The sequence below is a fragment of the Nyctibius grandis genome, chromosome 3 (assembly GCF_013368605.1).
Source record: "Nyctibius grandis isolate bNycGra1 chromosome 3, bNycGra1.pri, whole genome shotgun sequence".
In the NCBI taxonomy this organism is placed as follows: Eukaryota; Metazoa; Chordata; class Aves; order Nyctibiiformes; family Nyctibiidae; genus Nyctibius; species Nyctibius grandis.
The window spans coordinates 26784605-26856693 of record NC_090660.1 but is presented as its reverse complement, the minus strand read 5'-3'; the positions used below and the strand labels follow the sequence as shown (position 1 = coordinate 26856693).

Sequence of the window (72089 nt, the reverse complement as noted above, 5' to 3'; positions counted from 1 at the left end):
AAATTAGCTGCTTTATGAATAATCAAGCATATAACAAAATCCACGTGAGTACTAACCTGAAGGTGGCTCTGGATTCCTGCTCATGAGGTCTACAGTCCAAACCTAATGTTTGCCATGCGAAGGGGGATAGTCAGCCTTTCCTAAGGATGCTTTCCCCTTATTCAGTGCATAGTAGTGTCTTGGGTTATGAAGAATTGATTCATTGTTTTCATTAGCATTTCAAAAACATTTAGCTTGGCTGGAACTCTATAAAAGATTGCTGTGAACTGTATTGCTGTATGCATATAGGCACTACCGAATACAATAGTAAATAGGATATATTTACATTTTTATGAGAATTTTCCGAGTTAAAGGAATGTGCTTACTTCTTTGAAGTTGAGAGCAAGTTCTCTTTCTGCTCTTCCTCAGCCTGAACGGTCATGTGTGCAGCATAACTGTAGTATCACAGTGCAGGTGAAGACATTGCTGTTCTAACCATTCCTGTGCCTTCCACGGGCGCAAAGGCAGGTGTGGGTAGAAAACAGGATCTGAGTGCTGGGGCTTGTCTGGTGGCTCATTTCACGCCTTGTTTGTGTTTGTGAGCCATGTCACAGGGAACAGCTGTGGTGTTCCCTTTCAGATCACAACTTCATCTACCCCTGTTTGCAGAAGGGTAAGAAGGACAGGTCCTAGATTTCATTTCCCTCCAAAATATGAAACAACATTTAACACAGCAGGTTTTGCCTAACTTGTGTAAGTGAACAGTAAGCTAGCTATAAACAGACATTGAGGTTGGACAACTTGAATGTGGATACTGTGTATTGCCCTCTTGGATAACATAAGCCCCTGGTGAACAGAGACTGAAGTCCATGGTCAGGCATGAGTTAAGGCTGCTTAGGAAGGACAAGAAGGGAAGAAGAGGAGGGGAGCTCGTGAAGAGTCTGACTGCCCCGTGCTCCAGTGTAAATCTGGAAGACATGCTCATTGAGCATGCTCATTGAGCATGTCTTTGGGTCAAGAACAGAGGAGGAGCGTAAACTGAGGGTGAGTCTGCAAGAACTACCAGACCAAGAGGGCATAGCAGGTGAAGCTTTCTAAAATTACTCATAAAGGTCTCCTGTTTATAGGCCATCATCCACATGTGGTTTTCAACCCTCTAGACATTGACAACATAGCATTATGCAAGCATTACAGGAAAACCCTAGATTGTGTTGGTGCTTATTTCCTAACACAGAAATGTTAGAGGCTCAACCATAGGTAATGCTCTACCAGACCTACTGCACACAAACTGTGAAGAGCTAGTGGAAAATGTAGTCACAGCTGGCAGCTTGGGTTGCAATAACCAGAGGATGATTGAGCTCAGGATCTGAAGGAAGACTGGAAAGGAAAGCAGAGGGTTAGGACTCTGGATTTCAGGAACAGCAGACTTTGGCTTATTTTTAGGGAATTGCTAGGCAGAGTGCCCTGGGAAGCAGCCATGAAGGGGAAAGGTGCCCAGGAAAGCTGGCTAATTTTAAAGAAAACTTTTGGAGAGCTCAGGAACAAACCATCCTGTCATATAGGAAGACTGGGAATTCTGGCAGAAGGCCTGCTTGGCTAAGACAGGAGCTTCTCAATCAGCTAAAACACACAAAAAGAAGAGTACAAGAAGCGGAAACAAAGAGAGACAATGAAAGAAGAGTATAACAATATTGCTCAGCAATGCTTAAGGACAAATGCTATAGGGACAAAATCAGGATGGTCAAAATAGAAGGTGGGTCTGCAGCTAAAACTGGCCAGGGACACATAGAGCAATAAGAGATTATACAGGTACATTTGCTGGAAAAGGAAGTTCAGAGGAAAGGCAGGCCACTGGATGAAGGAGACAGTCCAGTAACAAACACAGAAATGACTGAAGTACTACAGTCCTTTGTTGCTTCTGCCTTCACAGACAAAACCTGCTCCCAGAGCTCTGTGTGTACCAGCACATATTGGGAAGGAGGTGGCAGGTAGGGAGCACAACAGTTTAGGGACTACCTAGAGAAGCTCGAAGTATTAAGTCCATGGGAAGAGGTGGGTACTGGCAGAGATGGCTGATGTGACTACGATGCCTCTGTCCATGGAAAATAATGATAACCAGGAGAGGCAGCTGAGGAGCATGTCCTCTGGACGTTTCCAAACCCCCAAAGGGGAAGAAGGCAATGAGGACTAGTCAACACATATTTCCAAAGAGCAAATCATCCTTAGCTAACGAGATTACCTTCTCTGACAAAATGACTGGCTATGAAGGCAAGAGGAGAGTGGTGGATATGATGCATCTGATTTTAGTGAAGCATTTGACTCCTACTGTATCCCAAATTGCACTCAGAAGCTGAGGATGTTTGGGCTTGAGTAGGGTAGAAACTGGGGCTCAAATGTTAGAAATCAGTGGCTTGAGATCTGACTAGTAACAAGTAGAGTCCCTCAGAGAGCAACACTATGATCTGTATTATCCAGTGTTTCATCCACTGTCTTGATGATGAGGCGGCATACCCTCTGTAAATTTGTGGATGATGCTAAATAAGGGGGAATGACTGACACAGCAAATGGCAGAACTTTAGTTCACAGTGACCTGAGAAACTCAGGAACTGGGGCAAAAGAAAACTCATGGGACTCAGTAAGGAAAAATACATCTGGGGCAGAATAACCCCATACATCAGTACTGGCTGGGAACTGGCTGGCAGAGCAGCAGCCTTACTGGAAAGCACCTGGGATTACAGGTGTTATCTGGTGTGATAGTGGATGACAAGTTGAACATGTGCCAACTGTGTGCTCCCATCATGAATAAAACAAATGGCTAAGAGTTAACTTAGGGGGAGCATGGCCAGCAGATCAAGGGATGTTATTCCTGCTGAGGAGGCCATAGTTGGACTACTGTATCTGGTTCTGGGACCCCCAACACACTTCAAGAGGGAAGCTAAAACTTGGAAACGGTACTGCAGAGGGCTATCAAGATGGCCAGGGACACAGAGCACATGAGTTATGAGGAAAAACTGAGGGAGCAAAGCTTGCTTAGTCTGTTGAAGAAGAGGCGAAGGTGAGATTGAACAGCAGCCTGTGACTACATGAAGCGAAGTTATGAGGATGACAAAGCCAGACTTCTCTTCACAGTAGCAAACACAAAGCAGATAAGCGTTAGGGACATCTGTTGTGCCTTGGGAGGTTCAAATAAGGTATTGGGAAAATATTCTTCACCAAGATGGTAGTGCAGCACCAGAAGAAGCTATGAGAGATTCTGTAGAGTCTCCACCCTTGGAGGTTTTGAAGACTCATCCAGATGAAGCCATGATGGGCATAATTTAGTGTTAATGATTGTCCTGGTTTAAGCAGAAAAACGAAATATATACCCCCCAAGTTTCCCTCAAAACAGCTGTTGTAATATGCTATGAAGTGTCTCTAGTCCAAGCTGAAACTTTGCATTTCAAGGAGTTTATTTTGCTTGTGTGGTGTATATCAGTGAAGGATATACAATTCAAATTGTCAAGGAAAACTTCTGGCTAAGGAATTCATTTCAGTTTATGGTCTATTTTCACCCTCTATCCCAAAGCAGGCATTTTTTAGAGTTATTTGTTGGGAGAGAGAAGAGAAACACTATATTCAGGCACTATGTTTTGAAAGGTCTGGGTAACCAATACAATTGGATTGCACATAAATCCAGAAACTGATAATTAAACAATTGAATGGAAAGCAATCTCAAGTCAAACTGCTGACATCTATTTTTTTGTTTACAATATTAACTCTAATATACCCTGGTAAAAATGGTCTGGTTCAGCCTTTCTATCATAATGATGTAGGAGCTTGCAGTATATACTTCCTAAGGTTCCTTTTAGCAGAACTACCTCGTGGTGGACTCAACATTACTGCTATTTACTGAGTAACAGATAAATCTTGTTCTAGCTTTTTTTGGTATGAGGAGGCTGAAGGAAGTGGAGGTAAATCTTCAGCATCTTTCGTTCATCATATGGTATTGGGTTAAAGTGTCTTTGCAGTTTGTGCTGAAAGCAGCTTTACAAATGTGGATGATTACAGGCAACAGGAGGAGAAGACAACCTTCCTTCAAGCTTCCTGTTTCATTGTCCGGTTGGGGCATCTAGTGGCTCTTGTGATTAAGTTGCTTTATGGCTGTAAAATAAATTGCTGGCTACAGGTTAGTTCCTCCATAAGAAAGGCTTACACTGTAACTGGTAATTTTGGCGAAGGTTTTCGGTATGAGGCTATAGTAAAGGCTAGTGAGTGCTTGCTACTATAGATAGAAAAAAGTGTTTGAGAAGGCAACATGGGAAAGTTTATGCTTTTGTCCTCTAATACTGCATTTCATCTGTGCCCAGAGGATTAATTATTCAGGCCAGAATATACAGTAAATATTGTTTAAATAAAGTAAATATCTGTTTAAATCATCTTTTAAAAAAAGAACATGTAAAGAAAGAAGGCAACAAGATTTGCTTTAAGTTTTGTTATTAACTTCCACAAACAAAAGAAACAGACATTGAGTAGAAGTGGCAGAACAAGAAAACCAGATGTAGATTGTAGATTGAACAAGACTGGAGCTTCAGACCATGCACATGGTTGTGTGTCTTATTCGTTACATACCACTGCAAATCCACGATGAAATTCTCAAAACTAAGTCTATTGCATCTGTTGTGGAAAAGCAGAATATTTACTCAGAATATGTCTGCCCCAATATGCTCTGGTCAGTTTTTCTTTCTAAATGCAACAATAAGGATTTTTATTAGTAGTATTTATGGTTTCTGTGCCAAAAATCGGGTGTAGGTAAGCTTCTTCCTGAACTGATCTGACAGCCCCTCCAACATCCTTCTTCTCTTTCTGCAAGGAGCAAAACATCTGCTCTAGGTACAGTTCTGGCATCAGCAATCCTCCCCGATGCATCATTTCAGTCATGATGGCTATGTTGGGATAAGCAGCAGGAGGTGCCTGAGCCAACTGCGCTGTCATTAGCTACCCACACAACAGAGGGGAACAGCCCTCACAAAATCCAGTTTCCTCATCTTCTAGGCTCTTTTACTCCCACTATCAGGGCATCGCTCATCCTTATGCTTGTTATGATCCTTACACCGTACAGGAATCTAGCCAGCATCATGATCTTACTAATCTATTTGACTTGGCTAGGACCTAGAACACACAGGTGTGTATGAGCAGGAAAAATTTCTGCCCTTGTCACAGAGACCTAACACTGCAACAGGACAGACTGTGCAGATGAAGTCATGTGAAAGACTGAAAAGCAAGGCGACTGTGGCGATCTTGAGTTTTGATTATGACTTGATTTTATGTACATTATGAATTCCTGCAGATCCCTCACATTCCCTTTGCATTGGTGAAAGACGCTATAAATTCCTACCCTCGCTATCCTGAGCCAAAGTGCTGGTTTGTAAGGGAAGGAAGGGGAGAAGATGGGCAGGGAGAGTACAAAGAGCTGAAGCATCTCGTAAACTCTAAACAATTCATCATTCAGCTAACTGGCAACTGTTTTGTACTATGCCATTGCCCAGTTTACTTTCTCAGTTCAAAGAAATAGCTGCTTGAAAGTCCTTCTGCTAATGCGGTGGCTACCACACTTGGAACAAAAAGTCTTTACTGATTTGGCTTGTAATCTTTGCTTATTAATAGCTCAGCCTCAGGCTTATGGAGCTCATGGAATTCAGGATACATTTACTAACCCGTGACTTACCTCCAGGTGTGGTATTAACCTTGTTTTCCTGAGTGATGAATTAAAACACACAGGTGTGCTTGAGACTATAGAGCAGATGGGGACAGTACAAGATGGTATCTATGATCTTCATTGATCAGAAGTAAAACCATATACCTCTTCACAGAAGTCCTATCAGACAACAGATTCAGGAAGTCTAGTCTGTAAGGTCACATTGTGGCCTGCTGGTCAGCTCTTCTGGAAGGTGCTAGAGACTTCGACTATCTTGGAAACTATGATGTTCCAGAAACACTGGGAAGCTACTCCTTATAGAAAGTTACAACTTTCCAGCCAAACAGGCTGCTTGTCCTGTCAGCTTTGCATCAGACCTACCAGCAGTGGGGTCTCCTTCAGTGATTTTGATGAGAAAAGATGATGCCCGGCTTGTCCCATTGGAAAATTCTTTCTCAGCTTTTTAACTCGCTAGATGATACAAACTGGAGGTGCTGTTTGCACCGTCAGATGTTGTTACCGAAACTAACCGATCTTCTGATCAGTAACTGAAGAATAAACGGTGGTGTGATGACAATAGCAGCCTGTGCCTGTCACCAAGGCTGTTACCAGTCTTTAAACAAACAGGAGCTGCTGGGCAAGCAAAAGCAGCATCTGCCTGCATTACATGAAGTCATTCAGTTACAGCGGTCAATGAACTGTAGCTGATAAAGCAGGAGATGTCTGATACTTCTGTGCTGGAGCACAATCAATTATCAGCTTCTGAATCTCCACAGATCCCACTGGCCTTTATCTTTTTCTTTCTGAAGCTTTTCAGTAAAGATTGAACCATTTTGTGTGTGTAAGCATTTGATTTATGCACTATAACAACCTTGATCCTACCATATGTCAGGACTCCCCATATGTTCTTTCATTTGTAGTATCCACAAAATTCAACCAATAATCGCAAAAGGTATAGCCTAGCTACAGATCCTCTGTCATTCAGCTATGAACAGCTGGTACTGCACATTACAAGGCTTATTTAAAGCTCAAGTACTTTCACCCACCCTCTCTGATAACTAAACTTGGCACGTAAAAACATGAAAATAAAAATATCAAAGTAGTATAGTGTTTCAAAGAAGCATTCAGGAAGAAGACAGCATGTCTTGCTCCAACACAGAGAATCCTGTGACTGAATGCATGGTGCATGCTTTGAGAATGTACCCATCTCTGGTATGGAAAGGACAGGTCATCTAGGTGTGGTCGCACAACTTACCATGTAGCTGCTCACACTTGCATTTGCTAGTCTGAAGCACTAAGTCCTTTCTGTGACAATCTGCTAACATTTCAGTTTCAGAGAAATCTCCACAATTGACTCATGATTGGAAGCAGAGGAGTCTTTTCATACACGGGAGTGATCTCAACAACTCATGCTGTCGACATGCCTGGTCGTTAGGTTGAGGAATAACGGTTTTGAGGCATGAGCATTATCTGGCTCTCATTTTCTGGGAGACCCACTTCCATCTCAATGTTTACAAATATTTTCAGCTTTAGCCACCTCAAATATAGTTATTTAATTAGACTCTCAAGACATTTGCAGCTTGTGCTTGGCACAAATAGCACAGCGAAGTACGAGAGGCAGATAGCTTTAAATCTAGTGCCTCCAAGTTGAAGGAATAAAGGGCACTAAGAAAGATGGCTGTATAGGACTAGAGTTGCTGTAATTTTTTCAGGTTTAAAATATTTTTCCATGATCAGTTCAATCACCAGAGTTCCTCAGAACACCTAATTTCAGTCAGTTCCTGACCTAGAAATGTACTTCATTGGGAGGGGGTGGAAAAGGATGGGCAAGGTATATAAATGAGTCCTGCAGCCTAGAGCAGTAGGAAGACAAAAAAATGATCCTATATCTTTCTTCCCTGCAATGAACCCCCAGGCTTTCCAGCAGTCAGCTTCCGGGACAGGAGTGGCAGAAACAATGCATAGCTGTCAGGAATATTTGCCCCTTTTAGACACATTAGAGGTGGGTGTCCATCTTGTCATTTCTCTGCTATGACTCGGTGGTGACACTGGCACCGTTAGGAGAGTTTTAATTATAAGACTAAGTTTGCAAAAGTACTGATGCAGGTGCTCCCGAAGCAGCCTCACGTGACCCAGTTTGAATCTGAAAGCAGTGCAGTGGTACCAATGTCATGAGTGCTTTCACCAAGGAGCAATATGTGCCAGGTAAACCGGATGGCTTAAGCTGGAGTTACCTCAAGGAACTGTATTTTTTGCTGTCTTTACACAAGTAACTGGGCTGTCAGGAGGCACCTGTGACAAACTGGATATGAGGGAGCAGCAAGCGCAGGGCTGCTCTGCAAGAGACAAAGAGCCGGGAGCTGAGGGGGCAAGATGAGGAGATAAACCAGATCTAGGGTCCATCCAGGAGGTTCAGTCAGAAGCAGCAGAAGACGGGGTCAGAGACAGGGCTGGGAACAGGCACAAATGTGCTGTTGCTGTAGCAGGGACTAATGGCCCAGACTGAGCTGAAATGGTGTCCTAGGCCATGGGCAGGGGTGAGGGGAGGTCCCAGGGAAAGTCTGGAAGGGGCAGTTAGGGCTACCAGTGCCCTCAGGGCCACAGCCCTGGAGTTCGAAGTCAGAAGTTCTCTCTCAAGGTGGGAATCCAACTTGTGTTTCAGACAGAGCAATGTTTTAGTCCAGTAAGTGAAGTACATAAGCAGCCTTCAGTGTGGAGATCAGAACATCAAGTACTGGAGCAAAGAATCATGTTTTTCTTCTCTCAGGGTATTTGACACTCTTTTCTGTGTGCCTCACTTCTCCTACCTTGTAGGAGGTACATCGTAGCTGTCACACTAGTTAGACCATCCAGTCAGTCATGCATTTGATCCTACATTACTGACATTCTTGTTGTTGAATGAGAACAGAAGAAAATACTACACAAGAAGCTAATTCTGATCGCTATCAAGATATTGATATAGTCACTCCAGCTGTTAACTGAAAGCCATTTTTGTAGCTGTTGAAGTCAAACAGTGAATACTTTATTCAGCTGTTGCTTCGGTGAAACTTGAAAGTGAAAATGGAGCAAACGCTCTGAGAACTAACCTATAGATGATCATGGAGAAGCCTGGCGTATATAAAACATAAGGGAAGCTTATAGTAGTCGAGCACATTTGCTTCTTTTGTATATAAGCAACCCTAACTCTTTAGGGTAATTAGGGTAGGAGACAGAAATAACCCAGATAATTGTACTGTCAGAACAGCAACTATATCCATCTTTGGGAATACTTGCATACAGACTTCTGTGGAGCAAGGAAGCCTTTTAAAATCAATGCCTAGAGCAGGACCTCCTGGGAGGCACATATGCTTTGCATTATAGATTGAGCTGAAGCCAGGAACGTTGGGTTAAAGCAGGGTTCACAACCCACCTATCCCTACCTGGCTATAGGCATGAAGCGCCGCTTTTTATGGTGTAAACAGAAACACCCAGTCTAGTAAAACTAGACTTAGCTATGCCTACCACCACACAACCTTGGGTCGTTAAGATTGAAATTGTTATCAGAGGCTTGCATCTGTCCTCATGTCAGGACTTAAATTTGAATTGAGGTGTTCCAGTAGAGGTTTATCCAAGTTGTTGTTTTAGGATTTTAATAAAGCCATTTATTTTACATGCTTTGCATGCCAATATATGAAAAAGCACCTTGTGTCTGCCTATGCTATTGCAATCAATTTTTGAAATTTGTGTAGCTGGTCTTTACATTTATGAGGAGAATGATATCCACTGCAAATAGAAAATTTTACATATGCCTTACACTGACATCTTTTATTTTCCCCAGAATAAATGTCTCTGTAACCCGGTGAATCAACAGGGAATTAGACTCTAATTGCATTTCAGTACTCATTGTAAAACTTATTATACGTGAATAACACTCTTACGAAATGTTAAAAAATGGCATTGCATCACAAAAGAAAAAAATTATTACGAAAATGCTTATTGAATAAACAGGCTTGGGAAAACCTCTACATACGGGAAACTGGGTTTACTCTCTCCGCCTCAGTGTGGGGAAAACTAGGTTTTGCCAATAAACTGAACAAAATGCTCCCTCGTGTGGTGCAAGCTGGGAAAGCGAGCAGAAGGCGGAGCCTGGGGGGGCCAGGCTGCTCCGGGGGATGCAGCCGAAGTTGGCAGGTTTAGGAAGGCCTGACCAGTTACGAGTCAGGGTCTGCTTTTGTTTTGTTGTGATGATAAGTGCAAGGAAGGAGGCGTTTCTTTTGCTAGGCTGATTCTGAAAAGGGGGCAGGTGGGATTTTTAACTTGGAGATTTTTTTTTCCTTGCTTGCTGGTCATTTCTCTCTTCCCACAGAGCAAAATGAAAAGGCCCCTACTTACCCAGAGTGAGGTGTTCCTCAGGCATACTAGCTTCTCCAGACACAGAAATGGAGGTGCTGGGTGATAGGGATGGAGGGATGTTGGCAGCACGAAGAAGAAGAGGGGAGGTGGCCTTGTGAATAGTTTGGACTTGTGCTGAGGTAATGCTGGGCTAAGAGCAGCAGCTTGTGGCTCTGTTGTCAGACCTAACATAATCACAGAACAAAGAGCTGGTTATTAATCAGAAGAACAAACTGAATACAAATTAATGATTAAAAAAAAAGGTATTCAGGATCAGATTTGTTCCCTAATGGGGAAGATGGAAATATGACTGCATGTGAGACCTGGCAGGCAGACAGGTCTGAACAAAGCTGGGCCTGAAAAGTTGAATCTGGAGGGAAAGGCACTGAGATGGAGTAACTGGCAAGAGGTGACAAGAGGAGCTGGCTCAGAAGCAGGAGGCAGCTTGGGCATTTGTCACAGCAGAGTAACAGTGTGGATTTCAGGAAAGCAGTGAACTGTTATGTTATGCAGAAGGGCCTAGATGTACCAGTGTTTCCAGAACAGACCTGGTTCTTCATCTTTTCGCAGGTGTCTCTGTTCCGTGCTTTTTCTTCTTCCTGATGCCAACTTTTTCTTTCAGTTCCTTTGACATATGAGGAAAAGGTGGGGATACTTTACACACCCTTAGTTATGACAAAGATGTTCAAAGGCTGCTTACAATCCCCATTTGGACAAATGTATCACTTTTATCAAGTAAGACGTCCAGGTATGTATGATAACTTGATGCAGCAAAGTAACTAAAGGGAGCATTTGATGAATTCTGAATTTGGGGGGTTGTTCAGAAATACATAATTTAGCATGTAGGTATATTTAAAAGAATACTAGCTGGTAAACCATGGTTATCATCTCAGCCCTGCAGCTGGTGAAAATAGCAAAAGGACCAACACCCTTCTCAAACTGGTAGCAGCAATGACTATCTCCATGCCACTTTTGGTTGTACAGGCTTTCCCGAGCAAATGACTCAGTACACACTCAGGAATTTTATTTCCTTGGTATACTGGGAACCCTGTGTAACGTGTCTTTCCCCTATCAAGTAAGACAGTGCTTGACTCCATGCAGATGAACATTTACTGCCTAAGCCCACCTTCAAACATGGGTTTAAATCACAGAATCATAGAATGGTTTGGGTTGGAAGGGACCTTAAAGATCATCTAGTTCTAAGCTTCCTGTCATGGGCAGGGACACCTTTCCACTAGATCAGGTTGCTCAAAGCCTCATCCAATCTGGCCTTGAACACTGCCAGGGAGGGGGCAGCCACAACTTCTCTGGGCAACCTCTTCCAGTGTCTCACCACTCTCACAGTAAAGAATTTCTTCCTAATATCTAATCTCAATCTACCCTCTTTCAGTTTAAAAACATTGCCCCTTGTCCTATCCCTACCTGTCCTTGTAAAAAGTCCCTCTCCCGGTTTCCTGTAGGCCCCCTTTAAATACTGATCTTTTCCTTTCCCTCTATTATGTTATTTCACCATGGTTCTGCAGTGGTTGGGAAATTTTACAGGACAATCGTGACGCTCTGAATGCTGTGAGCACTGTTATCCCTGACTGTCCCTGCCCAGCCTAACCTGGGGCTTCCCCCAAGCCCTACTCACGGTCCAGGCCCCCATTTCAGCCCAGCCCAGGGCCTCGGTCCCCGACTGAGCTACGCTGTGGGCGCGCTGGGCTCTGCCTGTCCCTGCCTGATTTCCTGGCTAGCTTTCGGACCCATTTTGCCTGTCGCCCCTCTCCAGCCCTGCATCACAAATACGTGTGGCTCGGAAACAAAAATGGGGAGGGGGATTTTCTCCCTTGGCCGTGCAGCAGGACCGACGGGCAGGCGCCGGCCTTACTGCTCCCCCTACCGGCACGCTGTCGGGAACGCGGGCAGGCGCACCCCGGCTCGCCCGGGCTGCGCGGAGGCCGCCAGCCACGGCAGCCCCGCGGCGCTCGGCCCCCCCCCTCCCCGCGGAGAGCTGCGGAGGCAGCGCGGAGGCGGGACGCGCCTCGGCTCCGCCGGGAGCAGCTCCCTCCTCCTCCCCTCCCTTCCCTGACAGCTGAGACGTGTCAGGGCGCTCCCGCCGCCCTTTCTTTTTTCCTCGATTACCCAATGTAACGGTAAACGCCGCTTGCCTCACCCGTGCGGTGCAGCCGCCCCAAGCAGCCCGTTACCGTGAGCAGGGAGATGGGGCCGGTGGGGGAGTGGGGGGGTCCCGCCTGCCCGCCCTCCCTCCCCCAGCTGCGGCAGGGCGCAGCCAACCCCGCACCGCCCCTGAGGAGGGGTGTGATGCTGCATTTGTGCAGGTGCGGCACGGCGAGCTGCTGCGCCCCGCAGCTGCGGAGCGAGGGTTAAACCACCGGGAAAAAAACGGAGATGCGGAGGAGAATTTAAATAAAAAAAAAAGGAAAAGGCTGCAGCGAAGGCTGGGTTGTGTGCAGGTTTGCACGAAAATCTGGGGAAGTGTCCCTGCAGTCGCCCGGGGAACCCGCTGTGCCCGTGCTCGCTCGCTCCCTCTTCCCCTGCACGCCTGGGGCTTTTGTGTGACCGCGAGGGGACAACGGGGGCTCCCGCCGCGCTGCCCGCCCTCGCCCCCGCCCCGCGTCTCTCCCGGCGGCTCGGCCCGACTCGCCGCTCCGGCAGCGGCTGGAATCTCGGCGCGGCCACAGGCTGCGGTGCCTGAAACACATAACCCCCAAAAGCATTTTGTTGCCCAGTAATTTTCCTACATGGGAATGTACGGGAAGCGGGACTCCTCGCATCGCATCGCACCGCACACCGCGTCCCCGCAGCAAAACAGCCTCGCCGCCGCCCCTCCCGCGCCCGCCCTCACCACATGCCCTGCGCCCTTTTCGCTCCGTCTTTATGGAAAATGCACACCGGAATTATCGTTATCACGGGGCAGCTACACCGCTCTCACTCGGTGCTTGTCCCCGAATGAATGGGAAATAGCTTTCATTGTCCCCGCTGAAAGACGGTGCTGCTGGCTTTGAAGCCGTGGTGTAGCCGCATCGCTCCCCTCCGCGCCCCTCAACCGGGGCGTCCCCGAGGAGATGCCGCCACCGCGGTTCGGTCCATTTCACCGGCCTTCCCCGGCAGCGTGGCCACGGAGGGCGGCCACCCGCCCGGGAGTCAGCACCCGGCCCGGCACAGCAGCCCCTGCCCGCCCGCCGCTCGGGGAGCAGAGGGCGCCCCAGCCCCGCGCATCAGCCGCTGCTGCCGCCGCCGCCGCCGGGCTCCCGCAGCGCGGAGCGGGCGCGGAGCGGAGCGGCAGGCAGGGCGCGCCCGGCTTCGCCGCAGCCGAGCCGTGCCTGGCGGCAAGGTTTTAAAAAGAGGGAGGTGGGAAGGTGCGGGCAGTGCCCTTAGTTGTGGCGGAGGGTGCGGGGGTGCTGTGGCGGCCCCAGGGACGCTTTTGAAGACGGGGAGGATTGGAGGGATATCAGACCTGAAGCCCCAGCGACGTTGAGGCCAGCGCTTCAGCTGCAGGAGCGCCCGGGAGAGATCCATTCTCCTGAGAAATGGGTTGCTTTCCTCTTATTTTTTTGCCTTTTGTGTTTAATGGACGATCTTCTCCTTAAGCGTGCCAAAAGCATAAACGCCCGGGATTTTTCAGTCTCTTCCGCCCGTGCCGTCCCTCTCCGGAGGGGGAGCGGGCTCCCGCGTCCCCCCTCCCCCCCCAGAAAAGGGCTGCACGTATGGGTAGGCGACCCAGCTTGCCCGCTCCCTCCGCCACGCACCTTCCCAGCTCCGCCGGGGCCAGACCCGCCGCGGCGCGGGTGCGGAGGCCGGCGGAGCGTCCCGCACTTCGGCGTGCGGCCCTGCATCGCGCCCGCTCTCCTTGGGGCAGGAAGGCTGGCTTCTCCCTTCCCGCTCCCCGCCGGGATCCTCCCTGGGTATTGTTTTTTTTTTTTTTGGGGGGGGGGGTAAGGTTGCAAGGTGCGTTTGCGGACCTCCGAGCACGTCCTCCCGCAGCGCGCAAGGCTAATATTTAAAACCGTGGGTCCGCGCGCCCCCTACGCGTGAAAGCCGCGCAGCGCATCTCCCGCCTGCGAGCCTGGAAAATAAATAAATAAGTGCGTGTGGCTTTTGAACTGCCCACAGACTGTCACAGAGAAGGGGGGAGGGAGGGAAAGAGGGAGGGGGAGAGAGCGAGAAATGCAGAGGCAGCAGCCGCGGTAGCGGCGGCATTGCTCCTGCAGGCACTAGTCACTCCAGTCCCGGCGAGCGAGCGGGGGAGAGCCACAGCACTCACATCACGCCGAGCGGGCTACCTGGGACTCTCTTTGTGACACCCCAGCACACAAATACACAGAGGGGAAGACAGGAAAACCAGAAAAAGGTAAGAAACGGTATATCTCGTATATATATATGCCATTTACATAGCAGACCCCGAGAGCTTCGCATTTTTTTATCATTTCCCCCCCGCCCCCCGTGGTGTCTCAGATGTGGGGAAAGGAGATGTACGTTTGAATTGGAAAGAGTGGGGAGAGAGAGCAGACGGGGAGCCGCCTCCCCAGGCACATTTTGGGAGTGTCGCTGCGAGGAGCTCGATTCCTCGAGAGGGAGAGACCGCCTGGGAGCGGATTCGAGGCACAAAACGGACTGAAGGCTGTTCCGTGAAATTTACAATGCCCGATATCGCTTTCTTGGGGAGTTGCGGGGGTAGCGATGGGTGTGGTGGGAAAAAATAGTGGTTTATGCCCAGTTTCTTTCCGGTGCCTTGAGTTTGTTTCTGCTTAAAAAAAAAAATAAGTGAAAAAATAAATGCTCCCCAAACCCCTCCGCGAAATGAATCGCCCGGAGAAGAAAACGCACCACGCCGGGAAGATGGCAGGGCGGCTGGGCGGGGGTTGGGGGGGCGGTGGTGGTGCAGGGAGGCGCCGGGGGGCCAGGCGGCTCGGGCGGGGGGTCGGGGGGGCTCGGCGGGGCCGGCGCCCCGGTGCCGGGAGGGCGGTGCCGCGCGGCGGGGGGCGGCGGGCGCGGCCGGGCGCGCGGAGGAGCGCGGTGGCGGCGCAGCGCGTGCCCATTGTGGCTCGCAACAATGCGATTGTTCCCGGCGAAAAAGCGGCGCTGCCTTCGCGGTCACGCGTGCGCGTGGACGCGACGGCGGGGCGTCACGCCGAGGTTCTGGGGGGCTCGGCTGCCCGAGCCCTGCCCGGGCAGGGGCTACGCACCGGCCGGCAGAACAGGCGGGGACCGCCGCTGCCTCCCCCGGTGCTGCTCCGCGCACAGCGCCCGGCGCCCCAATGTGCGTATTTCATCGAATGCCGCCCCCCCTCTTCCCACGGATCCCCCCTTTTCCCCCCACTTTTCCGTTTTTGCCCCACCAAAGCAAGCTACACCTCCCTACCACCTTTTTTTTCTTTCTCCTCCCGACCCGCCTCGCCGTGCCGCCTCTCCCCACGCACACGCGTGTCTTTCAAACGCGGCTCCCGCAAGGAACTTTCCCCGTGTCTCAGCTGGGCGTTGGCGGCTTACGCAGGGGAAAAGGAGGTGGAAGACGCACGGGGGACCCAGCCGCCCTCCCGCCACGCCGTCTGGGCGCCCCGCGGGGCCGCTGCCCGGCGCGGGGGGCGCGGTGCCGCGGGGGGATGCACTAAGCCCCGCCGCCCGTGCCCGCGCCTTTGTCTCTGCCCGGCGCATGCGCGAAGGCGGGGGCGGGGATGGGGCCGGCGGCGGAACAAAGGCGCCGCGCTGCGCTGCGACCCCCGGGACGCCACCCCCCCACCCCCCCTCCCTTCCCCGGCCTTGCCGGGGCTTCCCCAGGGGATGTGAATCGCGGCACGCCGACACTCTTCACTCCCGCACTGCGCCCGGCTTAGCTTTGGCATCTGGTACCGTGCGCAACGGCGAGCGGACCCGTTCCGCCCCCCCCTGCGCACCCCGTGCACCCCCTCACGTCGCCGAGACAAAATCTGGCATTTTTGAAGGGGAAAAGGAAGGCGGTGCTGCCCGCCCCCCTCCCCGCCCGCAGCAGATTTCGGTGGGCGGAAGGCGAGTGCCTGCGGGGTGCCCGCAGAGCTCCCCAGCCCCGTGCGCCAACCCCCCCCCCCGCCGCAAAACGGCCGTCGGGGCGGGGCGGGGGACGGCGAGAAAAAGGGGGAGCAGGGAGGTCCACTACAGCAGTGCGGGTCCGGCAGGGCCATTTAGGGGTCCTTTTGGTCAAAGAGGGCGAAGCGGGTGCGATGTGCGTGCCGCAGCTGGGTGCCCTGCGGAGCAGCCGCGCCGCGGGGACGTGCTTGTGCTGGCGGGCTCCGTCGAGGGGGTGACACTCGTGTTCTGCGTGTCCGGGCGGTCTCCTGAAGCATCTCCCTCTGCCGAAGGGAAGCAATCTTTCAAGAGGAAGAAATTTTTTGTGTGTGTGTGTTAGTGCGACATCTTGAAATCTCTTTTGTTCGAATTGTTGCATCTCAATGCTGGCATCGGTGCTCCTTCCTCCTCCGCCCCTTTTCCTTCCCAGCAGATGCTCTTGGCCAAAATTAGGATACGTGTTTCTCTCTAGGATGAGCATGCTTAAACCCGTTGTAAATGGGTAATTTTGTAAACTAATGACGGTTAGGTTCTGACCACAGAGAACTGGTGTATTTGTCAAGCCGGAGTTAAAGATGACAAAAGAATATTGCAAGAGGGCTCCTAAGCAGAGAGGGTGGCAGTGGGTTTTATTGCTTCCCTCTAGGGTGATGAACGTTAGCTGGACAGCATACACCCCAAGGCCTCTCACATGGTGATTACTTGGTATTTCCAGTGTTTTCAATTAAGGTCCCTTCTGAAGAAGCACCTCCATCAGAGCGCTAAAATCTGTCTTAATGTCTCCTCTCTGTTAGCCAGATGCTTGCCAGGCACCACCTAGACCGGTGGCCAGGCTTCAAACACCGATGTTTTTTTCCCAGCACAGGAGCAGTCAGAGCGTGGGGTGGGAGTGCTGTACCGGGGGAAAGATGCGGCATCAGATGCTACTGCTGTCTCCAGTGGAGACACCTGGACCTGCACAATTCTTTTGTATTCAGGGTGTTTCTGAGAATTTTGGGGAGACCCTCCAAGCTTTAGTTGGGTGGAGGGAAGAAGTAAGGGCATGACCAAAGGGTTTTGCACTTGCTGTCTCTACTCATTGTCTCACAGAACTTCATACAAGGGAGAAGCTTTGCTTTGTGATCTCCCTACCTACTGGATTGTATGCAGTGAATATTTTCCTGTTGTCTGGCTGTTTTAGTTTCACTGGAGAGCGCCAACTCTGGCCTGTGGACGGAATAAACTGAAAGCATTGGGAAATTCATGGTGGCTCTGTCTATTCTTGTATGCTTCATGTATGAAATAGCTGATTGTGTAATTCAGGGAAATTGTACGTAGCTGCCAAAAAGCAATCATGCAGCAGTTTTTTCTGTTGATATGAAGCTCTGAGCATATCCTATCCAGTTTAAATCAGCATTAAAAGGTAAAACTGGTAAAATTACTGTTCCAGTTATTGTATGAAGCAATGATCAGGCTTCTTTTTTTTTAGATTTTTTCCCTTGCTTCTCTTTCCATGCTGCTTTGTGTTTGAAATGCAACACCCACTGAAGCAACCTGGTAATAAAGATTGATTAATTTCAGAAAGTGGCATACCTTTGGAGCATACCCTTTCCCTGAGATTATAGAATATGCACACTCTGTAATTTCAGAACTGTCTCTAGAACTATTGCTAGTCTTAAGTATTTGTGTTTCAGTCGTTCAACATTAAGTCTCTGGAATAAATTGTATTTTCCAAGTGAAGCTTCTTGTGTTTGTGCTGTGTTCCACGGTAGCTTTGCCCCATGCAGTGAACCATGAAGTCCTTCAGCAGAGCCTCCTGTGTACAGGACAGCTTCCGTCTGAACAATGCTAAATTCTTCCCTTGTGCAGGCCTCCACCCATGCCCCGATGGGATAGACCGAGGGACAGAAGCTGGTTGCAGGGCAGGAGCAGGCCTTCCCACGAAATCTTGGGAGAGTTCTGTGCAGTTACGTTTTCAGAGATTCAGCTACCATTGAGCTACGTGGAAGCTTGCCATTGAAAGCTGATCTTGCACTAATTTTGAAAACAAGAATTTTAGAGTATTTTATCAACCAATATTCAAGGCCCTGCCTTCTTTGCTACAAAAGCAGTAAAGACAAGCCATTTTGAAGTATGGCATACTTATATATTGATATATAATATATATCATACATTACAGATGCATTGAGGCAGCTTTGTAACTAAAGAAAGAAAACTTAGGAGGGGCTTGTGTTGCTTCTTCTGTATCAATCAGGAATGACAAGAATGAGGTAACAAATAGAGAAATCAAAGAAATTCCTGAAAGCGTTAGAGGCTTAGAAATAGAAACCATATGCAGCATGATAGAGGTTTCATGCATTAGTAGGAAACGCTTTCAAGATTTAAAAAAATGCAGGAGGAAGAAGGGGGGAAACACCTCGTGCAGAATGAAAACGACTTTAAAGTCTTCTCTACAGAATCTTGCATCTCCCAGCTGTCTTTCTGAAAAGCATGATGCCAGCTAAGCGTCTTACTTCAAGATGGAGAAATGCGGTTAGTATAAAAGTGTAGCTATTGGTTATTTGATATGAAAATTCATAAGTTTAAAATAGAAACTGACTGATAGCAACATGGTTCCTCAAACATGAAGGATTCCTGACTTGCCAGAATCTGAAAATAAAATCCTTCACTTTCTTCAGCACACCAATAAATGTAAAGAGATACTGATTTGTAACACATGTGCAATGGTCAGGTTTTGCCTGGGAGCAAGATGTGTAGTAATTCTCTCTTTACGGTTAATGGAATTTAACTTTGAGGAAACAGTTTTATTAATAAAAACCTTCTGTCTTAGGCTATAAATCAGGGGCTGATCTCTTTTGATGTGTTTGGTATTGTGTTCTGCAGAATAGAAATTCAGTAGGCTGTATAGTTGATCTGACTTGTGGGGTATAGACTGCCAAGTACCTCACCAGTGCTGTAGTGTTGGGAAAGCCACATGCTTTTTAGTCACATGTTGCATAGTTTAGATTTTAGCCTGGTAAGCAGTGCCACATATGATTATGATCTGCTGATCCAGGGATTTTTTTTTTTTTTTTACCCTGCAGGAATTTGAATGTCTTTTCAAAAGATTTAATTTTATGTACACTGCCCTAACAGTTGTTCAGAGCAGTGTGCCCTTGGCACGTCATGTAAACCATAGGGCTGATGATCGGAGCTTCATTTTGATTAGAGACTTGCTGTCCTTATGAAGGATACAATGTGTAATGAGATTGGGCCTTAACCATCTACCTTTTGCTACTTATAAAGGTATGTGGATGGATGCTTGCTAATGATGTCATGATGGCGGTTACAGTATCTATACATTGGCATGAAGAGGATGTGAATGCAATGTTGAAGCATAACCTTTTACTCCAGGCAAAAGCCTGGTCAACTATAATGACAAAGCTTCCCATAGGATTACTTTTAACGGCAGAAATCTATGCCGTCTTGACTTTATATGACAAATGGAAACCACTTCTGTACAAGTGGTAAAATCAGGGGCTGCTGGCCATCTCCTGTTTCAATAGTCCTTAAATACTTGATGGGATGTAGAGCATAACCCCTGAAAAAGGAGAGAGCCTGTTTTTAGTTTGTCAGTTTATTTTCTGCTGTTACTGTTTTCCTTATGTGATTGGTGGGTGAAGGAGGGGCTCATCTTCAAAATTACAGCTTGACATTATTAACTGTTTTAGGGTGAAGTAGATAGTCACATAGCAGGATGCTGTAGGTGTGCGTCTGCTAGACAAATTTAAGATGATTGCTGAACTATGGAGAAGAAATGAAGCAAAGTTGGACAAAACAAAGAATGGATCGACAATAATAGAATGGATACACACCTCTCTCACTATCTAACTACCTTAGAAAAGCACACACAAAACAAGCGCAGATCAGGATGTAGAAAACAGTGAAAACTCCGTTGCAAACATGTAATCAACATGGGAGAGTAAAACCGTGAGAAACCCTTTGGTACATCTTTTTGTCCAAGATAGACTGGAGCCTGAGAATTGCTACCTCAGCTTCCTGTAATCATCCTTCCTCAAACCAGTGAAGCACGTCATTTGGGGAGAAAGAAAACAAAAACAGGCTAAAGGTGGCATAAAACTAGGAGTCTGGAAAAGGACAGGGTGAAACCTGTCACCACTAGATGTGGTGTTCAGATGGTTTCGGCATTCCCCATTCACACACCAAGTTTCCTGTTGCTTGTATTTTGGCCAGCACTGGTAAGTGCATGATTGACTTCTGCTACTAATTGTGCTGAGCTGGTGGGAGGACGCAAATTCAGTGAGCTCTGAGGTGGTCAAAACAGCTCTTCTGTGTTTCTTCCCGTCACCAGAATAGCTGAGGCAAATGGGGAAGATGTGCTAGCTGCTCTAACCAACAGGTTTCCGAATCAGATGGGCTGAGAGAGTGGGGCTCGTCCTCCCCCAGCTGCATCGCTCAGCCCTGTGTGCAAACTCTGCAGCAGTGAATGAATGCAGAGCCCGCGCTGGGAATAGCTGGTCTCAGTGAAGAGTGGGTGAAAGCTGCCTGTTGACTCTTGCTTTCCTTTTCAGATCTACAAGCCCTGTGAAGCAAGAGAGACAACAGCTCCCCAGAGTTTAAAAATTAAAATCTGGCCAGATTTTCCAGGCTTTTCCATTCCATACTTTGCTTGAGATGGAGTAATGCGTACTGTTGGTTCGTAACTTCATTTCAGTAGGAGCTTTCACTAGAAGCATGTGAGGCCTCTCTAGTGTTCCTGAGTGCTCAGGAGAGCCCCATATCCTATAATTCAAGTGCCTAAATTAGCAGACTAAAGCACATGTGGAAATGTGGAAACTCTTTACCTGTTTGCAGTCCATACATGCTCTGCGTAACTCCAAAATTCATAGTGCAGAGCATCCTGATGCCTCTAGAAAGCTGCATGTAGATTGCGAGAGTTCAAGGAGAGTGACAAGTTGTCCATGCAGACAATTTTTTTCTGACGGATCTGGTGTCATTCACAGGGAAGGATTTTGGTAAGGATTTATCTGTTCTCTGGTCCTGTACGCTGTTTCCTTTTCTCATTTCCCACCCTCAGAGATCTTCACCTTGAAGAAAACCATCCCACAGTGCAGAGGTACCAGCAGAATACCTTTTAAGCTGCTTGTGGCCATCTGACATTCCACCAGTATTGTACATTTTAATGATTTCCTCAGTGCTAGTTTCCCTAGGTGATATTTAGAGGAACATTCAGCTTTCTGCATAGTGGCCCATGCTTTACATCCAGTTGCCTTAAACTGATGATATTGCCCTAATGAATAATACTTTTAGAACCAAGCTAAGTAAGAGCTGCCATGTGCACTGAAATATAATAGTTCATTCAAGTGTACTCTTTTCCCATGCATGTAATATTGAATAAAAGCTTCAACAGAGCTCAAGAAAACTAATATTACAGTAGCTTTTTATAAGCCCTAGAATAATTATTAGGTCACTGAATGTTCATCTGTCATCCTCTTCTGTGGACAAGTCAGTGACTGAGAGATTCATGAATGAATTATTGATGGTGATGGCAAGAGCAATGTGGCACTCCTCACGATGTCTTAATCCTGACTGAACAATACACTGTATTGGCAATTCACAAAGGCACAATGTCTTGAAAGTAGCCTTCAGTGCTGAGGTAGCTTCTGTTACCAAGGGTTCAAACTATGCTGCAAATCACCTGCAGGAGTTTTTGTAAACATCTCTTGAAACAATGCTGTCACTAAGGCATTATGGAGAAAAGCAGACATATCAGTCAACAAATGACAAACATAATGGATTCCCCTTGCTTGAAGCGGGATAGATATTGTATCTTTAAATACTTGCCATCTCTGTTCTAGCTTGGAAGTCGATACACGGAGGATGGTATTGAGGGAAACAAAGTGGCTTTGCATGCTTTGCCACAGCTATTGACTGTGTGAGGCAAGGGACTGAACATCTGAGTCCTCCATCGTGTAAAACACAGTGGTGATAGGGAGCGAAGGAAGTTCTGCACTAACAGATTTGTAGTTCAGAAAAAAAAGGCTGTCCAGGAGTTTGCTGTGAGGCACTGATAGTAAATTTACAGTCTAAGAATAGAAATATTTATGTCAGCAGCTTTGATTTCCTTTCTGCTTCAAAACCAAAGTTCCTTGGCACATTTGCTCCTGGTTAAAGAAGCCATGGAATACACTTCTTGGTAGAAACTTTGTATTCTAACATGTTGGGATATACCTTATTATCTTTGGGCATATTTGTAAATGTGTCACAGTAAAAAAAGTTCCTGTGTCTTCACGCTAGTACTTGTTACCCATTTTTCAGCTGGCTTTGGCTACGTATCCTTCCTTGTCATGTCCCTGTAGATCGTTTATCTTTATTTCAATTAAACTGTCACACTGGTGATATTGCCATTTCCCTTGGTTATCCTCTCTAGAAGTCTGTATTTTCAGCTGTGAACTAATACAACCTATTTCAGAGAACATGTTAGTCACAGAGTAACATGTAGTATGTGCATTAACGGATATGCAGAACACAGTAATATCTATGTCATAAGCTTAAGTGTGTGCAGTTATTCCTGTCTAATAAGCGGGGATATGAGAACAGAACCACTTACTGCAAAACTTTCATTCCAAACTCTAAAACTAATGCTACTAGACCCCAACTGTTTGCATGGATATAGCTCCCAAATCTACGTGCTCACTAGAGTGAGATCATATCAACATGAGAACTTGATCTTAAACAAAGTTTTATGCAAATTCTGAAACAATAGGGAAATCTTGGAGTCCTGCCAGCCAAAAGCATTCAACACTTACCTTCTTATCTCTTGAATAAATATTAATGTGATTTCTTCTTCTGCTGGCTGAAAGGGAATAGAATTTTTTTCCTTTTTACATGGTGTTTTAGTTTTAAGCAAAACTGGCTCTTGACTAAATTAAAAAAAAAAACCCAAACTCTGCATGTGATAGCTTGCATTGTCAGTCTTATTTTCCAGAAGAACTAGATTTTTTTGATTCCTGTATGACTTTAAACAAATTGCTGCAAGATCATAATTAAACTGCATTAGTGAGTTACAAAACATTCCAAAACACACCTTTAAGGGAAACATTTCCTATTACAATAAACAAAGATTGTCTATCAAGCTGTGGCTTTGCTGGGCTGCATATTGCATAAAGTCTAGTAGCTGTCACAGTGATACTGGCCTGAGTTGCTTTCATAGAGAAACCCTTCTTTGGCTCCACTTCTAATTGCTTGAGATTTTCATTGTGCCCAAATAATGCAGAACATCTCTAAATGATGGAGACAACTACATGATTACTGTGCAAATTCATTATGAATGCCATCAAGATGAGAGCCATGTTCAGGCCAAATGAGTTCACGATGGCAAATATACACGTCTTTTTTCTGAAGTACAAGTCTGTGGCTACAGAGTGAAGGCACTAAATAGCCTTTGGTTGCTGTGGAGGGGCCTCAAGTAGGGGACCAGAGAGCTGAAGTGGTTGATTTAGATCATTCTCTGTACATTGAGCTCCCAAAGAAGACAAAAAAACTCAAAGGACGTTATTTTCATTAGAATTGCAAGTCGTCATCTCAGTTAATTAACTCCTTAACTAGAGAAAACTTGCATTGATGAGAGAACAAAAATAATAGGTTTATTCACAGCCTGATATCTGCTCATGAGTCCTTGCAAATTTTGAATACTAATGTTGGTTTCAAGTATGCGGTGGTTTTCTGCATGGAAGCAAATTTCCACAGTCTTTCCTGGCCCCAAACTTCCTTGCCAACACCTTTAGGGTCTGACTGTGGGTCTGCTATATGTTCCTCACAGCATCTTTCCAGTTTTGTTTGTTAGCTGCTGATTCCTGGCTTGAATCTCTTGCCTGTCTTACCCTGCTGTCTCTGGAAACCTTCTCTCCTCTGAGCAGCCTCAGGGACTCCTCCAGGGAAGGAGCTCCTCTGGCTGCTTGGTCTTATTCTTAAAACAAGCAAATAAAATGAGGCTGTCCATGGGAGCCTTCTCTGCTGTCTTGCAAACACAGGGGCTTTGGCGGGACTACATCCATGGGGCATATGTGGTCTGAAGTGCCAGTCATTGGCTGCCGTGCTAACAATATTCATTGACTCCCTGCACTGGAAAGGAGACCAAATAGCTAACTTAATTATTACAAATGCCCTGTTTTATCTTAATTAAAACAGCCTCACCTCCATCCCCGGAAAGGTGATGGAGCAACTTGTTCTTGGTGCTGTCTCTAGGCACATCAAGGATAGGGGGATCATTAGGGGCACTCAGCATGGCTTCACCAAGGGGAAGTCATGCTTAACCAACTTGATAGCCTTTTATGAGGATGTTACCCGGTGGATAGATGATGGTAAAGCTGTGGATGTGGTCTATCTCGATTTCAGTAAAGCGTTTGACACGGTCTCCCACAGCATCCTCGCAGCTAAACTGGGGAAGTGTGGTCTGGATGATCAGGTAGTGAGGTGGATTGTGAACTGGCTGAAGGAAAGAAGCCAGAGAGTAGTGGTCAGTGGGACAGAGTCCAGTTGGAGGTCTGTGTCTAGCGGAGTCCCGCAAGGGTCGGTACTGGGACCAGTTCTATTCAATATATTCATTAATGACTTGGATGAGGGATTAGAGTGCACTGTCAGCAAGTTCGCTGATGACACCAAACTGGGAGGAGTGGCTGACGCGCCGGAAGGCTGCGCAGCCATTCAGAGAGATCTGGACAGGCTGGAGAGTTGGGCGGGGAGAAATTTAATGAAATATAACAAGGGCAAGTGTAGAGTCCTGCATCTGGGCAAGAACAACCCCATGTACCAGTACAAGTTGGGGGCAGACCTGTTGGAGACCAGCGTAGGGGAAAGGGACCTGGGGGTCCTAGTGGACAGCAGGATGACCATGAGCCAGCAATGTGCCCTTGTGGCCAAGAAGGCCAATGGCATCCTGGGGTGTATTAGAAGGAGTGTGATTAGTAGGTCAAGAGAGGTTCTCCTCCCCCTCTACTCTGCCCTGGTGAGGCCGCATCTGGAATATTGTGTCCAGTTCTGGGCCCCTCAGTTCAAGAAGGACAGGGAACTACTAGAGAGAGTCCAGCGCAGAGCCACGAAGATGAGTAAGGGAGTGGAACATCTCCCTTATGAGGAGAGGCTGAGGGAGCTGGGTCTCTTTAGCTTGGAGAAGAGGAGACTGAGGGGTGACCTCAATAATGTTTATAAATATGTAAAGGGCAAGTGTCAAGAGGATGGAGCCAGGCTCTTCTCAGTGACATCCCTTGACAGGACAAGGGGCAATGGGTGCAAGCAGGAACACAGGAGGTTCCACTTAAATTTGAGGAAAAACTTCTTTACGGTGAGGGTGACTGAACACTGGAACAGGCTGCCCAGAGAGGTTGTGGAGTCTCCTTCTCTGGAGACATTCAAAACCCGCCTGGACGCGTTCCTGTGTGATATGGTCTAGGCAATCCTGCCCCGGCAGGGGGATTGGACTAGATGATCTCTCGAGGTCCCTTCCAATCCCTAACATTCTGTGATTCTGTGTGATTCTGTAATCTAGCCATATGATTCTGGTTCCCTGATCTAATTAGCTAGAGAGATTGTTAAATATAACTTCATGTATCTAGGTGCATTTAGCTATTCGTGGTTAAATCTGCTCACGGTTCCTAAGAGACTATATTTCAAAGTTATGGAGTCACAGCCGGGAATACCTTCGAGCTGCCCTTCGTCTGAAATAAAAAATACAGAGAATTCATCTTAATTAACATAGTGGACTATTTTTTTTTTTGTGTTAGCAATACACCTCATAACTTACAATCATGTTAAAGCCTTTCATGGAAACAAGGAGGCATCTTTCTCTGTTCTGCCACTAACAACTAGCAAGTAACTGTGTTGTACACAAGAAATGGGATTTCCACTGTTCGAGTAGATAAACATAACTTCAGAATGTATGTGGAAAATATTTACCCTTTGCTCTGTAACAGATGGAAGATGGTCAGTAACCTGGGTTAAAATAATTTGACTAATTTGAAATGAATAAATCATAGTAAAAATTCCTTGTCTGTGGAATAATTTCTAATAAAGATGGTGTGTGGTAGCCATAAAGAATATGTGATCAGAAATACCATAAAGAAGATTTTGTTGACCAGAAAGGGACAAGAAGAATAACGCGGGTCCACTCCCTAGTTGTGCTAAGCATTTGCTACCAAAATAGAATAAATTGCTTTTTAACTGTCCTAAAATGGACATCTAAGAATTTCCGTTCATGTACTATGCATTGAACATTTAAAGATATTACTTGCATGGGTTGTATACCACATGAAAGAGACAGACCGTTCAAGTGGATGCACATGCAAACAATAAGAGTGATCAAACAGGACCTATGAAAAGGAACAATGAACACATTGGTTTTGTGTGGTGTAAAGAAGAGAATGAGTATTTTAAGAAGAGGTAAGAAAATAACCAGTGAGAGATCACTTAAATGTAACTCATTCTGCCTTGGGGCAAGAAGAGGGACTATCTAGACTTCTCGTGATGTTCCTTCCAGCCCTGTGGTTTGTGGGATCAGGCACATGGCAAACCTTTGGAGCAAGTGGCTTCTTGAGTGCAGAGAAATTAGTTCAGTTGAAACAAAATCATTCCCAAGCACGCTAATTTATTGGCAGTATGTCTGAGCTCTGTTAAAATAGAGATTGAAAGATAAACCCTCTGCTTTATGGACATGGTGCATGCTAGAAAGAAATAAGCAAATAAGGCTTTCCTAGAGCTGGCAAGAGGAGATTTAGTTTATTGATGCTGAACAGCATAGGTTGTTAAACAGAGATTTCTCATAGCACTTTTGACAGAATTTGTGAAATGTGCTGTAAGTTTGAGGCTATTCTTCAAATTGGGGCTGATGTGCAAGAAGGGGAGTAAAGCTTACAAAAATGATTGAGGCTTTTCAGTTCCTAAATTTTATTTCAAGACAGTGATATGTAGTTATGTGAGCATGCTTGAAAATTTTACTCTGTAAGCCCAGGATGAAATTTTGTGACTGCGTCTGAGGAAAGCTGTGTAATTCTGATTGACATGACACTAGGATGTCTTTTGTTATTTAATCTATAGGCTGCAGAGATGTTTGCTGGGTTGTTCCACAGATGAGTGGAGAATCTAACTGCGTAATAAAGGCCATACACACATTTTCAGCACACGGTTGCTCAAACTTAATGGCATAATAACAATAGCTTTGAAGGTTAAGCCTGATATAAATTAGACTCATTTCTAAAGAAATCCTTGGTGTGTATTCGTAAACGGTTTTGAATAGACTTAATGTTTAGCTGAACAAATATCTTTGTGCAGTCTATCTTTTGTGTGCAGGTGGGCAGCTGCAGTTGAAGTTCCTGGTTCAATACCAGGGGCTATCCATGCTGAGGCTACTTTGGACTACGTGTTTGAAATCAATCAACCTTTTTGTACCTGAGGGCAACCTGAGATTTGGTTTCCATATGTGCTTACTGGAAATAGTGTTGTGCTCTTAAAAAGCACTTGCAGGATTTGTATCTATGTTTCTGTTTAATGAGCAGGATTCTTGGTTAGCTGCCCCTATCTTGGTGTTGCTAGAGATGAGGAAATGCTCATCTTCACTTAGCTGCTCATTGTTAGATTATTCAGCGACGTATGGATTTTGCGCCGTGCACAACAGTGTGTTGGCATTTTCTAAAGCAAACCTGTCAATGAGGGAGGCACGTTTGGGAGTGGAACTAGAGCTGTGGGCTTGATTCAGTTTTTATTTATGTTGTTGATCAGTGAGTGTTTGCTTTGAATATAATTGAGTTGTACTAATAAAGGCAGAGCTGTGAGCCTCTTGAATTCCACAGTAATTTGGATGGTTGGGTGGGCAGCACTGATTTGGTCTCATGCTCTTACGTGATATAACAGTGCTTGTGTTTGCAATAGTAATACGTCAGCATTTGCCAAAGCATTAAACCCTGGTGTTCTGTCATCTGCTGTTCTTCCTCTCTTCTCCTTGGTTCCTTTGAGAAACAAATGGTAGGTTAATTTGGATAGTATTGATGTTGAAGGTGAGTTTCCTACTGACTGAAGAGGAAGAAGGATTATCTTTTTAATCTGTAGAAGGTAAGTGTGTGCAGCAGCACAGTTTTCATGTTGAGTAGGTATGTCAGAAAAAAATATGCCTTAGGTTAGGATTATTTTTGTCAGAGACAAAATTCCTGGCTTTAGGTTTTATTAATATTAATAAGCTCATATAAATTGGCACAAAGGGCTGCAGAATAGTGTTTTTTCCAGTGCATGGGCCTGTACATGAGAAACAGCAGACCTAGTAATCACAGCAGTGAGGGAAGGGAGTGTGTCTTAGATATACTAGGCTATTATGCAAGTGCATACTGCTATGTAACAGTATATACTAGGGTAGGCAGGGAGCACATAGCAGTGTGTACACGGGCAGTGCTCTCTTACTTCTCTGCAGTGGATCTCTGTGTGGGAGCTATTGAATGAGGATGGTGGGTTAGGGTGGTCGTGGGGCTTTCACGGCTTGTGCTGAATTTGAGTCAACATCCTGCATTGGAGCTGACTTCAGCTGAGTTTTGGTGGTGAATCTGGTTTCGGTAAAAACTGTTCACAAGTGATCCAATCGAGCCTGTTTCATCATCTGCCTTATGGAGCTCTGCAGTACAAGCAAGCAATAGGTAAGCAAAATGAAGTGCGAAAAAAGGCCATGCTGGAACTTCGTTCAAGGGTTGATATGCCCTAGAAAACAGTTTTTGCCTTCAAATATTATGTGCAGACTGATGTTTAAATTCCAGAGCTGGGCTGATTTGTCACAGAGAAGTGTCTGACACGTATAAACCAGATACAGCTGGCATAATTAGTCTGCTTCTACAAAAACCTTTTCTACTTAAGAGACAGGCCAATGAAAATAAACATGAACTTTAAAATCAACCCTCAAGCTTGTATTTCATGATGAGAGTATACTTTCAAGACTATTATCTGCAACAGTAGGAAAGTAAAAACATTTCAATTTTTCTACCATAAGGTAACTAGCCACTTAATAAAGACTACAGTTCATAGAGTTTTGAGGTTTAAGACCTAAAGCATGCAATAGCATACAAAGCCTATGGACTAAGGAGTGTTAATTAAAGAAAGGCATATATCACATGCCTATTGGTAAAGCACCCTAAGGATGTGCAGCAAGAAGAAAACTTGTTGCAAAAACTATAATATGAATTATTTGAAATTTGAATAGATTTTAATAAATTTTATAGCTTCCTATGTAGTACCAGATTCTTTGCATTTTTTTTTTCACCAAATGGGAAGTGTAATACTGATAGGAGGAAAGTTTAAATAAAATCCTATCAGCAGTTTCTAGTCAAGTGAAGAGCACTTTTGACTTTATAATTTTTTTTTTTTTACTTTTTTTAAAAAGATTGTCATAACAAGGTTTGAGATTTGGCCATGACAATGGAGCTGGCTGGGAATCTTTCAATGAAATGTTTTCTACTGGAAAATGTTTGAGTTCTTGCTGCTCAAATTCCGTAGGAATAATCATACAGGTTTTTATTTCTAGCTGATGAAAAGGAGAGACTTGCCCACTTTGAGACAGCTAATCATTTAATGTGTAAGAAACCCATGTGGATAGCCAAGATTCATTTTTTTGCTCTTGCTGATTCCAGCTGGGGGATTAAACGTGTGTCCTATAAAACAAGTGAGTAACATATTCAGCAGACTATTGTCCAGTTTTGGTTGGGTCAGTCTCAGCCTCTGATGATGGAGCTGGCCACTCCGTGCTGTATAGACTACTAATTGGCAAGAGAACATCTCTGGTCAGAGCACTCACCAAGGTCTTGAGAGCTGAGATTCAGGTCTGAAATAGACAGAGGAGAGCTGAAACATGCTCTTTTATAGATAAAGTGACTCTCTTTAAGCAAAGGGTTTAAACCTGTGGCTAATTTTTTTCCTGTCTGTGAAAGCTCATATAAAAATGCCATAAATACCAGTCTTTTGGAGGACTGGACAGCTTTTTACCATATAGCTCTAGTATAAAGCCAGTGTCTGTCTTTGGATTCATAAATTAAACATCTACCCCTTCTGCCATTTTGCAGTGGTTTATTTGTAGGAGTTTCTGGGAAGATGTTCAAGTCCCTACTGCCAATTAAGTGCCTGGCATGATTCTTAACTGCGGAGCTGGTCCCGCTACTTTACATTAGAGGCAAATTACATAGTGTGAAAATTTTAAATTTACATCACAATGTGTGACATTTTTTCCTTATTTGAGAACTAGTCTCATCGATGGTGTTAGATACTTCCACCTCAAGGATACAGGTAGGACAGCTGAACTGAATCAGCAGCTCCTTAGGGTGGGCTGGTTGCACGCTCTCCCCTGTTTGCTTTGTTTTTCTGGCTGGGCTTCTTTTTTCCGAGCTCAGTGAGCTGAATCACCTCACCCAGGGCTCAGCTAAGAGCCAGACCAGCTGCAAGGGAAGGGGAGCAGGCAGTGGGCCCATCCCACTTGAAACAGCAAGCTATTTAATTTGGCTTAGCTGTATCACCTACCTATACCTTCGTTTCAAAATTTTAATGATTTTTGATGTTATTCCTCTAAGCATGTTTTCATCTAAACCCACATGTTTAAGACTATCGATTTTATGACTAGAACATGGAAACATCGCATTATGTAATTTAAAAAAAATTACACAAACTTCTGCAGATTAAAACCAATTGTGGATTCTTCCAATAAAATGCTTTTTGATTTAAAATCTCGTAAGTGAATTGCCTCCGTGCCAAAGGGTTAAATCTGCCCAAAGATCACTGTATGTCTGAACTTACAGGGAGTTCCAGTGTGGGAAATAAGAAGTGAGTTAACTCATGACCTCTAATGACCATCTACATCGCGTACATCCGTATCTATTTTGCACAAATGAAAACTGACTCAAAGCTTAAGCTTCCTTTTTTTTTGGTCTTTTTGAGTTGGTTTGATTCCCATAAAAGCAAGCAATAACCCTTATGGTTTATGATGCAGTCCCTTTTTTACACCTGAATGGAGACTGATGTGTAAAACTCAGGTGTGAGTAAAGTGGTATGGGAGTAAAGGGATGCCTTAGAGCATCCAACACTTCTGTGCCTTGGGCAGGAGCCAGACCTCTCAAGGGATATTGTGATCCTAGCACTGCAAGAGAGCTGCAGAATGCTCACTAAATTCTTACTTTAATGTTGTCTTTTGATTCAAATATCAAAAATACTGAGTAGGTTGTTATGATAAAACTGTTACATTGGACTAGAGACTTGGGTTCATACTTCCAAGTGTTTCTTAATGTTCATTTAATGCTAACTGTGGGGAGTTGGGGGGATTTCCCTCAGTTTTAATCAAGAGGACTACATTTTAATTCTTAATAAATGTTTATGATCTCTTCAAAGGAGTTTTTTTTTTTAATGGTTAATGAGAATGTCTATGAGCGTCACTCATAGTTTGCTTCAAAAGATAAAGGATATTTTAGCTTGACTGTTTAGTCTGTAATTCCTGATTCCCACTATAAAACACGTTGTTGAGACTACAGGTTGTACTCCTTGGTAGAATTAGATCAGTAAAGCAGCAACGAGAACGTTACACGTAACAAATTGCTACACTGGTGCTGGTTTAAGAAATCCTTCATATTGTAAACAGGAACTTAGCACTTTTTGTGAAATGTCTTATCCTGTAGATAGCTGCTCAGCATAATTTATGAATATGTGTAGTTTTCTCACTTACTGTATTTACGAGATGGCTTTTCTCACTTAGGGTACTTACGAGATGGCTGTAAAACTGAGCTTTGTGTTGTACAAGTTTTTCGTATTTATGTCTACTGTGTCAGCCATTTGGCTGCAGGAAAACAGTACCACTTGCTCGTGGGAGGGGAAGTTAGGACTGTTAGACAAACACGAGACAGTTTGTCAGGGCAGTGAGGTAAATGCGCTGTTCTTGTGTAAAGCTGTATTTTATGAGGTGAGCCCAGCTATCGTATTATCTTTTCATACAGTGACTCATTGGGTACTTCCTGCCCACCGAAACTCCCTGAGAAGTCTTTTCTGCCATGTCCTGAGGCAATACAGTAAAAAGAAAGGATTTTTGAGAAACCAACTGCAAGTAAATTTATTTTCTGATTTTATCTGGAAGTGAGGAACAGTTGTACCAGTCCTAATCCATCAGATCCACAGCTATGGATCCACATTTTTCTGCTCATTTATATTGCAGCCGTAAAAGTGGGAATATGTCTGTAGTGCATTTGGTAGCTTTAGAAGTGTGGGAGTTAGCTCTGTTCCCAGCAGCACCATAGCCACGTTCACGAGGAAGCTCTGTGGGAGCTAATTTTATCCTTCTGAGAATGTTTAGCCACCTCTTGTGGAATTTCACATGTATTTTACCCTACTGCTTCCACTAATGTGGGCACCAGTATGTTACACTGCTCTGTGCCCCATAGTTCTGCCTTCCAACTGAGTGTTTCAGTACTACTTTCAGTGTTGCATTGCCTAGAATAGTAAGTATCCTTGTTCCATTCTTTTCAATTGAATTAAATTGAATAAAAATATCATTTTAAAAATCAATGTTATATATACCAGTTTTATCTTTCATTATAAGTCTTTTTTTTGTGCACATAGCTCTTCAGAAATGCTTGTAAAATCTAACAGTCCCTCTTAACTTCAACCTTAAATAACTGAATAATTACAAAATGGCAACATGAGAGATGACAGTAATGATGGAGATCCCTTTACCTTATGTTTGCACACTTCTACAAATGAATGGCACAATAGAGACTGAATCCATCATACAAATGTTAATGGGTCCAGTGTCATTCCTTCAGCACAGATAGTCAGCCTAAATGCCATTTATAGCAAATCAGTGTTCCCTCTGTTACTGGGAACAGGACACTGACCCCTGTTTTCTAGTGGTTTTACTTCTGTAAAATAAGCTCACATTGAAAGAAGGAATTTAAGCTTGTAAAAAATGTGATGTAACTTATACTCAGACAACAAGTATATGGCTAAGCATATCATCCCTGATATAAATGCTAAAGCCATTAAGGAGAACAGGATGAAGAAAGCACTTTGTGCCTTGGAGTGAAGCCGTGATCTCGTGTTTTCTGGTGCAGCCACCCCTGGATGATGCCATGTGCCTTCTTGGTGGGGGAGCTACGGCACAGCGTGGGGGGCATGAGGGGCTATGCCTGCGGGTTTACGCGCTGTCCCTGGCAGGCAAGCTGCACCACTGTGTTGCTGGATTGAAAGCTGTTTCCTTCTTCTACCTGTGAATATTATGGCACGTCTACACTGCTGGTGCTGCTGTGGTGGCTCTGTGATGCATCACTAGTTTTGAGTTAGCTCAAGGCGTGTGCTAGAGTTGCATGGCAGCATGGAGCTCAGCAATCTGCAGAAACCGTGCAAACAGCAGTGTGAATACACAATAGCCCACACTGCACTTTGGGGTAGCCCACATGACTACCAGCACCTGGCTTAGCTGGTGTTAAAGGTAGGCAGCATGCATCTGCACTGCAGATGGTCTTGTACGAACCTATGCCCCATCAGGTGTTGGAGCACTTCAGATTCTCACCTAATGCAGGTCTGATTTGTCTGAAAATCCATTTGTTAAAAAGATTCTAGGGTCTATAAAGGCTGCTGCCCCTGAGAAGAAGAAAGGTGACTCCTTGAGAACCTTTTGAGACAAGGAAGAAACTATGTTCATTTTGAGCTGAAACTCAAGTGCTAATAATACCTAATAACTGCAGAAATTTAATCAGAATATTAACAGCCGCCTATGCTCTTTTGCAAGGACAAACATTTCTTTCTAAATCTCAACAAAGCAAGCTTCTAATGTGGGTCAAATGGAAATTCTGTTTATCAAAAAACTGCTAAAGACAACTAGATTTTTAATTTCAATGGAAGAAGCTTCTCTGTGACCCTTGAAGGTATGCCAGTGGACTCTTCCAGCACATGCCTCAGTAAACAACAAATGAATCACTGAGATGCTCTAACAAGGATTGATGTGTCCACCCAATTAGAGGGATATAAAGAGCGCTCCCTTGAAGTTCTGGGTTCATTTGGGTTGCTCTACTGTTTCCACAATCTAGCGCTGAAGCATTGCTTCAGGGGTATTGTTGGCCTCAACAACTGGCTTGTGTGTGTTGTCCTAGCTAACAAGTACAAATTTTGTACAAATATTTCTCCTGTGAAGTAGTCGAACAGTGAAATAAAAAAACCCCTCTGAATATCAAGGTCAAATCAGTCACTAGTGTCTCTTTAAGCCAAGAGCAAGATCTTCTCCAAACATAGCACAGCTACAAGTGTGATTGATAAGACTCTTTAAACACCTGTTTTCAGGGGCTTACAATTTCTCAATTTTACATGGGTTTAATTTTCTCATGCCTGAAATATGTGCAGTTTTGGAAGGTGAGAAGGTGTAATGTATCTTGTGTGGTGTGATTAATGCAACTGGTCAGATGGAGCAATGCATGGAAAATTCATTAAGTATTTTGAGACTGTTTCCTCTTTCTCTTGGAGCAATGTTTCTATTTTCCATTTTAACTGTACATGTAACTTGCACTGCTTCAGAAAGAATTTCCTCACGTCATCTTAAAAGAAAATTAAAAATTAGACCATTTTCTCACTCTACAGAATATTTCTATTCCCAGACAAATAGTCCAATTGTTTGCACAGAACAACACATAAAGTAGCCAAAAGAGGGACATCATGCATATCAACAATAAAACAAAGATCAGAGTATGTTTTGTTTTTCAACCAGCTGCTGCCTCAACAATCACGGAGCACTTCAAGACTTCAGAGAGTATCTGTCTTGCAGGTACTATTTAAGGTTTCACTCTGACAAAGTGTAGTGGCAATTTGAAATTCCATGACCATGCTTCCAGGAAAACTGTATCATGTTATTATGTCTCAAGATAGTTAGATACTGGCACCTGAAATTTTGTTTCCTAGACCACAAATGAAACCCTGACTTTTTTAGCAAATTGCCTAGGCCAAGCAATAAATCATTACCAAACAACTGATTAAGATACTCAGCTAAGTGTTATAGAGGATGCTTTAACTCCTTCCCTCTGTCACTTTTTTTTATCCCTTCAGTGTGACCTAAGTCTTAACAGGGGATCGTAAATTAACTGTGGTTAGCAGCTATCCGAATTCAACTCCAATTATATGGCTACTACTATGTAACTGCAATTATATGGTGTTTTGAACCTTCATCATGTGTGAAGGTCCGTAAAACCAAGGGCTAGTAGTACTCTGAAACACATTATTATTATGTGAAAGAAGATTTTTCTGTGTTCTGTCGGTTTTATAAAAATTGAAAACATTGTTGCTGTTCTCACCCAGTAGCTTAAGAAACAAAGTTAAATGCCTAAATTAAAAGCCTTGACATCTACCATAGGTGGAGAAAGCCAGGCTCCTCAGTGCTCTTAATTATCCACTGAAGATAATTATCTGACCATACTTGGACATGGTTATCATACCTCAGATGCCACAGAGATGAAAACAATCTGAGGATTTCTTTGAAGCAAAGTAAAGATGAGAAGTGTGAGTTAGAAACAGGTTCTGTAAGGTACTGCCTTTCCTCTTTGTATGGCCAGAATCCTAATATACCGTGTGTTCAGTGAAGCCGTGCATGGTATTTCAAATAGTTCTAGATATTGAAGATTGATTTAAGCCAAGTTTACTGGAGCCTATAACTTCAAACTCAGGTCTGTGCTGCTTTTAAGCCAGGGAGTCTCCTTAGCTTATCGTTTGCCAGTTCCTGATTTTTCATACCCAACATGACTTTATTTTATTAATAGATTCCCTGTGTTGGGGATGTTTTGATCTTTTATTTCCACTGTTTATGTAATCGAGTCACTGACCCACTGTGGAAATTCAGTAGCAGGCAGCTGTGATACGGAGTGTATGTGCCTTATGTCACTGGCCTTCGTGTCTGTAAACTTAAAAGCTGCTGCCTGGCCATGACTCTGCTTGCCAAGGCCTTGAGGACATAAAAGAATCGATGTGTTTTTTTAAAATTGAGCCTTTTTTTTTTTGGTGTGGTTTTCTCATTAGAGTGGAAAAAAAAGAAAAAAACCAGCACAATAAAAATATTCTGGAATGACTTTAAAAAATATCCCACTACAGTAGTGAGACCTCTGTATTTAAAATAACCTTAATAGAGTTAAATACTAGAGTGAGTGGAAAAACAGATGAACCCTGTGCTTGTATTTAATCCACTGATCTCTGCCAATGTGTGTGGGGTTTTTTGCAGTACTGGAGACTGTTTCACCTCTGCTCTTGGACAACTGCTTCGAGGTCGGACCAACGTAAAGGACAATTCTTTATTAGCTCGGATAATGGGAATGGAAAAAACACACATGAGGAAGGCCTGGTAGAGAGAAGTTTGATTGTATAAAACTCCTCAATTTTAACTCCTGTTCAGTGCCAGACCTAATCTAGCTGCCTCCAAGCCCTCCTGAATCTTGACCCAACCTTTGTCAGCCCTTTGAGAGGCAGCATGCAGGCACAGACACTTACTCTTGTTCGCTATGGAGACTGGAACAAAGACCAAAATCTGTTTGTATGAATTAAGGATTGCCTCGCTGCCTCGAACAATCTCCTTCCCCTTTTATCTTTCGCCTCCACGAGCCCCTCCACCCCCCAAACCCCAAATCAAAAGGAGGTAGCAAAGATTGTTCCCAGGCGGGGGCTTGCAACCCAGAACGTAATCTCTTCCAGTCGCCAACAAGGTGATTTTCCTCTGTCTGGCACTTCTGTGTTCCGTCTCTGGGGACGTTGCCCTTGCATTTTGACACGATTGTCCCATCCCTTATCACAGCAATGGCCTCTTTCAAAGATGTTGATTTAATGTGCGAAGCTCTCTCTAGTTTATTGGCGCAGACATCTCTGCCATTTGGAATTCCTCTTGTGTGGTTTCCTCATTCTTCTCCCAGATCCTTCATGTCTTTGGATCTCAGGGCTTTTCTTGCAGTCAGTGCCCACCCCTGTTCTACTTCTTGTGCTCCCACATGGTGCAAGGTAGTCCCAGACCCCTGCCTGGCCATAGGGCCTATGGGGAGCCCCTTCGCACTCGTCTCTTTTCCTTTGTCCCCTCTCCTTGTATTCACTCCTGCCTGGGCACAGCTTAGGTGAGAGCCTGCCTGCCTGGTGCTGCCAGTGCTCATGGGAAATATACTTCCAATAGACACAGCAAAGCTTGCCAAAACCTTGCGCCAGGGCACAGGATAGTTTGTTCTGGCAGGCTATCTGCCCCACAGTTTGCCAGCTGGCAATGATTCTTTTGTGTACTTGTAGTATCTCCAAAAATACTGGTCCTCCTTACTTTGGGTTTATTTTAGATTCCTCGCTTACATGGCCTAAATTTTATCGCATCGATTTTTCCACTGAGGGCTGTAGGAATGAACTGAGCCTGGTAGACACACACTAAGCGCCATAACAAGTGCAGCACATCCTTGAGCAAGGAGCTCCTTTTGTTCATTGTCCATTAGCCACTTCTTCAGTTGCACTGAGTTGAACTTCTCTCATGGGTTAAGAAATTCTGTGAGATAGTTCATCCCGCCCCGAGACAGTTGGGTGTTTTTCAAATGAGTACCTCCAAGCAGAAGTCTCACTCTCTGGATTACCTGCTTTGCTGGAGAAAATAATTTTAACTGGCAAATGCTTTCATTTAAATACTTAGAAAATTTCCTATGTGCTTGTTATGTTGGAAGTAGTGAGTAACTGAGGTATGTAAATTGGAAAGAACTTATGTAACAGTTTCACAGGCCTGTGGGGGACCTGAGTTTGCTCAGTCCTGCTCTGCTGCATGAAGCTCTTAAGTTTTTACCTTGCAAATACAGATGAAAACATAGAAAGTGTATCAGACCAGAGATCTCTTGGCAGTTTCTAGATTGGTTACAAACTTTTCTCACTGTCATTTCTTAGGACATTTTTCATTCTTAAATGAACATTTTCAGTGATCACTTTTGCACCTTACCTTTTGGGATACATTCTTAGAAATGAATGACTTTACCCATGTCAGGAACTCCTAATGCTTTTCCTTCTCATTCCTGGATCCCCTCGCTGCTGCCACTGTCAGTGTTGAGTAATAATGAGTTTTCCTTCGGTCACTTCAGACCACTCACTGTAAACAGCTTCTGTTTGCATCCATTTTACTCATTAAGGACTTTCTATTCTAATTTGTTGGTGCACACAAACAAAAGAATAAAAAAAAATGGAGCTGTCTGAATAAGGTTCTTTTTTTGTCGTGATGGCATGGCTGATTCCTCAAAAATAATACTGATTAAGTATTGTCAACATCACTGTTGTACTTTTTTTACTTTATTTTTCTTTATTGAAGACAGAGTAAGCTCAATTACGTAAAATTGCAAACTTCTTTTAAACTATGTCACAGCTACTGAGATGAGTATCTCTGGGATGATCTTCCATGCTGCTTCTCTCATTTGCAGATTCCTTACCAGAATACCGGTTAAGACTAATTCTCTTGCTGAGTGCTAGTTTTGCTGGATGGATGCAGATCACCTGCTGTTTATACTTGAATCTTCATTACCATCTATGTAAGCTTCATTTTTGACACAGTGAACAGAGGATGACAGTTGCTTGCCTGGGAAGCTCTGGAAATATTTATCGAAGAATGCTGTAGCGCTGAAGTCCTTGCATGTAAAACACCTTCTTTTTCCAAGCGCAGGTGGGCTAGAATAAGTTATTGCATTTCTTATAATAAATACAGGATGGCAGTCATAAGGTTGACTCTATCTGTGAGGTGTTACTTTGTCTCCCTTTCAGGCTGTTGTGCTGAGTCTGTGTAGCTGCAATGAGAGTCCATTGCATTACTGGGATAAAGCACTGCTTATGCTGAATGCACCAGAATGCATAATTCAGATGGGCGAGGGGCCTTCTTCATGTTATGCCAGAGAGCAGAGCGTAAAATTTAAGGCGTAAATTTGATGAAGAACGGGGGAAATGTAATGCCAGATCTGGCATTTTTATTATGTACAATGGAGTAAAAAACATAACTAAAGACAGGTGCCCCTACGATGGAGTGGGAGTTTATTTTAAGTTCTCTTGAATTTGGAGGATTTATTTTTCTAAATATATTTTAGATTCATAAAACTAGTATCTTGGAAGTGTTGCATTTTGAGGATACTCGCAGTTTACAATTTATTCCCTATTGTTAGTCTTCAGACTGCCTTTCTGGCATTGGAATCCAGTTTTCCAAGGTGATTCCCATCTCTCCTTCAGGAAGAAGAGGCAATGGCACTCCTTTCTCTTCTCATGCCTGGGGCAACTCCGCAGCAAATTATTTTCCAGCTTTGTACTTCACTTTTACAGGGTTTGTCACTAATATTGAAACGGTTGTATTCATTCAGAGTTCCTGCCATTATCCCCTTGCAATGGCCAGCATGCAGGAAAGCAGCTTAGGTTTCTCTGGAACCGTGTCTCGTTTTCTGTCATATGGGGACTCTTCCTTTCAAAGTCTTTTCAAGCCAATAGAACAAGATAAATCCAGGTGAATTAGGGCCAGTTTCTTATGATGTTTGGTTACCGGTTTCACAGAGTGGACACAGCTTGAAGAAGAGGTAGTCCTGGTCCCCCAGGTCTTTCATTCCTACAGAATCTGGTGTTAAAATTTGGGTGTAAACTGGTCTGTGTTTAGGTCTGGAAGCGACATAATACATGCATGCCCTCTGAATCCTCTTTTCTCCTTGCTTAGGCTTGTACCAGACATGTTTTACACTACTCTGGTATGCAGGTGGAATCTCATATGTTCAAAGATAAAATTTTGATGATCTCCTACTCTTTTTACTTTTGGCCTCAGAACTGTTACTTGCAGGGCAACGGCAAACATTTCCGTGCAGCCTTTAGGAAGCCTTTCCTGGTTCTGATTGAAATTCCAATGATGCCTGTACAGCTGTTTGTATGAAGAGCTTGTATGGAGCAGCCTGTCTTCTTTTCTGCTATTTATTCATTCAGAGCCTACAATCATCCCAAATTTGTAGATATTGAGGACTCTAGCAGTGCAACCTGATAGCTAGCTTTAAATGAGTTCTGCTGCAGTACTTCAAAGGTGTTACAACACCAAGGTTAATGATGACCTGGTGACCTACCAGACTCTTACTTTGTTAGATTGCCCAGAGCTGATATGACTTTTTAGGTAAAAATTAGATTATTTGTAAATTTCCTTAAAAACCTTAGTACACATGAAATATCAACCTGTTTGGGTAACCTGTGAAGTGATTTAAATTAGAAAGGTCCAGATTAAAAAAACCCACAAGTTCTTTACTGTGTGTTTTTCTGTCTCTCACTGCATTGCATGCACCCTATCAGCTCTACTTTTCTTCCACTTTTCAGCTAGTTTGTGTATATATTCAGCTCTGTATTTGAAAACTTGTGGACTTGCAGTAGTTTCACTTCCTGCACAATTTCTGTCGCCCCAGCCTGGTGTGCGGTATGCATGCCTGCTCTGCCGGGACTGGGTTGTGAAACTTTCCTCTTTCAGAAGCTATGCCCCAGGGAGTGGGAAAGATATGTTGTAATGCTGAGAGGGGGGAAAAAAACCCAGCCTCATCTCTAAAACAGTCATTTCTCATAACCTGAGTGGGCATCTCCTCTGAAAAAGGTGAAACTTGGGCTGTGTTTGTATTCTTTTTTTCACTTATTTTTTAATGGAAAACGGTTGACTAATGACACTTGCTGAAGGAGTAACTTTGCATACGTGCTACTTGTGCTGTACCTTTCATGGACAGGAAAAAAGATTATCCCAACATTAACCAAATGTCTCCGCAAGCCTGAGCAATTCTGCACTGACAGAAAGATGGGGTCTGGAAAAACAGTTCTCTGCAGTATTTACTTGAGCCTTCCTTCTGTCCACACAAACCAAAATTAGCAATGTCTGTGTAGATGTTGGGTAGTTATGCCACACATGGATTTATGAGCTTGCATAAACATCTTGTTATTAAAACTTTAAATATTTACACTGAGATTCTGCTGCCTTCTGGACTCTTGTGAGATTATTTCTGAGCACTGAGGTTGGGGTTTTTTAACTGAGAATATTCTAGGGTTGACTTTTTAACGTAAAACTGCTTCAGTGCTTTTCTGATCAATGGTTACAGATTCATTTACACTGTATCAGGGCTTAAGTGTTGCTTAATCCTTTTATAGTTCTAGCAAAGACTGACCATTTGGGTAAGATTATGTAGCTTTAAAAAAACCTGTTTTAAACAGGACGTTGAAGCAAAATTAAGTAGAGCTTCGGGTGCTGACTTTGGCTGATAACTTCATGGTTGGATTCTGCAATGATAGGGCATATTTCTGTGTAAGGCCCTTAGGAAATCAAAGCTTGTGCTGACTGTTCCTCTTAAGGACCCAGTGTAAATGCCTCTAAGTGAGACTCTTACTGGTTTTGGTGAGACTTGAATTGAGGCATTAAAGCAGAAATCATTATAGGAGGTTACACATTAAACTCTTTTCTGTTTAGCTGTATATACATATAACAAAACATGCCCTTGGTTTGCCAAACATTATCCAGCTGGCAATCACAAGGCAAACAACATGCTGAAGATTAAAAGACTGTGCTTTAAACAACACTTTCCATGCTTGATGCAGTGTGTCCCTTTTAATTATGTAGGGAACTAGCACTGTTAAGTGGAGGCAAATAATTGACATGAAAATTCACAGATTTTCTGATTAGAAGTCTTTCTTCAAAATAGTAGTGGGGTAGAAATGGTGGGTGGTGGGAGATAAGAATCAACTAAGTATACCTGATGGAAGGACTGGCTTATAAATGACTGCGTGCTGTACTTGGATATGGTGGGACCTGGAGGAGTTGCAGACTGCCAAACATTGAGTAACGCAGTGACAGCTATCTTTTTAGCAAAACAGCAATGGCCTCCAGTCAGTGTGGAGAGAGGAGTCATGGGGTGAGGCAATTTTTGCCAGGGAAGCAAATTATAGCTCCAGTTGTCTTCAGTGGATCTTTTGATTTTAATAATTTTAGCATAATTTTAATTCATTCAACTAAGAAGCTAGCCCTAATTTTTTCCTCTTTTAGAAGTTTGGAAGGAGGTAAAAGAAAGAATAAGTAATGACATAGGAATTTTACAGTGAACATGGATGTTGGCTGTCTGTTGCTGTAGCTACATCATCCATCTCAACATACAGTAGCTATGGGAACAGAGCTATTGGACCTTGCAAAAGGAATGCAAACATTTCACTGCTGATATGCCATTTGTCAGAGTCCTTTTCTCAGAAGGAAACATAATTTCCATTCTGGTCTTAGCTCGTTCAAGCCTAAAACTCTAACCGTGGCATCTCCCTCCTACAGAGTTAGTATTAAGGCAAACATGTCTCTTTTCTCCGTATTCTTACAAGTCTTTCTATCAAATTCCACTTTGTTGACATGGTTTTCTTGGGGTTTCGTCCTCCGTGACTGAGCAAGGACACTGAGTAAAATACAGCTGTAGACAACAGAGGAAAGCAAATGGGCACCGAATAACCTCTCTAGCATCACGAATAGCTTCACTGCCTAGGACACACCTGCAGCTGGGCAACTTAGTCACAGAAACCCATGGGTGTTGAGAGCCCAAATGCTCTGTTTATCCTGGATCTCAGGGAATATGGTGGTGGTGAGCAATTTACAAATGTTTGATAGAATAGCTTATTAAAATAATTAGTGACAATAAACTTACTGTTTCAGAACATGTAGCAATCAGCTGCAAGGAATAAGGGGTATTAAGCAGCTGATCCAAGAAGCAGCTTTATAAACAAGGGGTGCTCATACTGAGTGGAATTTATGTATGTATATATAGATATATATATTCATATGTATACAAATTCTTAAAAACAATGTAATTTAAATATAGATAAAAATGAAAGTTGTAACTGTTTAGCGCTCCTTTTCTGCACAGCATTCTGACATATGCTGCAAAGTTCCTGCCCTTTCCTGGCTGAAGAATTGACAAAATTAGGTATATGTATATTAGGCTACTTTACCTGAGCACTATTAAACATTGGTGGCCTTGGGGAGAAACAGAAGTACCATAAGTATTGCTTTTTCAGAAAGCTACAGGAAAAGAAACAGGGCAGTTGAAGTAAGATACTTATGTTGATGAAATTAATGTTCACAGCATGACTCTGTCAAAACTTGGCTTAATACGTGCTAAGCAATTTACCAAAGAGAACTGCTATATTCAAGATAAAGACAGACACAGTGTCCTGGTTTCTGAGAGTGGAATATACTTGAGTTTGAATCTCAAGAACTTGATCCAGGCTTACAGTTTTTGGCTTCAAATCAAACCAGTAACATGCTACTTCCTAGGAGATGAACTGAAATAAATCACCCATGAAGCCTGATTCTGTTTCTTGCTTCTATCTATTATACTGCAAGTAAGATTTCATATTAAAATCACCATGGATACATGATCCTTATAATCCTGTGAGTCTTTTTCTGATTGTCTGCTTAGCTGCAGAATGTTAACTAATGCTGTGCCTAAACTTGGAGAAATTGTTATGTAGGTAAAAATGAGATTAATATCTTCAAAGCTTCAGGTGAGGAAAGAAAAAGCAAATTCTTTGTGCTTGCTTATGAGATCTCAGTTTCTCTGCCAGAGACTGGATAACAAGGTGTCACCAAGGTGGAAGAAGATATTTGTAATGGTGCCATCGTTTTTTATGCTTACAGGTTTGGGGGGGTCCTTGCTTGTGAGCTATGAAATTGCCGCACAATTTTGCCCTTTCCCACCTATTCCTTCTTCCCTCAGGGTAGTGTGTTTAAGAGAAATAGCTGTACTGCTTCAAATTAAATTTACTTGCACTGTTTGTGCAAAAATATATCTGTTTTTACACCCAGGTGGTGTCCAGGGTCCTCTCCTGTTGTGGGAAGAGGAAAGGCTGTCTTGCACATGTTGTACATGTGTGCTGAAGGACAGATTAGGCTGTGGGAGATCCAAAGTTCAACCTGTTTGTCAAGATAGAGCTCTTTTATTCCCAGTCACCCTGAATTAGGCAGAGCAGGAACTTGACACTGAATCTCACGTATCACAGCATACTGCCTTCTCAGATCCCTTAGTGGTGACTAGAGAAATGAGCTGCTGCTGCTCTCCTGAAGTTCCAAATCTAAACAACTCACTTTTGAATCAACGGCAGGCATTCTGACCGGATTCCACCACAGCACATGCAGTTGACACTGCTTCATGTTCACCCCAGTGGGATCTGGGGTGTGTACTCTGTGCTGTGTGGTGTTTTGCAGTAGCCGAGAAATAAAACATGGTGCGAGAAGTTGCTAAGGCATCTTTGGAAAGAGTGGAGTAGCAGTTCAGAAGCAGATGGCCTGACACAGCTCTTTCACAGAGGCCTGTGCATACTTCAGCAAAAAGAAAGCCTTTATTCAACAACAAGTATGATTGCTGTGGACCAGTTGGCTATTACTGGTGAACTGGTAAAATCAGTCCTCTGATTTGTATCAGCATCTCCCTGCTGTGAAAATAAGAATGTGTAGTCTCTGATTTTCTACTCTGTTGCTTATAGGCATGAATCCGAGTCCCTTAAACTTGGTGACATACAGTACATTGGGCAACCCGGTCGTTGTTCAGAGCATCTCCTGGGCTGTCCACAGCCTGGCTCCCGGACACGCGGTGATCAGAAAGGAAGAGCAAGGATTGAGGATCCTGGCTTAAGTAACTGGAGCAATATTTTGTACATCAGCATCCTGCTGTCATTACCTTCTGCTGGTATGGGCTTTCAGTAGAAGGCAGCACAAATGACTTACGCTGTATGTCTCCTTTCTGGATTCCTCCTTAGCAGCACAGATATGGTGTCATTATGTGCTTCGCAGTGAAAGAGTCTGCATTAAAAATGACTTCTGTTACTGTTTAATGTACTGCAGCAAATGCTGCGTAGATCTGTAAATCAAGACATTTGTTCTTCATTTTTAGCAATGCCCTTTCCCTGAACTCATTTAATGAGACTGAGTTGTAAGATGTTTGTATGTTATCCAGCTGGACTGGGCGCGCGATTCTTGAACTCTGACTCTTACTACATTCTCATTTTAAAGTGTCCTGTGTCAATAGATAGTGACAGCTATACTCTTAAGGCAGCCTTATGTCATATAATACCGCTCTAATGTTGTAAGCAGTGTAATAGACAGGAAAATGCCTGAGACTGGGAGAATTTGGGAATTTCTTTGTTACTCAAATCCTTGACAGCTGTATTTCATAAAAGTGAAGGGGCACTGTAAGTGAAGGGGGAGGATAATTTATGAACCAAAATTTGACACACAGCAGAAGGTGATGGTGAAGAACAGAAGACTCTGTGATTTATTCTGTTTGTCACAGAAAACATGCCTAGAAATCAGTTCCAGCATATAAATGCAGTTTATGTAGTTATAGCAATAGAAACAGTTATAAAAGTAGTTATAGAGGCATAGATTATTGCCTCTAATTTCAGATATCTTTTAAAATAAAAAATATACATTTACTTTGCTGAGTAACCAAGCTATTCATAATTTCTGTCTGCTCTAGATTAAACTCAAAGTGAGAATTTTTTCAACCCGTTTAACAATTTTTGTGCCAATTTTTCTGCTGAATGTAGTGGCAAATGTAGATTGCTCGGATTCCTAGGTCAGCTATGTATCTCAACCCAACTACACTGAATAGCTGTTTGCCAAGAATGAGTTAACTATACTGCTTTTTTCTGTATGCTTTGCTGTTGAATTTCATTTGATGACTTGCTGGGCCTAGTCTTGTGCATTCAGACTGTGCCACTGCCTCAGTGACACTAGGCACTTTGGGCAAGCCAGGCTTGTGTCCAAACAGATGCCGAGCTCCAGTGCTGGAGCGGGTACTACTGGTCTGAGAGCGCTTTTGTTGTTTGATGTTTTGTTTTGGTGTTTTGCTAATGCTGTACCTTTCTGACCTAGTCCAGGACATCTTACACCTATGTACAACACTTAGCGTAGTGGGACACTGTCTGACTTACAGCTGTGGATGGGGAGGACTTTTTGTTTGGAAGGACCCCATGGAAAAGAAGGTGAAGGCTGGTCTCGTGGCAGCATATTCTTGCTCTTTTTGAACATGAGGAGGATAGATTTCCTGTATATCCTTTAATCTAGTTTTCTATTTTCTCTTCTGTCCCTCTCCTCCCCTCTGTCACAGTGCAAAAGTGAATCTCCTCCTCTGTGTGTTTTCATGTGGTAACTAACTCCAGCTTATTTCGTGGGGTCTTTTGCTTCATGCCAGTGCAGAGGAAGAAGGAAGATGATGCTAACTGGTGCCAGGAAAAGGAGAAGGGGGCACTTCCCATGCTGAACATGCATAGGACAGCTTGGAGCTGAAGTGCTCTGTCATGGTAACAGAGAGCTAAGCAGCAATATGGACCATACTGACCCTGTATATAAGTTGCTTTGGTTTCTTGGCTAGAACAGAGGATGTCTTGCCTTCTCTGTGTGATGGTCCACACTACCCTGCATGCTAGGATAATTTACTGGGTATTCCTTCAGTGAGGAACACGGTAAAAAACGGAGGAAAGACAGTGGGAGGGAGGTGATCTGCCATGTTCCAGTATCCGCCGTAGCAACAGATAAGAGACAATCTTTCTTCAGAAATGTTCTAAAGGGAAAGGGTCGCCCTTTTGTCCTTTCCCCTTCTTTTGCAAACTCTGTTGGACATAAAAGCAGTTTCAGTCTTTAACATTTACACAGATTGACCTCAGAAATAATCAGTGGCATCCTAAAATGACTGCTAATCCTGGGAGCTGCAAAGATGTCTACCATTTTTCAGATACTTACACAACATTTGAATAATCAGAAAAGCTTAAGGACCAATTCAGTAACCTTTTCCTGGCATTGTTTGTTACACATTTGCTGTTAGACCATGCTCAATACGGACAATGGCAGTGAGTAACTTAATTTTCTGAATTACAGTAATTGCTCGCACTGCAGTAGCTCATGTTCTGGCAAGCAGTCTTAGTTTAATTCTGTGTTTTAACTTTCCTCAATACCTTCAACTCTCAGATTCTACACATGAACTTTTCTCGGCAGCTATGCTTGTAGTGTCCAGATTGGTTCCCTAATGCCTTAATATTTTTGAGATCTAAAACACTGCTGTAGAAAAGAACTAAAGTATAGTCGAGAATGAAAGAACTATTTAACAATTTTATGCCCCTTTTCCACAGAATGTATTAGCAAGCATAGGTTGTTCAGACTCCTAGGTCTGCTATGGACTGTGACCTGATGATACCGAATAGTTACTTAGAGCTGAGATGCAAAATCTTGTACCTCCTCAGGGAAAAAAATGGTAGGATTGCTTGCGTTTTTTTTTTCTTTTTGCATTTAAAATGAAGTTGAAACTTTACATCTTGGGAAGATTTAGGTGTAAAGGATTAATAACCTCCATGAACCTTTTGTACCAAATTTATGCTAGTATCTGATGGAGAGTGATTCTTAGTAGTGCTATAGAAACCTCCCAGCAATATCATGCTCCAAGAACAAAAGTACAGCTTGGAGGTGTTCATACAATAATTGTACACAAGTGTCTTCATCTAGTTACCGATATTTCAGGCTGGTTGTTCAGTGCACAGTGACTATAAATCTGCATAGTGCCCTTGAGTGCCGGTGGTCTCTCAAATCTTAGCAAGACCAGCAATAGGGCATGGAGCTTTTCAGAGCTGCAAGATTGCTGATCTTTCCAGATAAAGTGTTAAATGGAAAATAAACAGCTCTGTGATGCATTCCTGTTTTCTGTGGTTAACTGTCGATTGAATATGAGCACAGATTGACATGCTCAATGAAGTCCCCACATCTGAATGGGAACGTAGAGTGACGTTTACTCTTTTTTCTTTTTTTTTTATTTTTCTGTGCCTTTCCAGTACCAAATAAGAAGGGGAAAGAACATACTTTTCTCAGATCTTATTACCTCTTTACAGACTCCAGACTTTGTTTCCTGGTAAATTTAATTGCAGTCATGGTCTAATGTCTCTCTTTTTTTTTAACACAAGAATGTGTACGTGCACAAAGTTGCTCTCCTGTTGTTCCCTTCTCCTCTCTATTTATTAACAGAACCATCAACTGCTTGAGAATGTCACATGAGGGAAGACGGGGCTTTGTATTTTCTTAGATATTAGTCCAAGGTAGAGTTCTAATGAAAAGTCAGACTTTTAATTTCATCCTGCTGTAGTCAAATATTTAATTAATTGTTGCATGCTTTTGCAGCTGAGCGTTAAGGCTTCTGTTCTGCATGCACCGAATGTAATCACATGCACCGAATCTTCATAAACCCGGTGATGCATTCTGCTCCACAGCATTGTGCTGAGGTGCTAGTCAAGGGGAGGCGGTGAATCTCAGCAATTTACAGTGGGGAAATGGCATTGTGTCATGCAAATGTAAAGAATATGCTTTCAGTAACCTTCTAAAGAATGTTTTAAAGTCATTAAAGCAGTCTGAGGAGGGTGACGCTCAGTTGAGAAGAGTTAATCGCTCTCAATCTGTATAGGCAGGTGGCCATATACAACTGTAATACTTCTTTTCTCTGGCTATTAGCTTGCAGATATTTACATTCATCCAGGTTTACCATTGATACTAATGTTTTCCAGCTGCTGCTTGCCACTATGAGCATATTTCTGGTAACTGAGGATCATATTTGAGTAACTATAGATGTCATACAGTTGGGCTGCATATGAAACACTTTATTTTTGAAAAAAGGTGTTGAATGTGAGGTTCAACAAAGCCAAGTTGCTTCAGGGCCTCTGGTTCAGTATTCTTTGATCCAGCTTCTAACTTCATTCGTAGGGCTAGCGAACAGTGGTGGAGTCTTTCTGTCTCTTTTTTTCTTGTTTTTTTTTCTTGAAAGAAAATTGTACTGGCAAATGTTAGAGATGTGATCAAAGATCCCAGCTAAATTTCACTCTCAAATATAGTAGTATTTTAGTACTCATTTGAAAGTACTGAATCACAGTCATTGCAGATTAACTTTTGTTTAGCATTTCTAAGCATTACTTTGTCGTTCTTCAAGTGAAACTGCAAAATTATTCTTAATGATGGTAGCATTTTGTACAGACTGAGTTCTTGCTTTTCATTGTTATCTATAGTCGTCTTTGAGGGAAAGGTCATAAGGAAAAACTCTCAAGAGCACTTAACTGAATTTTGAAAATGTAGCAACTCATGAAAATAAAATTTGGAACTTAAAAAGAAGTGAGGAAATACCCATCTGTTCAGCAATACAGAAATTGCACATTGGTTTGTGTTTGAATTACTTGATATAGCAGTTAATATCACCACATTACTCCAAACAAGTTCTAGAACTGATTTTGTTTTAATCTAGTTTTAAGCCTGATAGCAAATAGTTATTTGCCAATTGTTAAAAATAGGAATGAGAGAGGAAAAATTAAGGACAAAAATATCCAGGCAAAACAGTTGAAATGGCCTAACAGGCAGCCAATTTCAAATTCCCATGTTTTCATTTATGGATTAATTCTATGCTATAAATAACATAAATAAAATCAAACAATTGTTATAGTGCTCCAGCTGGAAAACCAATCAGAGCACCAAAAATACCAGTTAAGTGCAAATGAGCAAAGGAATTTATGTCAAAACACTCCAGAAGCTGAGTAGATGGAGAGCTAATAGCATAGATCATCATGCAGTGATGCACTGTAGCTAGCTTGTAGACAATAAAATTGTTCTCGAGTTTTTAATTTTAAAGTTAATGTAATTTTTTATGACAATTTTGGATTCTCCATGTAGGTTTGAAATGCAAAAATTGTTGGGAGTGCTTCGTTTCTCTACCTGTACCGATTCTGACAGACTCCCGTCTCTGCATTCCTGACGTACCAGTTAGCAGAGACTCAGTTCTCTTCTTTTCCATCCACAATTCTTCTGTCCTTCCCTGTGGCCTTGTTGTACAGTCCTTTATCATCAGGTTTATTTCAAATGGTGCTAGGTGTCTTGACTCCTGAATATGTAAGGTTGACTTGTCAGAACAGAGCATGCTAAGGAGAAACACTTACAGAAATTTTAAAATAAATTTAAAGAACTCTTGTGTTTCTTGAATTTATCTGAATACCAGGATAACAGGTATGAATGACTGAAATAAATTGACACTAATTTTTTAAATGAATGTTTCAGTTACCTTTCTCTCTTTACAAGCATGCAGTGTTCCCAGCCTTAGGCAATTAAAATGAATGATGTCGTAAGAAACCATGAGACAAAAAATGCCTTCTGGGGTTTAGGACTCTTTTCAGGACTTTTCTTGCTAAAGTAAGGATTAGAAATGAAAGCTTAGATTATTTTTATAATAAATACTGGAGCTGATGCTTTAAAAAAATTCCAAATACTCTGAGGTTATGATAAAATTATGAGCTGATATCTTACAAATATAAGAGTTCGTAGAAACTGATGTCATTTGAGTGTTGTATGGTTATGATCCCATAATATTTAGTTACTTTAACCTCACTTCTTTCTCAGGCTAGGATCTTTAAAATTTTTTTGGCACACATAACGTTCTTCCTGACTGGCCTCTGACAAATATGATAATGAAAGTAGTTTTCTTTTAGTTTAAAAGAAGAAAAACCCTCAATCTTTTTTTCTTCCTCTGTGACAGTTATTTGAACTTTTTACATGGAAATTATACTTATTTTTGAAATTAATCCAAAAACTTTTTTTACTTTTGAGATAAATTCATTTTCCAACCAGTGACTACAAAATAGGTTGTGAACCTGCTGGACGGACACTTGATACGAGATTTTTTCAAAAGCCTCATGTTTACGTAATTGCCACACTGTAACCTGCATGGAAGCTGAAGTCCCTGCAACAACTTGTGTATGCCCTTCATCTACTTATAATAAAAAATCCAATTACATCAAAGTGTACATTAAAAAAATTACATCAAAGTCAATGGGTACAAAGTTAGAGGTTCACAAATTCAGTCTGTGGCTTTGAGCCCACAGTGCAGTCCTTTGTAGCCGCTTGCCCCTCGATGCAGATACTAAGAACTGAGATCTACATGGCCATTCTTCATTGCCCTGATATTATTTACCTGGCCAAATTTGTGCTGCTGATCCTAATTTACTTACCAAGGCTTCTGAAACTCCAGAGTACAGACTAGTTTGAGTGGACAGTGTGAAAGTGCTGCTACTTAGGGGAATTTACCTAAACTAGTCAGCCCTCAGATCCCTAATTCCTGCCATTCCTTGCAGACGATCCTTTCGTGTCCTGCTCTGTTGAGCATCATCTCCAGCAGTGCTGTGTTGCTATGCCTTGTTGATATTTAATCGCACATTAAAGGAAGACACTTCTAATTTTCACTACTTTCTGTGACTGTAATAATGTAGTCGCTACAGCTCAAATCTGTAGGTAGGAAAGGCAGCTTGTGACAAATATAACTCAAAATTTTAAAACCTGCATAATCTTTAAAAAGTTCTTGGAAAGTTAGTGAACCAGTTTAGAGCTTCCTCTTGCATCTGTTCAAATTTGAATAATTACTCCTAAAAGGGATGTCCTTTTAACAGAGACATGCATCTAATTGGTAAACATAGAATAAACATAGAACTGACCATGATATGTCAGTCCAACACATGAAAACCTAATGTAAGCAGGTTAAAAGGGGTTTATCGTAGTTTTTCAAGCATTCACAATGTTCTATTTAAGCAAAATTACTTTGTTTTCTTACATCTGTCTTTAATAAAGCACTAAGATGGCTGCCAAGCAGTAGCTTCATCTTTATCCAGCTGGATGCACCTGAGCTTTCTTAGCTTGAGAAGAAATCTTTCTCATCAAGTGAACTGAAACTGAGTGAAATGTGCGTATTTGGAACTATAAATCAAAATGTCCATATACAGCTGTTCTCAGCCCAGAGGCATAAATGCGAAGGAGCTTGGTTCCAGAATGAGCTTTCAGCAATACCTGAAAATGTTCAGAGATGCTTTACAGCTCCATGTTACAATATTAGGACAGTACTGTAAAATCTAGATGAGTGACTTGCTCATTATGCTATTCTAATATGTGTGATATAATGGTAAGCTTCAGAGACAGTGATTCAGTACAGTGCCAATATGCAGAAAAACAGCCTTCTCTAACAGAGATTTGGGGTGAAGAAGTCGTATGGAATGAGCTTGCATTTTAAAACAAGGAAAAATATCTCCAGCTCTTTATAGCACCTGCTGGCATCAGGCAGAGCTTTTCTGAGGATGAAAAGTGATATTATCCTATTTTGCAAATGAGGAAGTTGGGCTGCAAATGAGGTGACCTTCCATGCAACAGCAACTGGAAGAGACTGAATAGGTTTTGGGCTCTTACCTCTCTGACCCCAGACTGCTGTGGACCCCTGAAAACAGGGAGAGAGAGATATTCTTATGATTTTGTACTACATTACAGTTTTATTGCAGTATTATGTGTCTGCATTTGGTCTTTGGAAGGGAAGATCCCGCCTGTAATTTTTACCATGGTATGCTTTGTACTATGATAGCTCCCAGAAGGTCAAACCGAGGCATATTGTCTCACTGCTCTAGGATGGCAATTCCACCTTGAGAAGATGACTCCTGCTCCAAATGAGCATGTTGTGATTTTAGGGGTATGGGGTTGGTTCTTTAGACTTGCAGAAAGATGCAGAGCTGGGACAGGCTTCACACGTGAAGCTAAGTGTGAATGGCAGGGTATGACAAAATGTAATGGGGTGATGGTAGTTTTGCATTATTTATCTATGCTGTCCCAAATAAAGAGAATAATTCCTTCTGTATTTGATTTCTGTGTTTGAATGAAGTGGCTCATGTCAGATTCTGTTAGGGGAAGTGTGTGACATGAGATGAGTTTGCAGTGACTGGCAACTAGCATAAAAGGACCCCTCTTTTTAGCCCCATATATTCACACAAAATAGACTTTGAAAAGAATAAGTTTTTTAATCACTCCTTTGCAAAAGCTAATAAATACTTAAATAGGAGACTTGCCCTTTTATAGTGAAGAATTGCTGAGCTGAAAGTGGGCAGTGAAATTGGCCATTTATGGAAAAAAGTTTTTTATTCTGTTTTATGTATAAATAGTAGAATAAGCGTAACTGTGGTGTTGCTTACCCATTACCTGTGATTAAAAACAGAAGAAATACAAGAGAGTAAGAGATTGTGGTAGGTAAGAGACTTAAATGAAGATTTGGGGTTGCAAATACTTTTAAAATAGTTACATGTTTCTTGAGACATATTTCTTGATACTGGCTCACTCAGCATTTTCTGAAATAGCATGAAACCTTTGAAAGTAATATTTCCAAATATGGATATGAAACTTTTATGCACTTGAATCATATTTAGACCCAGGCCCCTTGTTTGGGACGTGTGAATTTAGTGCTCAACTTGTGCATGTGGGGGGATTACCCAGAAAACTGCAGTGAGCAGAACTGTGTATATGATTTCTGCAGAGCTGAATGCCTCTTGGCTTGTGACAGCAAACATCTTAAAGTTTATGAGGCACAGCTCTCTCTCCCCACCCCCCAAGCAAATGAATTGCCAAACCCTGGGAGCCAGAGCTGCAACAGCAGGGCAGAGGCGCTCACTCGGTTCCCATTCCTTGACGAGCTCTCATAGGGGAATGCAGGGACCCTGTCCCACCAGCTAACCTGCTAGTGCAGGAAGGAAAAAACAAATTGAAGTGCTGCTCATTCTGACCATTGCTACCTCACCAGCCAGGAGAACTGATTACAAAAAAACCTCTGGAAAAGCCAGTTATTGTCTGGAGTCTTGGCAGTTGTGTTCTGTTAACAGCATTAAAATGAATCTATATCCTCTTACTCCTTCTAAAACATGGACATCCTGGGGCACAGATGGATTCCATGTATGTTCTAGTATGGGGGACAGCAAAATGGGACCCCAGTAGCCCAGTTTGAAACATGGGCTACTACTGAAATGTGTTAGTGCTGAAAGAGCTAACTGAACCTTGCTAGAGGTATTTTGCTTTTTATTTATGGCTCTGTCTTGAAAAATGAAAACCAATTTTCCATATTTCTCAAGTCTCCATTGCTTTGATAGACTTCTCTCATTTTAATCCTGAAATAGCTCTGTTATACTTTATATTGATTTCTGCCTGCCTTCTTTGGTTAGAATAAATAATTTTTCAAATAGACATGGGCTGAAAGCTCTTTAAACTGAAGGAATGACTCTCAGAGTTCTCTATAAATAGTTTTCTGTACAGCATGTGGGCCTTGGAAAGTAAGCTCTTTTCTGTTATATGGTCTGAGTTGACCAAAATTGCAAACTGGCATGCATACAGCCTTGATGGAGGGCTAGTCTACATCACTAGAGTAATATAATCTAAGGCAATTGATATGCCTCTGAACTGCAGAGATTGAATTGTGGCCATATTAGGTATTAATTACATTTGCTGACACAAAATGCAAGTCAGTGCTCAGGTGAGGGGGAGGGAAAGGGACTACATCCAACTCCACAGCTATCCCTGCGAAGTTATTTTTCTTTTGCTTTCATTTAGTGAGTTTAAATTTGATAGCTCTAAGATGGACAGATTTCCTTCTGATACTTAAATGGAAAAGAAAAACAAGCTATTTTATTGAGAGGAGGTATGCACCTGATCACCTTTCCCAGTTTCTAGTTTTCATTTCATTTCTACTGCATTGTTTGTTCTTCTCCTTTTTGGGTAGCTGCTAGCTTGGAATGGTTCTGGCTGAGTAGTTATAAAATTGGATTTCTGCCTTGCCTGGTCTGAACACAGATCTCTTAGTGCAATTCATGGGTTTTGCTAGCTGCTCACTTTACATCTTGCCAAATGGACTCATTAGCCTCCAGTCTTATGTAACCTTCCCTCTAGCAGAGCTGATCAGCCATCCCAATATAACCTGAACCAAAACCAAGTAAAAGAAAAGAGAAAGTACAGGCAGTGAAGATGTCAGAAAGAAACTTAGGCAATCAGTCTAGATCTGGGAGTCTTGAATCCAAGGTGACATATCTAACAGCTTAATATATGACATGGTACGGTTTATTGCCTGGCACAATACTTACTTTGGGATTATTAGAAACACTTTACATTTTCAAAGCGGATTTCTGAAAGCAAACCATTATCATGTCAGGACACAAGACAAAGCTCTCTATTAGAGATTGGTTTTATTCTGCAGCCCCCACTGTCAGCTTGCACCATTAAAACCGAAAAGCAAACTCTGCCTCTTTCCTCTCAGCCATCTATGGCACACTCTGAATATGTGTTAGCTTATTACCAAAACATGGCAGTGAAGGACTGTAACAGGCTCCACATGGCAGCGTTCGTAGATGCATACCTACGGTTCTTCATCTGGGTCAAGAAATACAGCTCTCATTTCTCAAGTTTTGGAGAATATTGCCAGTCTTAAGAAAAGTTTGCCTAAGACGTCTTGGTATTTTGAACAGCAATTAGAGGAGAGTAAATGAGTAGTGGTGAAAAAGATGGTGGAGATATTTGTAAGACACAAATAGAAATCAGATGGTTAATGTTCTTTGCTTGCCAGTGACTGTTGTGTACCGGTTCCATGTTATTTTGATAATCCTCCTGCAGTAACTAAAGTGAAACTGGTAAGCCTGGTAGCTTGAATGCAATTCTTTGTTTAAAAAATGGAGGGGGGGAAGGAAAAAAAAGTCAAAATCCAGTATAAACATGCGGATCAAAAAAGAAAGTCTGGAACATGAGATTTTCTTTTGTGTTAAATGTATGCTGTTGAAACAACCACATATTGTGCTAGTGTGAGAACAAGGAAGTGAGAATGACCAAAGTGACAAACTTAATATAATAGACCAAGCTACAGTCTGGTAGAAAATATATGGCACAAATGAGTGTCCAGGAACATGAACGCAAAAAAGGTTTCCAAGACGTTGAGCATTTAGGCTTGTATTTCTCTCATTTCTTTTGAGCATGTCTTTACTACAAGACATGATTACAACAGAGCTGTAAGAAGCTGAGAGCTGATAAGGTGCTGACACTGACACTGTGGTCACGAGGAGGAATTTTTTCTTAACAACATGAAAAATACTTGTAATTCAGCCCAAAGTCTTGCAGGGTTTAATTATATGTGGTTTTGATGTTATGCAAAACATGACTTTACTTCTATACATTGACTTCAGTACAGGATTTTTCGTTTAAAATGAAGCTTCGTACACAAGACTGAAAGTCAAAAGTTGTTATTCCAAGGAGAAATGCACCAGCTCTTCAGGAAGTTGGTATAAAACACCCTGCAAGTGCTGCTGAGGTGGTAGGTAGGTTTAATTCCACCAGAGGCACAATGTGTTATACTGTCCTACAGATGTTAAGTGCACATAGCTTTCTAATGCAATGTTAAACTTGCAGGTATTTTCAAAATAACAGTCCAATTACTAATTCAACTGTCATTAGCAATTATGTATTAACTGGAAGATGAAATTGGTTTAATCCCGTGACTCTTGCTTATACCTTTATTTCTGAGGAATGCCATTGCGGTGCTCAGGGCCGAGGTTATCAGGAAGGTGGGCACGTCACCAGTAACTGAAGCAGCTGCATGTTCTGTGGTGGAGATTTGGGAGAAGAGAACTCTGGGTGTATTTTTTTTTTTAAATCAACCAACCTCTTCCAATGTCTAAACATGAAGCTGTGGTACCTCCTGGAGCATCAAGTGGATCTGAAATCATTTTCTTTTGAAGAAAAATAGAAAAAAGCTAGCGCTGCAGCTTAATACAGAGCTGAAACAGATAAAAGCAGATAGGGAATGTGTTAACTAGATCCTAAACATTAAAATACTTTAATAGTTAGGTAATGCAAAAATAAGGCAACTATAAATACTTCATTTAAATTGGTAATCTTTTGTTTTGCTGAGTAAACTAGGTGCCATTTATTTTGGAAGGAAACGTTTGCAATGTTCTCATGAACACCACGACACGCTCCGCAGCAGAGAGCACTACGTTAAGTCAATGGTGGCTAATCTTGCTTCCCTGTTCTCTTCCTTTCTGTGGTGCAATTGTGGAGTCATGTGCTGCAGTCAGAAATGCTGTGCTGTCCATGTAGCTTGTGTTTAAAAAAGAAAAACAAAACTGAGAATCGGTTTTGGTTCACAACTATAATGTTGGTTTCATTGCCTGTAGTGAGGGTGTCATGCAAACAGAAGAAGGAAATACATAGTCTGAGGATAGTCATGATCTATCGTAGGTCTGAGCTGTCTGTTAAGAGTCCTGTTCCTAGCTATAGGATGTTTTCTTACAGCCGGGGCATACACCCAGTGATCTTCCAGTGAGCAGCACCATGAGCAGCCTAGAGATGGGAAAGAAAAATGCTGAAGCATTTAGTAGTCAGTTGGAGAATCCCTTTTCAAAGTAAAACTGGTAGTTCCAAGATTTCAAGTTAATGTATCAGTTTCTTACAGCATACTGTAATTTATATTCTGAGGACAGTCTCAAGTTTAATTAAAACTGGTTTGACCAGTTAAATGGGCATTTAAGTAACACAGTTTTTTTAAAGTGTGGAATGTTAAACAAATATAATGTAAATGTAGATCCCTGTAAATAGTTGTCTCCAGTGACAGTTCCCTAGTTAAATACCCTAAGGCCTTTTTCGAAAAGTGAATATGGCTCTCCACATGTCCTTGTTAAGTAAATGGCAGGTAAGTTTGCTATTTATGCAAATAGTAACTGAGAACCTTTGCTATGGAAGAAAAATGTAAATGAGGATTGTATAGCAATTTTTTTTTTCTATAGAAAGCATGAATTTGAAATCTCCTCATGTGCCTCGTACAGTATGCTCTTTGTTCAGGATGAGGCTAGAGAAATACAAGCTATAGGTGTTAACTTTGAAAAAATACCCTTTCCCAGTGTGCAGTCCCTCCAGGAATGAGGTCTTCCCACGTCTGCTCTTCACTGGGATTGTAGTGTGGAGGAGGCTAATGTTTTCCTTGGTTCCTAACTTCTTACTGTTACATTTTTGGAGTGTCTCTTTTGGAGGCACTCAAAAGAGTCCAGGGGTCTGCAAGCCAAGCGTATTTGTGGTATTGAGATCCATGATAGAGATAGCGCTGGAAGGACCAAATTTGAGCAAAATGTGTATTGGAAGGAAATCTTCCCACTATCTAGGCTTTTATCACCTTGTGTGTTTTTGTAATTAGACATGGTGGTGGTGTCTTAAGTATTTGAAGGAGGCAAAAAGTGGTTGGCCATAATTGGAATAATATGTGTGGAATCTCGCCTCTCCCTCGGCTGTGCATGTTCCTGGGACCTGAACAGTTTGAAAGATGTGGATAATAAGCACCTCTGAAATTTGCATCATTTCCTATTTAGGAACTTAGTTCTAGGATACAGATTAGAAGGCTTTGGCTAGTGTAAAACATTTATTAAACTGCTTCCTGGGGAGTCATGAACAAACCCCAAAGTGACGTGGTGACTTAGAAAGAATAAGGAGGAGGCACATGCTTATATGTTTGGTTTAGTCTTTCAGGTTATTTTGAAGCCTGCAAACTGTTTCTTCAAGAGGTGTTCTTGTAAAATTAATCTGAGTCTCTGCAAAACAGGTGTTTACAGCAGAGTTTCCCCTTCCAACTGTGTGCCTAACAATAGTGTGATTAAGATCTCAGTCTGGGGCAGGCTGACTTTTGGCTGCATGTGTGTACCTGCATGAGCATGTCTGCAAACCTGCTTTTATTATTCAACAAACAGAACATATGCAGTTAATCTTAATATAGGAGAAATGCTTTGAACATGAGCTGGGTCTCAAGTCTGTAGGAAGGCTGGTAGACTGAATGGGGCAGATGAGGCAAAGAGAAATTGATGGCAGCATTTTTAATTTAAGCAATCAGAGCATAGGATGAACTGAACGCAAGGCTGAGCAACACATACACTGCACTGTAAAAATAACTTGTTATACTTCTGTGTTGTTCAGTTTTTAATATGGCTTTTGTTTCTGTTATAAACAATGCAAAACAGCCTTGCAGGAGCTGCCAAGGATGAAACTGCAGGCACTGGCAGTTGTATCTATGCTGCTGGGCAATGCAGTGTTGTGTTGGATCACTGGAAAAAAAACAGTTGTGGCAAAACCAGTGCGATTCTGATTTAAAACCAGCAATAGGAAAGTATCAAATAATGCTAACACCAAAATGGATCAGTTGTAGACAATGGTCCAAGGAGAACAGGGGTGATGTTATTTCTATCCATATTAGCTGGTCTAATAGAAGGTGTTACCTGTGCCTACAAAGCACAGCCTCGCCTGGGGTGGGTGGGGAGTTCTCACACAGCAGAGCATTTCTTCCATGCTGCTCGTTGACTTGGGAAGGCAAGACTGTATTTGTCCATGTTCTGCTCATGTTTTCTGCAAGATGGCTTTGTAGCTGGAGAAGCTAAGGGTGTATTGGCTTGAAGAAATGAGGTGTATTACATTTGGGAGCACGCTCCTACAGAGTGGCTCTGCAGCACACAGATCGGTACTTCACTAAAGTGGCTTTAATATAGAGAGACTATATTTATCTCTATATTTAATACAGAGAGACTGCATAAGGTGGTACCTTGATATATTTGTTTCCGCAGATTCTCCTACAGCTAAAGTAGTGCTGGTGTCTGACCAAAGTCAGACTAGGTAGTGGATCTTCAGTCACTATGTGTCTCCAGGCTCTTCAGCTCTACAGTCCTCCAAGTCAGAAGGACACAAGTCCAAAGTCTTCGACAGTTGCTTTCAATGTAACCTACAAAATCTTCATCACTCGTCGATCAAATAATGGATAAATTTTATTTTTATTCAGGAATTCTGCCTAGCTAACTAGCTTTTTTCCACACAGGGTGCAAAAACAAATTACATGTGCAAAGTACTTGTGGTTTCAGGTTGATGGTAAACGAATTGATAGTTTTGGCAAAACCTTTGCCTGTAATCATAGAATCACAGAATCATTTTGGTTGGAAAAGGCCTTTAAGATCATCAAGTCCAACCGTTAACCTAACACTGCCAAGTCCACCACTAAACCATGTCCCTAACCACCACATCTACTCATCTTTTAAATACCTCCAAGGATGGTGACTCAACCACTTCACTGGGCAGCCTGTTTCAATGCTTGATAACCCTTTCAGTGAAGAAGTTTTTCCTGAGAGCCGATCTAAACCTCCCCTGGCACAACCAGAGGCCATTTCCTCTCATCCTATTGCATGTTACTTGGGAGAAGAGACCGATCCCCACCTGGCTACAACCTCCTTTCAGGTAGTTGTAGACAGTGATAAGGTCTCCCCTCAGCCTCCTTTTTTTCCAGGCTAAACAACTCCATTTTTTTAAATGAAACTGCTGGTCTTCATTCCTGTTCTGTTCTTGGAAAAATAGGTTCCTAAGTGATGAATTAATACATACCTCAGAGCTCAAGTATTTCACTTAGTAATATCTCAGGTACAACTTTTTAATTTGCTCTCAAATAATTGTCTTGTGATTTTTAACTTTTCTGATAACTTGCTGTATTATTAGTAGTTATGCTTCTCAAATGAAGCAGTTACTCATGTACAAGATCTTAAATAGTCAGGCACAATTTTATATCAGCCTGCTGTGTGCTTAAATTATTGTAGCTCTCATAATTGCAGTCTATTATCAATGATCATAGTTCAGATATATTAATGACAAACGGCCTGTATTAAAAACGAACATCATCCTTCCCATTTTTGTGTGGTGTACATGTCCCCAGGAATTTTAAAATGATATAAAAATTTAAGTTCCTCTTTTTTTTTTTAAAGGAAATTTGCATCAAATACATTCTACTTCTCACCAGACGAAAATAGAACTGAAATCTGGCTGAGAATTAAACCCTTAGACTTGGCAATAATCCTTCTTAGAGTTCCTTTATTGGTTGGATATAAAAGAAAACAGGACAGTACCAAAACTGGAATTGGCTTCTTTTAAAGATCAAGGTTAGAAAATCAAGTGAGCACAATTTCTGTGTTTTAAGCATTCACTGTTTTTTTCACTCTATGCTCCTTTACTAGATCTTGAGATTTATGAGGCTTTGGAGGAAGGAAAGGAGGCACCGTAGTTACAGGACTGTGCACATGGTGAGGGAAGGAGAAAAAATTATCTGTGGCCCATGAAGAAAACAGCACAAGTGCCAAGCCGAGATGTTCCCAGTTTATTATTGTGTGTCTCACAGCAATAAACACACCAAATTGTTCAGTATTAAGGACTCGGCTTGAACAACCAGGGCATGTGCAGACCACAGGCCTTATTTTGTTGTGTGCACTTAATGAACTAGCATCTTGTTACCCTTGGATATATCTCTTTGGGAGGGAAAGGTGGTGAGGTGTGTGTTTCTTGCTTCCTCCCTTGCACCAGCACCACAATGGAACACAGAATGAGAGGATAGGGTAGGTTAGGGTAGGGTAGGGTACGGTAGGGTACAGTAGGAAAGGAGAAAGGAGAAAGAAAAAAAGAGAAAAGTGAGAAAAAATAAAAAGAGAAGGGAAGGGAAGGGAAGGGAAAGGAAGGGAAGGGAAGGGAAGGGAAGGGAAGGGAAGGGAAGGGAAGAGAAGAGAAGAGAAGAGAAGAGAAGAGAAGAGAAGAGAAGAGAAGAGAAGAGAAGAGAAGAGAAGAGAAGAGAAAGAAGAGAAGGAGAAAAGAGAAGAAAAGAACATATCACTGCCACTGAGGTGCGATGGTGGTTGAACCTGAGTGAGACCTAGCATTTCTGTTCTGTTAGTTCCAAGTAACATCAGAGGAAAAGGAAGTTGTGTGAGGATAATTGAGAAAGAACAGGAAAACATGGCTTTGTTGCTAAAAGACAAGGCTAGCGAGCGTACTTCTGTCTAGGAGTACGCTACAGACATCTTCTAACGTTAACCCGGTAAACTGATTGACCTGGGCTGGTGAGACAGGAGTGTCTCTGAGTGTGCGTGTGTGTGTGTAATGGGAAGCGTAAAACTGTACTGCATATTTTGAGAAGTAATAAATTATTTTTTTTTTCCATAAAAGTTTCAGAATATGTTTTGAAAATTGTGTCCAGAAATTCCTTGCTTCCTTAAGATCCTACATATATTCCTTTATAAAAGCTTGCTTTTTTTAAAAGAAAACAGAGGCGAGTCAATGTGGTACAGAGATGTAATGGTTTCTTCAAGATCTTTTTATTTATTTTGGGTAGCTGTGGGGTGGGGCTGTTTCTGGGATGGTATTTCCTTTGGTTTGGAGTGTTGAAACCCTGCCTTGGGAGGGATGTGCATTTTACAGCTCTTGTCTGCAGGCGATGTGAGATAACTCATGCCTGGGAACAGGCTTGTGCAAAGGCTACTTTGGCCTAACCTACTGCATGTGCTTACATTGCGCTGAAGGCAGTGGGATTTCAGAAGATACCTATTGTCCTCTTGAGCTTGTTTTTCTGGAGGCGGGCTGAGCTCCTCACACTTTGCATGAAGTTGAACAGGAACTTTGGAAGTTTAGCTTTGGCAGTTGGGCTATGGTAATTTACAGATGATACCTGTGTTTTTGTCCTTTCCTGATGCACTGTTCTCTGTACTGAGAATGAGGGTGATAGCAAGGCCATTCCTGTAATAGCCAGACCCTTTAGTGGGATATGAAAGTGTATGCTAAATGAAATGTTTAGAAATTTATTAGCACGTAAGAAATCTAATTGGGCAGACAAATCTTTACTGACAGAAGAGACAGTAAGAATCTAATTCTAGGGACATCTTCAATATAGAAGCACAATTTGAAATACAAAGCTTCGAAATAATATTTCTTATCCCAAACTGTACAAATGTATGCTGCCTGTGTTCCAGTGACTCATGTCCATCAGATCAGTTCAGTCTTCAAACATAAAATCTGTAATGTTCTGTGAGTTGTTCTTCCTGCTGTATTACGATCTTATGGACATTAACTCTTTTTTTGCCACAGTTATCCCAGGAAATCCTGATTATCAAGAATATTCAATTTTCAAAGTGCTTAATGTGCTCTAGGTGACCTGTAGAGATGATATTTTGTAATACAAATATAGTCAGGTTATTTCTTATATGCAATAAAAAAGATAACCTCTGCAAGCTCTCCAGGAGCTTGCTTTCTTGAGGTGAATGGAAACTTCAGGATGAGCACAATGACCAGTAGCTCTTAGAAACTGAAGAAATCCTTGTTTCTGTTGTAGAAGTCCTCCATAGTGATCTCTGAATCTGTTTCTTCTTCCATGAGGAGAGCAGTACAATCAAAGAATACTGAGCACACTAAGAAGCAGATGAAGTCTCTTGTAACTTCGAAGTGTTGTATTTAACCTTGCTCTTCTGATGCACTGGTCTGATCTGCTTCTAGATGTTCTCTTTCTAGAGCCTTTTCTGTCTGGTAGTGAAGAGGCACAGCCATCAAATGCTGTGCCGTTTTACAAGAATGGTGCTAAGCACCAAAAGTTTCAAGGATCTTCCTTTTGGATGTACTTTGCACTTATCTGGTATCTGCTAGAGCTGGTTCAAAACCACTGTGTGTTAATGGTATTGCAAATAACTGAAGCCATACTGGGTTTTAGTCTCTATGGTAAATAGTTGTAGGAAATTTTTTTTTTTTCTGGGTCTGTCATTTACAAGGTGGATGCAATGGTGGGTTAGGGAAAGGCAGGGGAAGTGGGAGAGGCTGAGCAAGAGAGCCAGGGCCATCAGACTCCCTGGGACAGACAGGGTATCTCCTATTTGTTAGACTCTAGTCCTTTGATGGGGTCGGGGGGGAGTAAAAAGGTCTGTACTCTTGCAAGTGTTAATATGTAGGTAGTAATACAGAGTAGATTTAACACCATGTGAATACATATCACAGTGACTTAATGCACTTTCACTTATGAGACGTTTCACTGAGATTCACTTTCATGTGGCACCAGGCAGGATTATCCCTTCAAGAACAGCCAGTACAGTCACAGGGATAGTTAAATGGCTTGATCTACATGCTCTGTTTCTTCCAGGTATAGTTGGTTGTAATTTTAAAATACTTTTTAAGGTCTGATTTGTGTATGCTGCACCCTGAGACTCTTTGCACTGGGCCATTCAGAGCTGTGCTTCAGGCAGTTAAGGTGGGGCAGGGGCTAGATCAGCATCTGTTTGAGGCAATGAAGCACATGGGGGCTGTTTCTGGAGAACGTGACAGGGAAGCCCAGATATGGTTATCAGGAGGCTGGGGAGAGGAGGAGCAGTGTTTGTAATTCAGATATAGGGGGAAAGGAACATTGCAGCATTGCTGCCTGCAGGTCTGGGCGATGACCCTGCTGATTGCTGTGCTTTTGCATGATAGCCTGGCATAGCTATAATGATGATGATCTAGAGGGCTTTCAAATAGGGAGATATAAGATCCAGCGTCACAAGGAGTGAATCTAGTCTGTATAAAGTAGTTGAAACTATGCTGGAAGGTGGTAGTCTATTTGTAACTGTGAATGTTTACTAATAGAGCATAATGATAGTCTCTGAACCTCTTCCCCATCTTCTGCTGCAGTATCTTGAGCCAGCTGGCTGTGATGCAAATTGAGACACACTGATTTCACAGTATACCTTCGAGCAAAGACAGTGAATGTTTCTTTTCATAGTTTGGGAGCACTCATATGCATGCTTCTCTGCTTATTAAAGGTCCTTTGGCATACGCATTCTGTAGCCAGCTGTATCTGAGATTAAAAGCTTTTTGTGGAAGAAAATATAAATTGTGATGAGTTACTACTATCCATGAAATAGCAAAATCTGGAAAATACAGAAGACAGCAAATGAAATTAGGCTCATGGTATCTGGGCTTTGCTGGGAAACAAATACAGGCTTAATTAGGGATTGCAAATTGGGATACACACATGACTTCAGTATAAATCTCTGATCCTGCTGACTTGCAAATGCCCTTTCAAAGTGTTTGGTTCTAACTGCATAAACAATAAGCTGCAGTAATATTCATGGAGTATCAAGAAGCCTGTAAATTTGTCAGATAACAAACTAATGTCCATAGCCTGCCCTAAATACCTAAAAAGCTGGTATCTCTGCTATGAAGGTAGAGATCAGGTTGCTCAACTGTGGCTCTGTGGAAGTTAATCCTTTTATTGATGTTGCCCATAAAATTTCAGACAACAAAGTAGTATTTTAGTAACATCAGGTTACCATTTTGCAGAGCTGTGTGCTAACCCTTCAATAGTATTTGCAAATTGTTATTCTTCTTGAGAGCTGGAATCAGAAAGGTCTCTGCTGACCATAATATCTCATTTTTGCCCAAGACGTGGAAAATCTACTGTTGGGCTGTGCCTGTGCCTTGTATCTGTGGTAGCAGAAAATCTACTGAGATACAGCTAGTTCTTAGTGGTATTAAAAATTATTATTTAGCTTTCTATGAGCACTCTTATGAATTTTTACTGGTTTGTATCCACAATTTTGGCAAGTGTGTGAAAAATATAGGGCCTATGAGACTACCTACCTTTGCAAAACAGAAAATTAAAATGATTTGGCTCTCTTGGAGAAACTTTTAAATTAAACATTTGTTTGACAGTATTTTGAAAAAAATCACCTTCTGCACTATTTTCAAATGGTATGAAACTAGGAATTTTTTTTCTTAATCTTTTGTTGAGTATGAATGGTGTATTTAATACCAGAAGTGTATTTTTTAGGCAATCATAGAGATTTTCATGTTCATTAATAACACAATATATCTGTGTCCCCTCCTGTGTTCACAGGCAAAGTTTGCTTTGAAGTACTGTGAAAAATTTTGTATATTCTTAGTTGAGACTCCCACACGAAGGGTATATAAATACTGATGTGATTACATACATGCTCAACTGCTTTTAAACAACTGAACTGTGTACCTGATCACTTGTCATGATTGCAAACCATGAGCAGAGGCTACACAGCATGCACCTCTCTCACCCCCCCATTTTTTATTGCATCATGTCATGTGCTGCACGTAAGCCTGCATTCAGAAGCGCCTGTATTTGCTTCTGTTGTCTCATCGAGTGATTGCAGGCTTGCTGTGTTTCAGGCTCTGTGTTTCCCATCCCGCTGCGGGGGGCTGTGAGGTGCTGCTGTGTGTGGGAATGTGGGGCTCCCTGCCAGCGATCCCTGAGGGAGCTGCAGGGTGGGAAGGGGCTGGGTGGGGGCTCCATGCGTGAGGATGTCCCCACTTGGGAGCTGCTCCTCCTTCTGGGGCTGCTGGAGCATGGTGCCCTCACCCCTCTGGGTGAAGGAGGCACAAGTTCTGGCCTCTGGGTACCATCAGTCCTGCGCGTAGGCTGTAGCTACAGTGGGAGCTGGCTGTGTGGGTAACCGGTGGAGAGAGTGTAGCACGTAATGCAGTCTTCTGTCTTAGGAGGAACATCAGCCTTCTCGCTGACTCTAGGCTCACTTTGATCTTTCCGAATCTTAATGCAAAGCTTGTTCATAGCCTTTGCTAGAGTGATAGTGGGCTTTATGTTAACCAGGGTTGGATGCCAAGATTGACAGTAAAATTCAGTTTGTGTCCAACCTGAATATAAATATGGCTTTTTTCTACTTCCAGCCTTTATATCCCTTTCTCAGGACACAACAGATCATGATGTATATTGGTCCTCCATCATCTTGTTACTCCCTCCTCTCACCCCCCCACCCCGAACAGTAGCGAGGGTTGGACGGGTTCAGAGAAGGACCGTTTATAAGGGGATGTGGCAGAAGGGGGTTTGCTGACAGAAATGCTGCGGGGCTGAGCGGAGCATAAGCTCAGAGGAGGTGATGCTCAGCAGTGTCAGTGCATTCAGTTGATAACTTCTGACCAAACGGGTTGTAGTTTCCTTTTCAGAACCCAGCATCAATTTTACTCTTGTACCTCAGTTGATGGGATTATGATTCTCTCAGTGACAAATACTGGGCTTTGGGTAACCACCTCCTCCCCTTTTCTGTTACAGAGCTCCAACATGGGAGGCAAACTGAGCAAGAAGAAGAAGGGGTACAGTGTCAATGATGAAAAAGCTAAAGACAAAGACAAGAAGGCTGAAGGAGCAGCAGCTGAGGAAGAGGAGACTCCAAAGGAGGCTGAGGATGCCCAGCAAACCACAGAGACCACAGAAGTGAAGGAGAACAACAAGGAGGAGAAGGGCGAAAAGGATACTCAGGTCACTGCCAATAAGACGGAAGAAAAAGAAGGAGAGAAGGAGAAAACAGTGACCCAGGAAGAAACCCAGAAACCAGAACCAGAGAAGGTGGAGTCTGTTGTTGATGCGAAAGTAGAGCCACAGAAGAGTAACGAACAGGCACCCAAGCAAGAGGAGCCGACTGCAGCCTCTGCTCCTGCTGCCAGTAGCGAAGCACCCAAAACTTCTGAGCCTAGCAACGATGCAAAAGCTTCCCAGCCTTCAGAAGCCACAGCTCCCAGTAAAGCAGATGACAAGAGCAAAGAGGAAGGGGAAGCCAAAAAGACTGAGGCTCCCGCAACGCCTGCAGCCCAAGAAACTAAAAGTGAAGTGGCCCCAGCTTCAGACTCAAAACCTAGCAGCAGCGAGGCTGCACCTTCTTCCAAGGAGACCGTGGCAGCAACAGCAGCACCTAGTTCCACTGCTAAGGCCTCGGACCCTGCAGCCCCACCAGAGGAAGTGAAACCTTCTGAAGTTCCAGCGACTAATTCGGATCAAACCATAGCAGTGCAAGATTAAACTGGACAGCCTGTTGAAACAACCACTTAAAACAACCTGTGTCTTTTTTTTATTTTTTCAGCTATACTAACTCGTTTCAGATCTGAAATAACAAATATGTATTGCCCAGAAAGAAAAGGAGAAAAAAAAAAAAGAAAAATTGAAAAGGATGTCCCATCAAGTTGGGAGGGAGGGAGGGGGGAGAATCCAAATAGTATTTTTGTGGGGAAATATCTAATATACTTTCTGCTAACTTGACACAAGTCCTGGATTTAAAAAAAAAAAGTAAAATAAATGGATGTCTGAAAGTACAGCACATCTTTTGTATCTGAACTGCTGTAAATGCACTCCACCAATGTATTAAAATCTTCTTTTTGTTCTGTAATGGGGTTTGGGAGTGATGCGTTTGATTCTGCCCACTGGGTTTGTGCCAAGGCAATCAGATCTTTATGAAAGCAGTATTTTCTGTGGTTTTTTTATTTACAGCCTTTCTTCTTTTGATATTTTTTTTATGCAGTGGATGAATGCCAACTTTCAGACAAAACTCACTTAGCTGTCCACATATTTCTCAATGCCAATCCTCCAATTCTTCCTCTCCAAATATTTTTTGGGAGTAAAAAGCATTCTCATCCTACTTAGCCTACCTAGATTTCTCATGACGAGTTAATGCATGTCCGTGGTTGGGTGCACCTGTAGTTCTGTTTATTGGTCAGTGGAAATGAAAAAGTCTGCGTTCATTGCAGTTCCAGTTTCCTCTTCCATTCTGTGTCACAGACACCAACACACACTCATTGGAAAACAAATGAAAAAACAAAATGTACAATGGATGCATTGAAATTATATGTAATTGTATAAATGGTGCAACAGTAATAAAAGTTAAATAATTTAAAAAATATAAAAGTGTAAAGAGTGATTAAATCTTCACTTTTAACCCTTGGGAACTAGGCGAAGGAGATCCTTACACTCAGAGAAGTGTTACATCTGGGGCTTCTTACTCTCCTGTTTATAGCGAAGTAGAAGTAAAGAGAATCATCAATCTTGTGATCCTAGAAACATGCTGCCATAAACTCCTACTTCAACAGCCACAAGCATTCACAGATGAGGTTGGAAGTGGCAAATGAACAGCACATCTCATGTATGTTTTATCACAGGCAAAGCAGAAATGGCTTTTGCCTGCCTTAACACGTGAAAAAAAATGCTCTCTTGCTATTTTAAAGAGCCAGAGGCATGCTGACTGGGTTTTAACTGGGAGATAGTGGGTTTGATAAACTGATCTTTTAAAATGAGGCAATTAAATTTAATCCTAGTCATTTTAAAATATTCCTAGTGCTGATACACTTTGTTCTTTTCCCCCTTGCTATTGTGCAGGAGGTGAACCACAGCTGCCACAACAGGCCAGTTCTGTGTATTTCAGATATGGGTAACCTTGTCTAGATGAGATTTTAGCCTAGGATAAACAACATTTTTAATAGTTTTGCCTGTTTGCCCCATTTTTATTCAGCAGAACTGCTGAATTATTGCAGTTTCTGCTGAGTGATGACCTTGCTGGATACAGACGATGATTTCAGTGCAGACCCAGGATTCACAAAACTGGTTAAAGCAGCATATTTGGTCTGTCCATCCAGAAGCTCTTAGGCTGAATAGAGGTTCTGAGAGAAGTGGGAATGGTAAATAGAAACACCGCTCGTACACATACCAAAGGGATGAGTGGACATGTATTTAGTAAATAAGGGAAAAGGTGTTTTAAAGTTACAGAAATTATTTCATGTACTCTCTCTCCATATAGTGAAGATAATTCACTCTACAGACTTCCATAATTCTTATCCTTTATTTTATTCAGAAATACAGGGTTCTTATACTGTGCTGGGGATACTGATGTGCAGTCGTGCACCCGTGGAAAGCTTACTGGAACAAGCAGGAGTAGTTCTGTTGTTGGGTGGATCAGGTCATTCACGTACATGAATCTTGCACCACAATCAAGCTTTTGCATCCTTAAGGTGAAGGAGTCAATTATATGCGTAACATTTCAAAACAAAGTGGATTCTTTCGCTCAGACGAAGGTCAGTTAAGTACTCTGTCTCAAAAAGAAGACAGGCTTTATTAGATTAAATAGCTGAAACACTGCAGGAGGCCAGGCATATAGCACGTTCACAGTAGTTCACCAAGCTTTGCGCGTACACAACTGTCACAACCTACAGCATCTTTGTGCAGCCAAGTTTGCGGCTTTCCTGCAAATCTGTAAGAGCCCTCTGCCATTGTTTCCCAGCGTGGATGTGTCCTGGAGAGGGAGAACTTTTGTCCACAACTCCCCCATGAATTTTCACGAGATGAGTCCAGGATCGAGAGGAGGAGTGAGGGGATCCTGCGGTACTTTGTGATGACATAGTACTGAATCATCCTGAAGCTGATGGGACTACATCTGTGCTCTGCCTTTGGGCTGGAAGTGGCTGCCAATGGACAATAGGTATGTAACTTGTTTACTGGGATGGTATGCAAATGTACCTATTAACAATATCACTCCTTGACTGGTATCACACCCATTCACTTTCAATATAATGTTCAAAATAGCACTTAATCTCTATTACTAAAATAGTTTGACAATCAACACCTGCCTTGTTTTCCCCTGAGCTTTCTTCAGTTGGCACACTTAGAGTTGGTGAGAAGAGCTTGAACGCAGTTTTACTTTAATTCTTTGAGGCACTTAAAAATACCCCTGTGCTGTATCCACACCCAGCAGCCTTTGCAGCAGTTGACAACAAACTCTTAACACCCTGCTGTGTGTTAAGCTGCAGTTCTCACAACCTGCTTGCTGACTGTAGTTTCTTCCCAGCAGTGTCGATGGTGCAGGGGAATGTTATGCCCCATGTGGCTGGAAATCACCAGCACATGGGCAAAGAAATATGTACTTGTGTTTGGGAAGCTGAGAAGCAATGCAGCCAACATCTGATGCACTTAGTTAAGTGCTCAGGATTCTCAAAAAATAAAAAGGAAAGTTGGCATATAATGTTTTTGATTCTTTTATTAACAGAGAGAGATGCAAATTTAGCCTTGTCATAGTAGTTGAAATGCTTAGCGTGTAACTGGTAGTGCCAAGACATTCCGGCTTAGGCTATTGCTCCACAGTGCTGCTATTCGGTACCTACATACACAGGGAAAGAAACAGTCTCTGTTCAAAGAGCTTATGAGCTAAACATATATGGTTAATAGAAACGTGAAGCGTGTTGCTTGCCTGAAGTGGCATGAGAATAGGTTGCAGCCTAGAGCCCTGCTTTTCTTCGCCTCAGTCCAATATCTCATCTCTGAAATCCTCTTTTTCTGAGTTATAATCACTCTTTAATAACAGTAAAAGTATGCTACGGGTACAGAGCTAACAGACATGTTAATGCTTTGAGTGTAAGCACGTTGCAGATAACCTCAAAGGACCCAGCCCTTTAGTGAAAGCGTGCCAAAGGAATAGAGAAATTCAACCCTGGGAAAGAACTTTGCTATTGTTTAGAGCCCCTAAAGAGAGATGTTTGCAAGGTCTCCCTTATTTTGCCTTGGAGACTGTCAAGAATCTGTTGCTCTCCCTTTGACAATAGGAAGGTCAGTGCCATTGGCTTTGCTCACACTTCGCTCGCACTTTCACAGCAAGGAGAAATGCAGCTGCTGTTAAATGTACAGCAACTTAACCTTTCCTTTTTTTTTTTTTTACTGTACTTGAAATGTACCTGCTAGTATTTTTATAATGACATTTTAAGATGGAACAACAACTAAAGTTATGTTAAAATATTCATAATGAAATAGCTGTCTAGTAGCAATGCTTACCACTTGCCCTGTAGCTGGTTTCTGGACACTTACTTATGTGTCTGTTCAGGATAGACACTTCCATGAAGAAACAGTAAAATAAAACATTATAGGATGTGTTAGTGTCTTATGTGACAGCACTTCTAGGCATGTGACTGTGTGACTGCCAGTACCTAAACAGCCAGTGACTCCTGAATTTCTGCTGACACTTCCTTTGTCCCAGCACTTAACTAGGAGGTCTATCCATTCTCTGTCTCACCTAACAACTGCCTTCTCTGGATCAGCTTGAACTTCAGCGTCCTTCTAGTGTACTGAACTGAGCTTGAAGCAGTGGGTGAATCAAGCTCTCAGTCTTGCTTCGGAGCTTCTTATCACTAGGTTGCATTTATCCTGATTTAGCCAAAGTGGGGAGTGTGTCAAAGAGATACCTCAGATTTGTTGCTGGTGCTGCAGAAGGCATTTTTCTCACAGTACATTTCTTCAGTACATCTACTGCTGTACTTTCATTGTTGTCTCCTTGAACTGAATTCATAGTCTTTACGGCTCTTTTAAAAGATTTTTAAAATGCTAATCACTTGGTTTGCTCTTTTTTTTTTCAGGATCTCGTATTTTTTTCAGCACCAAACTCTCCACGTTTATCCTGAGTGATTTGGTTGACTTTCTGCCTTTCATTTACCTTTTTTTTTTTACACATCTTGTTTTATCTTTGATCTTCCCACCACATTTCATGCAGTATGAATGCATATCAACTGTTA

General features: G+C 42.6%; 1 protein-coding gene across 1 annotated transcript; it reads left to right on the top strand.

The window, feature by feature from the left end:
- Nucleotides 1–14235: 14235 nt before the first annotated feature.
- On the top strand, nucleotides 14236–67718 carry BASP1 (brain abundant membrane attached signal protein 1). Its single transcript, XM_068396970.1, has 2 exons — nucleotides 14236–14378; nucleotides 66826–67718. Exon 2 carries the CDS (start codon nucleotides 66835–66837, stop codon nucleotides 67567–67569), a length of 735 nt encoding a protein of 244 aa, XP_068253071.1. The 5' UTR covers nucleotides 14236–14378; nucleotides 66826–66834; the 3' UTR covers nucleotides 67570–67718.
- The last annotated feature ends 4371 nt before the right edge of the window (nucleotides 67719–72089 follow it).

Bases quoted from the DNA above. Each gene is read 5' to 3' on its own strand.
- BASP1 (XM_068396970.1), top strand. From the start codon at position 66,835: ATGGGAGGCAAACTGAGCAAGAAGAAGAAGGGGTACAGTGTCAATGAT.